Consider the following 69,469-nt stretch of genomic DNA (forward strand, 5'->3'; position numbering starts at 1 on the left):
TACAATACAAGGAATGGTTGAAGGAACTGAAAATATTTAGTGGGGAAGTAGAGATTTATGAGCAGCATGACAGGGGTCTTTACAATTTTTTATGGGCTAGATCAACCTTGTTCTGTTGGTTTTCCTTTAATCCCCTGTAGTCTACTTAACACATATACACCAGATAAAGTGTCTTTCCAGCATAGCACCCTCCTGTGGCTTCTCATTACACTATGAACAGACTCCAGATTGTGGTTAAGATTGGGAGGCTTTTAGCAATCTGTTTCTTTCAGCCAAATCCTTCACTTATAGTCACACAGGCCTTGCTATTCCTTGAACACATCAGCTTCTATGCCATCTCATCACCTTTGCATCTGATGCTTTTTTCCCCCTTGTTCTCTTACATGTGCTACTGTGGTCTCTTTGTTTGCTTGATTCTTTATTTTTTTTTCTTTCCATTAATTCTTTATTTCTTTTGTTACTATTATTCAGTCTGGATTTAAAGGGCATTTCCTAAGATTCGTTTTGTTCCTTATTCACTTTTTTATGTTTTTCAAAGTTCTCTGACCTTTGGACTGTTTTTGTGTCTTCATCATTTAATTCAGTTTCTGACCCTCCATCAAAAATTCAAATGACTGGGGCTGGAGAGATAGCACAAAAGTAGGGCGTTTGCCTTGCATAAATCTGATTCGAACAGACAGTGGTTAGAATCCCATCCCCCATGCCTGCCAGGAGCGACTTCTGAGTGCAGAGCCAGGGTAACTCCTGAGCGCCACCGGGTGTGACCCCAAAACAAACAAACAAACAAACAAATTCAAATGACTGCCCTATGTGGACAGGGACAGGCTCATCATCCGCAAGAATTTGGGTACATAGTAGGTGCTCTGTAGACTGAAAGAATGAACAGGCATTGGAATAGGAAGTAGCTCTAGAGCTAATGAGTGCAGCATTCAATGAAAAAATTTTCGAAGTTATAGTCTACAGGTTAGACTAGAGTGTCTTCATAGAGGTTTAGCAGGGAACCAGCAGGCCAGTGTAAATACAATATTTAAAATCAGTTAAGTCAGAGTTTGAGTCTTGGCTCTGCTACTTTCCAGCTAGATATGAGCCTTGAATAATTCTTCTGACCTTAAATAAAACCCTCAGGGGCAGAGCAATAGCACAGTGGTAGGGCATTTGCCTTGCATGCAGCTGACCTGGGATGGACTCAAGCTTGATTCCTGGCATCCCAGATGGTCTTCGAGCCTGCCAGGGACAAATTCTGAGCACAGAGCAGAAGCAACCTCTGAGTGCTGCTGGGTGTGACCCAAAAACCAAACAAACAAACCCAACAACAACAACAACAGCAACAAACAACCTCAGCTCACTCACTTACCTCTGAGAATGGGCAAATTGAAACTACTTAGAGCAGTTCATTTTAGGTCAGTGCTTCTCAATTATTTTTTGTCATTCCACCCTAGGAAGAAGAAAACATTTTTCACGTCGTCCCCCGCCCCCCGCGCGACTGTAAATAGTATCTTTATTAAAAAAAACTTAAACCTGCAAAACAAAAATATATAAAATAATTTGAGCTTTTTGTTTTTGTTTTTGTTTTGCTTTTGGTTTTGGTTTTTGGGTCACAGCCGGCAGCACTCAGTCCTGGCTCTATGCTTAGAAATTGCTCCTGGCAGGCTCTGGGGACCATATGGGATGCCAGGATTCTAACCACTGTCCTTCTGCATGAAAGGCAAACACCTTATCTCCATGCTATCTCTTCGGCCCCATGAACTGATTTTTTAATCAGAGGTGATGTCTGGATTAATGGCTACCATGAGCACGTTTTTCAATGCATAGCTTTTCAAAGCGGGGTTTGAAGCAGGACACAGCAACTCTCAGCTCCAAAGACACACAGAGACATAAACACGGGACTTAGCTTGTTATGACAGTGTTTGAGCCTCGCACCCCCCCTGGGGGGGGCGTGCCCCACTATTTGAGAAGCACTGCTTTAGGTTGAGTTTGCAATCTTCAGCTAGTACTGGTCTCTAACCAAGCATTGCCTAGATGTTCACTAAGATTTTGTTGTTTTAAAAACTATAGCTTCTATGTTCATTCCTTTACCTACATGAGGGTCACTGGAGCTAGGGAATGTAGCTAAAGAGGGTCTGTACTGCTGTAATCCCTCTGTTCCAAGCAACTGCATGATACTTTTTTCTCTGTTACATTACCCTTGGGTATGAGAGATAAAAGCAAGAAGGTCACTGGTTACAAGGTGTGGGTAGTGGGAAGAAAACTTCTCAACTTCCTGCTTCTGGTAAGACCAGAACAGACCTCCCAGGGCAAGGACCCAATGAGGAAATAAACCACATACACTTCTTCCTAGGACTTAGAACTGTCACGAAATTTGTCATGCTTTAAGGAGTGTATAGTATTTTCAGTATTTTCAATATTGTATTATGTGATGTGTATGTGTGTTTGTGTGTGAGAGAGAAAGACATTGATGTGTGTTTTGGTGATAGAGAAGAAGGAGCTGCTCTGTGACTTGGAGGGTAAAAGTGGCTGGAGGAAGTACCTGGAGAGAGCTTCCAGGAGAGATTTACTTCTCTCAGACTCTATATATCCCTTCATCCAACATCTCGTTGATGGGTTTTGCATCTTGATCCAGACTCAACCCACAGAATGGAGTAGGCAGTGGTCAGCAACCTGCGGCCCTCGAGTCACATACGGCTCTTTACACTTTTAATTTGGCTCTTCTGTGTGCCGGGCGGCCGCTCCAGGAGTCTGGACTCTGCTCCTAGCCTCTGTCAGTCGTGCTCTGTGTGACTCTCAAAATAAATTTCAATCGTGGTTTTGGTGAGATTTGGCTCAGTTGAAAAAAAAAAAGGTTACCAACTACTGGAGTAGGGGACAAAGGGGATACAGTTGTGAAAGAGCAGTATGCACTGGAGCTCTCCATTCCCGTGTTTCTTCATTCTCTTCTTGATGACAAGGAAAATGCTTGTCCAAATGAGAACAAGTAGCTCCTACTTACTATAGACTAGGTGCCATCTTAAACACTGTTTTTGAATAGCTTTTAGAAGACGGCTATACTCATTAGGCCCAAATTACAGTTGAAAAAAAATGTTTCTGACTGAGATGTGTAATTTACTCAGGTTTGTCTGATCAACACATGACTTGGCCAGAACTAGGACTCTACATAGTTTAAATCTATGCACTTGGTCACCATACATCACTGTTCCTGTGGAGAATGGGCTGCTTTGTAGGTAATAAGCTTCATGGTGGATGACTGAGGCCAAAATAGAGACCAACAGAGGTCTCTTCTGTCAGCATTTAGTTTTTCAGATGAAATAGACCTGGACAAACTGAAGATCTCTAGATTTCTAGGAAACTCGCATATCTGTCTAACTTCGATCCTGAATTCCTCACTTACCAAGGATTTTCCAGGGAATTAAAGTTCAGGATAGCTCGTTTTCACAGTGAAATTCTTCGTAGTTTAACTGACAAATATTAACACACCAAATTCCTGTGAATGAATCTAGTGGTTAGTTTTTCTTTTGCTAGACCCATTCACTACATCAGAAAGAACTTCCAGTTTATATCTGTGGTATTTGAGCCTCAAATTCATAAATTTAATTTGATAGCCCTAGATATCTGGTAAGCATTTTAAATTTAGGAACTGCTAATTTTTGGTTGTATTTCCAGTTTACTCTTCTATTTTTTCAGATCACTCTGTCTTCCCAACTTGTTTTAGGATTACCATAAACTGTCCTTTATCTGTCAATAAGCTTATCACTTCTACCCTAGTATAGAATCTGGCCATTTTTCAATTCCTTAACTGCCATTTCCTTAGACCATCATCTCTAATCTCAGGAATATTTATTGTCTCTCTTAATTTTTTGATCTCAAATATTTATCAAATTGATGATTTATTATTTTTTAAATGATTTTATTTAAAAATTCTTCTTTATCATCAAGAATTACATAGTTATTCAGGGTTTACAAAATTATTACAAAAATTGGGTTTCAGGTATACAATGTTACATCAATCCCTTCACCAGTGTCCACTTCCTCCCACCAGTTTCCTTCCCCTCTCTCCCATATCCTATCTGCATCTATGGCAGGCACCTTTTCTCTTTTAGTCACTGTGGTTTACAATACTGTTACTGAAAGAGTATCATGCATATCATTTACCTTCTTTCAGCATGCAGTCTTTGTCCTGAATTCAAAAGATACATAGGCAGAACTATCCATGCAGGCAACTTTAAGGATGAAACACTATTAGCCAGGCAAGTGAAGGCAAAGATAATGGGACTTCATTAAATTAAGAAGTTTCTTTTACCACAAAAGAAGCAATGACCAGAATACAAAGACAACCCACAGCCTGGGAGAAATTATTTGCTCAACACTCGTCTGATAAAGGGTTACTATTAAGATACATAAATTAGGGATAAAACTTTACAACAGCAAACAAAACAAAACAAATCTAATCCTATAAAAAATAGAAGAGATGAGAACTTCTTCAAATACAATGGCCAAAATTGTACTTGGCAAAATATAAATGGCCAAAAGGCATATGAAAAAAAGGCTCGGGCCGGGCGGTGGCGCTAAAGGTAAGGTGCCTGCCTTGCTTGCGCTAGCCTTGGACGGACCGCGGTTCTATCCCCCGGTGTCCCATATGGTCCCCCAAGCCAGGAGCAACTTCTGAGCACATAGCCAGGAGTAACCCCTGAGCGTTACCGGTGTGGCCCAAAAACCAAAAAAAAAAAAAAAAAAAAAAAAAGAAAAGAAAAGAAAAAAAAAGGCTCTATTAGGGCCAGAGATGGCACAGCAGTAGGGCATTTGCCTTGCACACAGCTGTCCAAGGAACAAATGGTGGTTCGAATCCTGGCCTCCTATATGGTCCCCACAGCTGCCAGGAGTGATTTCTGAGTAACCCCTGAGCACCACCGGGTGTGACCCAAAAACAAAAAAATAAAAAAGAAAGAAAAGAAAAGAAAAGGAAAGGAAAAAGAAAGAGTAAAAAGGCTCTATCATCAGTCATCAATTTTACTCTTAATGCACAACCAGAATTCGAAAACCAGTGTTCTGCCATTCTTCTTGACTGTTGAATGACACCTCCTCCAACATTTGTTTTCCTTTTAGATTCAGATCTTACTTGGCTCTCCAAGGTGTCACAGCTACATCTTCTATCTCACTTCTGAATAGGTGTTCTCCAACTCTACTGGACTCTGGGTAGTTCCTCAATTATAACACATATCTACTGACCTCTGACCTCAAGATCTTTGCACTTGCTCTTTTTCTGTGCCATCTCCATCAGCTCCTTCCTCACACCTATCACTTCCTCAGTGAAGGGTTTCATGCATTCTCTGTTTTATTTCCCTAGCTATTTCCTATTTCATTCTTTTCTATGGCACTGTACTCACCAACGTGCTGGTCTATTTCCTGCTCATCATTATTGTCTCTGCTGAAATGTGGAGACAAAGCTAGAGTTTTACCTGCTTTGTCCTGAATCTATTAGTAGCACATAGTTGGTGCTAGGTATATTTTTGCCCTAAATCAGTGGCTGAATTGCCTTAATGGTAGGACTGTGGCCTCTGGCTATCCGGTCATCGCCCCTACCCCACTTAGCTTCCCTCTCAGTGTGAACTTGCCCTTTGTCTGTGCCTGTTCCCTCTGCAAAATGCAGATACTGGACACTGAAGTCCCAGTAACTACAGAATCATAGGAGTCTCGAGAAGTAGAGAAACCTCAAATAGGGGAATCAGACTGACAAGAAACAGGAAACCCACAAAACCCGGGGACCTGCCAGGCAGGGGCCAAGAAGGCAGGGGGTGGGGGCAAGCAGGAAGGCTACGTGGGGAGGACGCCTGGAAGACTTTGCAAACCTTCTCCATCCAGGCGGCCCTGGAGCACGTGGAGCACCTTTCCATTTTCTCCAGGGGTCCTTAGGGAGCCACTGGCCAAGACTGGGAACTGGGGAGGCGGCTGCGAAGCAGAGTGTCCCGGGTGAGAAGGGCGGGGCGGGTGTCCTGGAGGCGGGGAGGGGTCGGGGCGGGAACCAACGCCCGCAGAGTGCCCTGGACCCAGGGGCAGGAGGTGCCAGTGACACTCTAAGTTGCAGCCCAAGGTTTACGCGCCAGTGTCGCCCGCAGCACAACTGCCTCGTCCCACGGTGCACCTGAACGGCCCGGCTGCAGAGAGGTCCCAGCGCCACCAGCATGACGGAGCAGGCGGCCTTCGACACGGACATCGTCACCCTGACCCGCTTCGTCCTGGAGGAGGGCAGGAAGGCGCAAGGCACGGGAGAGCTGACCCAGCTGCTCAACTCACTGTGCTCAGCCATCAAGGCCATTTCCACCGCCGTGCGCAAGGCGGGCATCGCCAACCTGTGAGTGTCCCGGGCCACTCCGCCCCGCTGCAGCCTACCCTGTCACCCTTTCTGGGACAGCCAGGAGCCCTGTCAACCTACTTGTGTGCGTCCTGCCCCGTGCAGGAAAGTGCCGCGGGGAAGGGACCTGCGCGTGCTGCTCTTCCCTCTTCTCTCTGTTGTTTCACTGTCAGAAAAGCCCCAGGCCTGTACTGACCTTCACACCTGCTGGAGGGTTTCTGACCTTCAGGTCCTGATGGAGGGAGAGGCCCTGGGAGGGGGGCCTGCAGGCCAAAAATCCAGGAACTACTATTACCTGTGCAGAGCACAGCACTGGGTATGGTGCATGGGCAAGTTCCTGGCAGAGGGAGATGGCTGCTGGCTCCCACTTGTAGGGAGCAAGGGATTCACAGGCAGTGCAGAGCAAGAGGGACTTTTATTCCTTGGAAGTTGATTTCATCATGCTTTAGTGTGTTACACTGATCCCTACCTTCTTTACTGTTCACCTGGGCTGTCACTTGCCCCACACTGGGGATGCCACTAAAGCTATTGATCCACTCCTGCAACCTGGGTTCCCTCTGTGTAGCTCAGGGCTCTTCCCCTGGGAATGCGAGAGATAGGCAGCCACTTACTGAAGGGGTGCTCCCGGCTTCCTCAGCTCCTCAGCTTAGGAGCTGACTTTGCTTGGACAGGAGGATCGAAACAAATGGATGATTATGACTCCATTACTCCATTACTCCTACCCTTTCCCCTCTGCCTACCCCACTTAATAATACAGTTCTGAGAGATTTAAGAAACCATTAATGTCTTTACATTTTAACAAGTAGTAACTTTGGTAATAGTGACCTCACAGTTTTACCAGCCTTTGGGGTTTTGGTGTGTGTGTGTGTGTGTGTGTGTGTGTGTGTGTGTGTGTGTGTGTGTGTGTGTGTAGAGTTCTTGACACTTTTTTTTGTGTTAAAATATCAGCACTATTACAATTCCAATGTGGAGGCCAGAGAGATAGCACGAAGGTAGGGCATTTGCCTTGCCTGCAGGTCAGTGGTTTGAATACCGGCATCCCATAAGGTCCCCTGAGCCTGCCAGGAGCAGTTTCTGAGTGTAGAGCCAGGAGTAACCCCTGATCCTGCCGGGTGTGACCCAACCCCCCTCCCACAAAACAAAACAAAACAAAACAACAGCAACTCCAATGTGGATTCAGAAATGTGAGGCCTCCTTTGAGATACATCTTTTCCATCTTTATTATTATTATTATTATTAGCCACACCCGAGGGCTCTCAGGTTACTCCTGGCTCTCTGCTCGGAAATCGCTCCTGGCAGGCATGAGGGACCATATGGGATGCCGGGATTCGAACCACCATTGGTCCTGGGTAAGCAGCTTGCAAGGCATGCAAGGCAAACGCCCTACCGCTGTGCTATCTCTCCGGCCCCTCTTTTCCATCTTTTTGTTTGTTTGTTTTGTTTTTGGGCCACACTGAGTGACGCTCAGGGGTTACTCCTGGATATGAGCTCAGAAATTGTTCTTGGCTTGGGGAACCATATGGGACACCAGGGATCGAACCCAGGTCCGTCCTGGGTCAGCTGCGTGCAAGGCAAGTGCCCTACTGCTGCGCTATCACTCTGGTCCCTCTTTTCCATCTTTTAAAAAACTAGATAGTGAGATTTTGACACATTAGAACTAGACAAAGGTCGTAAGTTTTGTTTCTGTAATATATATATCTAAAACAAAATTTACCAACTTTGTCTAGTGGTAACAGTTTTACTTATGTAATATATGGATATTTTTAAAAACAAGATAACTGTACAATTTATCAAGGGAATTGTTTGTTTGTTTGTTTGTTCCCGGCAGCGCTCAGGGGTTACTCCTGGCTCTATGCTCAAAAATCGCTCCTGGCAGGCTCGGGGGACCATATGGATGCCGGGATTCGAACCACCGACCTTCTGTATGCAAGGCCCCAACTGTACAATTTAAAATATATTCTTAATTACAGGGCCAGAGAGATAGCATGGAGGTAGGGCGTTTGACTTGGCAGAAGGATGGTGATTCGAATCCCAGCATCCCATATGGTTCCCTGTGCCTGCCGGGGGTGATTTCTGAGCGTGCAGCCAGGAATAACCCCTGAGCGCTGCTGGGTGTGACCCAAAAATCAAAAATCAAATATATATATATATATTAATTAGTTTTTAATAAGTAGTTCTTAGTGACAGAAAATCAAATCTCTCAAAAGAACATATAAGGAAAAAGTGAAACTGACGTTTTTCCATTCCTTGGTATGTCTTCTATTAATAGTTATTTCACCAGATAGTTCTTTAGATTTATATAAATTTATCCAGGGAGACATTGATATAGACCCATCCATAAATAGCAAATGAATTGTGCCACACATATATACATTTAGATATGTGTAATATATTATATATGTATTATGTTTTTACATATATATTTCTGCAGTTGACTTTGATTATTCTATAAGATATTATAAACATCCTTCAATGTCAGGACATATAAATATTCCTCAGCTGTTATATGTTTCATTGCATGAACATTTATGAGTTGTTTCATTTTTCACCAGTGTTTGGTATCTTGCAGAACTTTGTTTTGGAAAGCATTGTACTTATGAGACAGTTTGGCACCAAGTTATGTGCATGGCTGGTGAGGAAAATTAGAATCTGTACACTTGAAGTATACTCCTGTGGGAAATTAAAAGCCAGGCTATCTCATTGTGACATGAATCAGGCTGGCACCAATAAGATAGGATCTCAGAGAGGCCTCCAAATTACATTTATTACCAGCCTTTCCATTCTGGATAAAGCCAGTGTGACTCAAGTTGCTCATTAGTATCAAAGACTGCCCCAGAATGGGGACAGATGAGTGCAGATATAATCCAGAAACTCACAGGAACCAGTTATTGTTCTCAGTTATGGTTAGATATCTCAAGAAGTCATCTAAATATTGAAATAGAACCAGTACCTTGCTCTCCTCTTCTCTCAAACAACAGTTGGGCATATAACTTTCTCATTGTTCATCCTAAAATGTTCATTGAATCCTAAATTAATATTATAAACTGAAAACCTCAGAAGTCATCTAATCCATCCTTTCCTTTTAGAAATTGGAATTGTGGTGTTAGGAGACATGATGCATATCTTTTTTCACCTTACGCTACATCTTTCTTAATTTTGCAGAAACTAGTTAATGCTCATCTACATCTAAATAATACCTATTAATCTAAAAATTTAAAATTTGAATTAAGAATTGCTTCCGAGGATGTAATTCATTAATTCATTTTAGCAAAGCTGTGTAGAGCTTTTCTCTTTGAGGACAATGCGGACCATGTTCCAAAGCCTTACCAGCTTTCTCCTCACTTGTAGCTAAAGTCAGCAATCTGCAAGTTGTCCCAGTGGATTCCTGATTCAAATCCAAGTTTTCCCCCATTTTTTTTTTGTCGTTAGTTCTTTTGGGAAAACTGTCCACTGGTGGCCTACACTTTCCCTCTAGGCATATGAAATTTACTGAAGAATTAATTCACTGAGACCTTTGTTGGGTATAAGTTGAATTGGTGAGTATATTGGGGGGGGGGTATCAAATGGCAAGGGAAAATTCATATTTATGGGCATGCAAAAGGGAACTGTTTTTAAGTAGGGACTTGGCATGATAAAAGGGAACTGTTTTTAAGTAGGGACTTGGCATGATAAAAGGGAACTGTTTTTAAGTAGGGACTTGGCATGATAAACACTGATTTAGGGACGATATGGCTGGAAGCCTGGAGTTGAAAAATGAAGGCTGAGATAAAGTGGAATCTATTTGCAAAGAAAAAGAGAAAAGCAGAAACAAAAACAGGATAATTAAAGGAGAGAAAGAGATCTAGGAGAAATCTGACTGTAGTACTGATGAGAAGAGCAGAGAAAAGAAGCAAAAGAGAGGGCCAGAGCAATAACACAGTGGTAGGGCATTTGCCTTGTACACGGCTGACCCAGGATGGACCTGCGTTTGATCCTCAGTGAGTGTCCGATATGGTCCCTGAGCCAGGAGAGATTTCTGAACTTACAGCCAGGAGTTAACTCCTGAGTGCCCCAGGTGTGGCCCCCAAACAAAAAACAAACAAACAAAAAAAGAAGCAAGAGAGGAGAGAGCTATTCTATTGAGTCATGTATTTTGACATCAAAACAAAGCAGATAAGCAGATTCCATAGCGTAGCATGTGTTTTGAGCTGGTGAAGGATGAGAATATGAGTTCTATATTTTAGTGAGCTCTTATATAGCTCTTATCTCCTATATTGAGCTTTTAGAGTTACCCAATTGGAGGGGCTAGAAGGAACAGTACAAGGGGGAGGGCACTTCCCTTGCAGGCTGTTGATTTGGGTTTGATCCCCAACATCTCATATAGCCCCCATGCCCACCAAGAATAATTCCTGAGTGTGGAGCCAGAAGTAATCCCTGAATACTGTTGGGTATGGCCTAAAAACAAACAAAAGAGTTACCCAGTTGGTAACTGGGTGTTGTCTAGCATGCAGTTGAAGGTGTTGGTCTGGAAATCAAGCATGAAGTTCTTTTTTTCTTTTCTTTTTTTTGGTTTTTGGTTTTTGGGTCACAGGGGTTACTCCTGGATTTGTGCTCAGAAATCGCTCCTGGCAGACTCGGGGGACCATTTGTGATGCCGGGATTCAAATTGCCATCCTTCTGTGTCTAAGGCAAATGCCCTACCATTGTGCTATCTCTCCGGCCCAAGTATGAAGTTCTGACTAAAGATTTGGCCATTGAATGTTTGCACATTGGCTTGAAGCAGACAGGAAGAGAGGAAGAGGAAATAATACTAGAAGTGGCAGAACAGAAACATTAGGCTCTTAAGAGAACATTTTAGAGTGATATGCCACTGGATTCAAATTCCTGGTTTGTCCATCAATACCTGTGAGGATTCAGGCAATTGCCAGAACATCCCTATACCTCAATTTTAACTCTTGTGAGATGGAGACAGTTTTTTTTTTAATTCAGCTTCAGAGTGTTATCCAAAAATAATCTCACTTTGTTAAGTGAATACCAATATTACCACTTTCTTCCTAAATTGAAGATATTTTTGTTTTGTTTTGTGGCCACACCAAAAGTGCTCAGGGGTTACTTCTGGCTCTGCACTCAGAAGCACTCCTGGCAGTGCTCAGGAGATCATATAGATTGAACCTAGGTTGGCCACATGCAAGGCAATTGCCTTACTTTGAAGATTTTTTGATTAGTTTTTACTATTATATTGTTTTGCATTCCTTAATAGTGAACTACATGTATGTCACCAGTAGGTATTTGTATTCCTAATGAGATCATCATATGATGTTGAGACATTACATTTGTCTAATGATGCTTCATTAAATCATGTCCTTCATTTGGAGACCAGAAAAGTTGCTTTTATATATAAAGAGAGTTCTCTACATTGCTTGGTGGAAGAAAATAACAAATAATTTTAATTAAATAAATTTAATTTTTGAATCACAGGTTGGCTAAAATACATGCTTAAATTCATCTTCAAAGTCACAGAGTTGGGCTGGAGTTTGCCTTGCATGCAGCTGACCCAGGACGGACCCAGATATGGTCTCCCAAGTCTGCCAGGAGTGATTTCAGAGCACAGAGCCAGAAGTAACCCCTGAGCGCCTCTGGGTGTGGCCAAAAAACAAAACAAAACAAAGTCACAGAGGTTATGACGTTAGATTTTGCACATTTTTCCCCCCTTGGTTTTTGGGCCACACCCAGTGATGTTCAGGTCTATGCTCAGGCTATGTGCTCAGAAATCCTTCCTGGCTTAAGGGACCATATGGGACGCTGGGGGATCAAACCGCTGTTCATCCCAGGTTAGCACATGCAAGGCAAATGCCCTACTGCTAGCACAACCACTCTGGCCCCTAGATTTTGCACACTTTATAAGATATATTTTCTCCCACTTGGGGCATACCTGGCAGTGTTTGGGTGCTGCTCCCTTGGTGTTCTAGAGATTATGTGATTAGAGGGATCAAATCTTAGGCACTTACAAAATTGTGTTTCAATCCTCTGAGGTATCTTTCGGGCCCCTTCAATGTGTTTCTGATATGACCCTTGTATGTTCCTGGATGTTCCTGGTTGATCATTTACATCAGATTCAATCAATAGCAAATCATTTACCATTAACTTTAGTGATAAAGACTAAATAATACTCTGCCTCTCATTTTCTTCAATGAAGTCTTCTGAGAACAGGTTTTCCCACTTATTTATTTATTTTTTTTGTATGCTGTCAGTATCAGGAAGAAAGGATCTGAAGTTAGTTAAAAACAAAAGGAAGGGCCTGGAGAGATAGCACAGCGGTGTTTGCCTTGCAAGCAGACAATCCAGGATCAAAGGTGGTTGGTTCGAATCCCCGTGTCCCATATGGTCCCCCGTGCCTGCCAGGAACTATTTCTGAGCAGACAGCCAGGAGTAACCCCTGAGCACCACCAGGTGTGGCCCAAAAACCAAAAAAAAAAAAAGGAAGCAGAATCAGTTCTTGTGAACTGCATTTCTGGTTTCCATTTGGTTCCTATCTCAGAATGTGCTTCAGAAATGCTTTTGAAGCGTTTTACTCAAAGGTTAGCTCAATATATATGTGTGTGTGTGTGTGTGTGTGTGTGTGTGTGTATACATATCTATCTATCTACCTACCTATCTATCTATCTATCTATCTATCTATCTATCTATCTATCTATCTAGGCATCAACCTAGAAAAGAGGATTCCCGGAAACATTCTAGAAGAACAAATGTTTGATATCTCCACTACTATCTCTTTTATCCAGTTATAAATTTATATTAAAATATCCTTGGGGCTGGAGAGATAGCACAGAGGTAAGGCGTTTGCCTTAGACGCAGAAGGACGGCTCTAATCCAGGTACCCCATGTGGTCTCCCGAGCCTGCCAGGAGCGATTTCTGAACATAGAGCCAGGAGTAACCCCTGAGCGCTGCCAGCTGTGGCCCAAAAACCAAAAAAAAAAAAAAATTAAAAAAATAAATTAAATAACCTGACAAATTCTTTCCCTCTCACATCTCAACATCCAAGTTCAGCCACCATTTCTAAGCTGGACAATAAAATAAACTAATTTTCTAAAGTTATTTTTTCATATATGTTATATCTAGTTCCAGAAAACATCTAGTTACCATATTTTCCGGCGTATAAGACGACTTTTGAAACAAAAAAAAGTCAACCAAAAAATCAGGGTCGTCTTATAGCCGAGTAGATCCCGAAAAATGTCTCAATATGCCGCTAAACGAAAATTATCTGAATATTGCCACAAAATAAATTTTCTAACTCGATCCTGCACCAATCACTGCAAGGCTGCTCGGACCGCCTCTCTAACTCAGCCAATCCAAGCAGGCTTTTGATGCATGCAAATTAGACAATGTTCTGGACCCGAATCTACACTGTCAAATTGGCCAGAGTCAGAGAGGAAGTCTATTACAGTATAACCTTTGAACCTTTGCTTGTTGTGATTGGCTCACTGTGGTACATGAGCACTGGAACACATGCAGCACAGGAACGTTCTGTCTGATACAGCGAATATAGGCCTAAACCTATGTTTTAACTGCAAAATTAGGGGCTTGTCATATACGCCCAGTCGTCTTATATGCTGGCAAATACGGTATGTTTTAAATATTTATGTTATCATTCCACACTTTAGCTTAAAAGCTTATGGACAAATGTCCTCTGATTTCAAAGAACAACTTCATTTTCATTCATGGATTTTAAAAGTGACAATTTTGGCCTAATTTTATATCTCTAGACCTTTCCTCCTCCTCCTCCTCCTCCTCCTCCTCCTCCTCCTCCTCCTCCTTCTCCTCCTCCTCCTCCTCCTCCTCCTTCTTCTTCTTCTTCTACTACTACTTCTTTCTCTCTTCCTCCTCCTCCTCCTCGTCTTCTTTTCTTTTTTTGTTTCTTTTTGGTTTTTGGGTCACACCTGGCTGTGCTCAGGTTACTCCAAGCTCTGTGCTCAGAAATCTCCCCTGGCAGGCACAGGGGACTATAGAGGATGCTGAAATTCGAACTACTGTCTGTTCTGGATCAGCTGTGTGCAAGGCACCCTATCACTGTACTGTCTCTCCAGGCCCAATATTTTTCTTCTTTTTAACTAATGTTCCTAAATCTTTTCTACTTTGATTTTGCATTTAAATTATTAATCTTATATAAAGTACTATTTAGTAAAAACAGGGATCAAATAATCCTCAATGGAAACAAATCCTGAGATATGGCAAGAGATCTGTGATTTGGGGATGCTGGAGGGTTTGGTGAGGGTTTGTGACAATAGTGAAGAGGTCCAGGAACTCTTGTGGTGAGCATGATGTAGCAGCAATGCAAGTATAAAACAATATTTTCTTATTGTAAAAATAATAATATATACTTTTTAAAAATGAACAATTACACAAGCTTAAATCTGACAGGACAGTTCCCCAAACTTAAATTACTGGACTGCAGATCTAACTAATGTGAAATAGAAATGAAATATCATACACATATTAAATGATGAATAAAAATAACAAGAATATAATAATTTAATTTAAATAATAATTTAATTTAAATTAAATAATAATGAGAATTTATCTAAAAGGCAACTTGGAGCACTTTCTTTTGTTGCCCATTACATCTGACACAGTTATTGATTATTTTTCCAGTAGTTTCCTGAAAAACTAACTTAAAGGACAGACTTTTCCTCACCGATTAACATTTTCTTAGTGGATGCTCATGAGTTCCATTAATAATAGTGATGAAAAGGCACATGATTATGTTTCACATCACTAATAATGAAAACAACAGTGAGATACCATCTCACACCACAGTGACTGACACACATCACAAAGAACAAGACCAACCAGTGCTGTCACTAATGATGGGAGAATAAGACTCATTTACTGCTGGTGGAATGCCATTTAGCTCAGTCTTAAAAGAAAACAATATGGTTATTTCTCAAAAAACTTGAAATTGTGCTCCTATATGATCCAGCAATACCATTCCTAGGCATATACCTGAGGAACCCAAAAACACAATACAAAAATGCCCTCTAAACTTCTAAGTTCATTGCAGCACTATTTATAATAGTGAGAATTTGTAAGCAAACCAAGTGCCCAATAACAGATGAGTGACTAAAGAAACTGTGGTATATCTACACTATGGAATACTATGCAGCCATTAGGAAAAATGAAGTCATGAAATTTGCTTATAAATGCATGGGCATGGAAATTATTAATATGAATAAATTAGCCAGAGAGAAAGGGATAGTCATAGAATAATCTCACTCATTTGTGGAATATATATAAAAAAACAAGAGACAATATGGTAATAATATCCAGAGATAATAGAGATAAGGATCAGGAAGTCCATCCCAGGGTAGAAAGCTCATCACAAAGAGCAGGTGAGTGCAATTAGAGTAGAGAAGGGTCTACTAGGACAATAATAGTTGGAACTGATCACTCAGACATGATCTGGAAGCTGAAAGAGGGGATAAAGTGACATTCATGCTATACCTTCATTAACAGCAGTTCAAACCACAGTGTCAAAAAGGAAAGAGAGAGAGAAGGAGATAAAGAGAGAAAAAGAGAGAAGTAAAATGTTTGCCCCAGAGACAGGTGTGGGTGGATGGGTGGGAAGGAAACAAGGGACACTGGTGGTGGGAAAAGTGCACAGGTGAAGGGTGGTGTACAGTCTATGACTAAAACTCAATTATGAACAATTTGATAACCATGGTTCTTAAATAAAGTAATTATTAAAAAGTAGTGATGATGGGGCATGAGCAATAGAACAGTAGGTAGAGCAGCTGCCTTGCATGGAGCCAACTAGGGTACAATCCCAGCATCCCATATAGTCCTCTGAACACTACTAGGAGTTATTCCTGAGCACAAAGCCAGGATTAACCCCTGACTATTGATTGCTTGGCCCCCAAACAAAAGATGAATAAAAAAAACAGTGAAGGTTGCCATTTTACTGTTGTCAGCCAGGGGTAACTTTCACCTTTATTCTTTTTTTTAAATTTTTTTTTATTTTGGGGGGGGTCACACCTGGCAGCGCTCAGGGATTACTCCTGGCTGTATGCTCAGAAATCGCTCCTGGCAGGCTTAGGGGACCATATGGAATGCTGGGATTCGAACCACCAACCTTCTGCATGCAAGGCAAATGCCCTACCTCCATACTATCTCTCTGGCCCTTTCACCCTTATTCTTGGTAATTCTGGAAACAAGGAGCTTAGACAACTTTATAGAGGTTACATAATAAATGAGAGGGAGAGTTTGAACCCAAATATCTCTAGAACACACATCTTGTTTCCCAGGGACTAAAAATTAGACATAAAGAGAGATAGGCATGGAAATGGAATAAGAACACTTTCTGTAACTTGTCTGTGTATTGGGTTATAAGCTCTTTATCTCTATTAACTCTTCTACTTCCACTTCTTCATATTTTGAAACACATATTCCAATTTTCCCTTATGAAGATGAAGAACCGGGCCCGGAGAGATAGCACAGCCTTGCAAGCAGCCAATCCAGGACCAAAGGTGGTTGGTTCGAATGCCAGTGTCCCATATGATCCCCTGTGCCTGCCAGGAGCTATTTCTGAGCAGCCAGCCAGGAGTAACCCCTGAGCACCGCTGGGTGTGGCCCAAAAACCAAAAAAAAAAAAAAAAAAAGAAGATGAAGAACCAAAGGTTAGAAATGCAAAGTGAGTTGTCCAAGGCTGCTCAGAATATGACAGAAGCAGGTTTTAACCCTCATGGTTCAGAGCCCCAGCAATGAAGCAAAGTCTTTAATGTTTAACCTTGGTGATAGGTTAGGAGAATTTTCTTTTTTTTTTTGTGGGGGTCCCACCCGGCAGTGCTCAGGGGTTACTCCTGGCTCTATGCTCAGAAATCGCTCCTGGCAGGCTCAGGGGACCATATGGGATGCCGAGATTCGAACCACCAACCTTCTGCATGCAAGCCAAACACATTACCTCCATGCTAACTCTACGGCCCCAGGAGAGTTTTCTTGATGCAATGTCTTTGGCTTAGTCAAAATGCTTTCTGTTTCTATGTGAACAGTGGCAGATTACTATTGAATCCTTTGTTAAATGGAATGGAGGAGTTGATCTAAGGTTTATACCTGGTTTAGAGGTTTATACCTGATGAACCCATTTCTTCACCCCTTGGCTTTTCTGTTTGGGGCCATACTCAACAGTACTCAGATTATTCTTGGTTCTGTGCTTAGAAATTATTCCTGGCAGGCTCAGGAGTATGGAATCCCAGGTATTGAAACTGGTCAGCCATGTACAAAGCTGCTGTGCTATTGCTCTGGCCCACCCTTTGGCTCTTTTCTTTTTTTTATTAAGTGAAACTTATAATTAATCTCTAGAAGCCTCTTGTTGTTTATTGAGAAGATTATGTGATAATTTCTTTACATCCCTGAAAATTCATTTATTGCCAAAGTCTTAGACTGTGGGCAAATCTAAGTATTTATGGTTCAAATTCCTTCCAGGGTGTGACCAATGCCTTCTGTTCATAATGGTAGGCACAGAAGTTCCTCAAAATGTTGTCTTAGGCATTGACCTTGCACACGGCAAACCCAATTTCAATCATTGGCACCCATATGGTCATCCTAATCACACCACAAGTATAGTCAGAAGTAATCGCTGAGTACAACTAGATGTGATCAAGAATCAAAAAAGAAAAAAAAATCCAAATGAGGTCTCTTCGTGTCCCCTTAGTCTGTCTGGAGTCCTTGGAGAGCTGTAGTTTGAGGAATTCTATAGACTCTATAGGTGTGAGCGGCCTTATCAGGAGTGAAGCTTATGCCTACTCCCACTCCTATAGACAAGATACACTGCTCTCCTGACGTGGCCAACAGAAAAGAGTGAAAACTTTTTTTTTTTTTTTGGTTTTGGGGCCACACCCTGTGACGCTCAGGGGTTACTCCTGGCTATGCGCTCAGAAGTTGCTCCTGGCTTCTTGGGGGACCATATGGGACGCCGGGGGATCGAACCGCAGTCCGTCCTAGGCTAGCGCAGGCAAAGCAGGCACCTTACCTCCAGCGCCACCGCCCGGCCCCTAGAGTGAAAACTTTTAAGTATAACATAGTTGATTAGAATAGAGAAATTCATAATTTCTTTCTTTTCTTTTCTTTTTTTTTTTTTTTGGTTTTTGGGCCACATACGGTGATGCTCAGGGGTTACTTCTGGCTATGCACTCAGAAATTGCTCCTGGCTTGGGGGACCATATGGGACACTGGGGGGATCGAACCGTGGGGGTCTGTCCCAGGTTAACACTTGCAAGGCAAAAACACTCTGCTGCTTGCACCACCACTTTAGCCCAAAATTCATAATTTCTAAAATGGGTTTGAAACAAATGTCATATATTCTTCAACTAATTAGTTTCTTGATGGATTGGAGCGTGTTCTCTCTCTCTCTCTCTCTCTTATTTTTCTGTCAGAGTTTCAGAAACCTTTACTGCTTCAATGAAACAGTCTCCTTTAGTCATGTTTGGCAGCATTCCAAACCTGATAGCATTTTGACTTAGACCCTGCCAAGTGAACAATTCAGGGTGGTGTAAGAAACACCACTCATAATTAGCTTCAAGTGCTAAGATCATATGCCAAGAGTACCTTGCAATAATGGTATAGTTATGTATATCATCACCATCAACACAAAAGTGTGGGAACTCCTTCAAATCACATTTCTACTCAAAAGAGCTTTTACTGCTGGTCAGTCAGAACAGTAATCTTACCGGAAATTGTCTAAGTGACCAACACTAAGAAAAAGAGAAGAATTCATGCTTTATCTTTTCTTTTCTTTTCTTTTTTCCTTTTTTCTTTTTTTTTTGGTTTTTGGGTCACACCCGACAGCACTCAGGGGTTACTCCTGGCTCTATGCTCAGAAATCGCCCCTTGCAGGCACGGGGGACCATATGGGATGTCAAAATTCAAACCACCATCCTTCTGCATGAAAGGCCTTACCTCCATGCTATCTCTCCGGCCCCCATGCTTTATGTTTTCTGGACCTTTTAATGGACTCAATTCTTTGGCAAATATGTGTGGATCTACAAAAATGGTGATACTGTGAGAAAAATGGAATGGGCACTGTTCATGGAAAAACTGAAAGCATTACAGCATTACTCAGCACATTGTTGGCATTGTTGTAAATTAGCAATAAAGGGCGAGATTTTTAAAATAATTACTGTATTTATACACTGTAGTTTACATAGTTGCTCATAATACAGTTTTTCCTGGCATTCCATGTTCCAACCTCAGTCCCACCATCAATGTAACATTCCTCTACCATTGTTCCTGAATTCCCACCCACTCACAAGCCTGTTCCCCTTGGCAGGCACAAAATAATTTACTTTACATTTCTTGTTACAACTAAATGGTAATGGGATTATAAAATATTAAGTAAAAGAAAATTTGTAAAAATTTTTAAATCTTGGGGGGGGGATTTTTTAAATCTTGGTGCAGCAGGTGGGGCATTTGCCTTGCACATGGCTGACCTAGGATGGACCTTGGTTTGATACCCCGGTGTCCCATAATGTTCCCCAAGCCAGGAGCGATTTCTGAGTGCACAGCCAGGAGTAACCCCTGAGCGTCACAGAGTGTGGCCCAAAAAACAAAACAAAACAAAACAAAAAAAGTTAAATCTTACAATGGAATAATTGTCTGAAAGTTTATAAGCTGTTTGTTACTAGTTGAGCATTCTGCATTATTGTTTTTATTCATTTTAGGTGGCTTTTATGCCACTTACACCTCTAATTTGGTGGGTTCCTATAAGGTGTCAGTACTGAAATATTTGGAGGTGTTGTGCAGCTGCATATGTGACCGCATGTTCCAAGAATTCCAGGGTCTGTGGCTGACGTGGTAGCAGCAGTGGGATATCCCTTGGCTGCCAGAGCTTCTGGACGTATGGGAAGGGTAGGGAGACTGCCTTCACTTACTTCGAGAAGACCGTAGAGATCTAAGACCAAATACCAGCACAAGCAGAGTTTGGGTCAGATAGGTATCTTTGCAGAGTATGGGGTCTCAGCTTGCAGTTTTGCACACGAACCTAGATAGGATCATGGGAAAAGGTGCATTTCAGCCAGGGAGTGTTGAGCAGTTTCTTGGATTTTACTGAGCCAGCCAAGTTCTAGCTCTTTTTCCCTTCCCCTTTTATTAGCCAGAGTTCACCTGAGGGTCTGGGTTGATGTAATTAAGGGTACTTGTGCTAATTAACTCAAAAAGGAAAAACTAACATAATTTTGCAGATGTATGACAACAACCCCCCCTCTTCTATTTGTTAAAAAGATCCATGAATAAGGGGAATATCAGATAGTGGTTGGCTGATGAAGTAATCTGTTGGTGAAGAGCAATAAGGGAGATGATGATCTCATGTTTCTGCTGATTGGAATCACCGATTAAAGATCCACTCAAAGAAGCTAATTCATGTGGTCAATTTGGTTGCAAGCTGTGATTCTCCATCTCTGTTGTAATACAAATCTGAAATGACACAAGAGGGGAACACTCCAACAGCTAAAAAGAAGGTGTTAGAGAGCTAGAGAAAAGATTTTGCTTATATGCACTACCTTCCTTCAGGGAAATAGATACACAGCTCCAGTTGGGCTTTACATCCAGATCTGCTGAAAGCCTGGATCGGAAATCTGGGAAGTTCCAGATTAGAAAAGTTGCTGAAACTCCTCTCTGGTCAGTGCTCATGGAGACAGTCAAGTCAGATGATGCATTTAAGTTTGGATATTTCTGATTTGGACCCATTTTCTCTCGACAGAGATACAAGATTCAGTGGCTATATTACCAAGAAACCCTGGCCTAGAAGTTAAAGTTATCTACTCTAAGCCCACCCTATGCACCCCATGCCAATGTCTGCTATCTTTTTCTGGTTTAGACAAGGTCACTGGTATCATATGAGCTTCTTCCTTTGTAAAATGAATGGTTCAGACCAAGCAACATTTTTTCTTTTTTTTTTTTTCTTTCTTTCTTTTTTTCATTTTTTTTTTCTTTTAGAAGTTTTTCACCTCTAAAACCATAGAATTCCTTCACTGTGGGGCCGGCGAGGTGGTGCTAGAAGCAAGGTGTCTGCCTTGCAAGCGCTAGCCAAGAGAAGGACCACGGTTCGATCCCCCTGTGTCCCATATGGTCCCCCCAAGCCAGGGGCAATTTCTGAGCGCTTAGCCAGGAATAACCCCTGAGCATCAAACGGGTGTGGCCTAAAAAAACAAAAAAAAAAACAAACAAACAAACAACAACAACAAAAAAAAAACAAAAAAGAATTCCTTCACTGTTTCTTTTGTTTCCTCCTACCTGAGAAATTTCCTGGCTTGCTTGCTGTGACTCAAAGTATTTGTTATACTTTAACCAATGCACTTGAAAATAGATATTAGTTATATGAAGAGGTAAAAACAAATCAGTATTTTTGGGGTACCACACCAGCAAGGCTCAGACATAATCCTAGCTCTGTACTTTGGGAACATTCCTGATGGGCTCAAGGGACCAGATAGGGTGCCATGAATCAAAACTGTGTCAGTTCTTTGCAAGGCAAATACTCATCCCCTGTTCTTTCCTGTCAGAAAAAATTAGTACTATAATGTAATATATATATATAATATATTATGTATAAGATATATCCTATATATATTGTATATCTTCACTGTTTTAATTTTTTTTTTTTTTTTTGGTTTTTGGGCCACACCCAGCAGTCAGTGCTCAGGGGTTACTCCTGGCTGTCTGCTCAGAAATAGCTCCTGGCAGGCACAGGGGACCATATGGGACACCGGGATTCAAACCAACCACCTTTGGTCCTGTTTCGGCTGCTTGCAAGGCAAACGCCGCTGTGCTATCTCTCCGGGCCCACTGTTTTAATTTTTTAAAAAGAATTTTAAAGTATGATGGGTAGGTTATTTGCATTGCACATGGCCAATCAGGTTTGATTTTCAGCAACACAGATGGTACCCTGAGCTCTGCCAGGAGAGATTCCTGAGTAGAGCCAACAGTAACCTCTGAGCATTGCCAGATGTGGCCCCAAACAAAGCAAAACATAAAAGAATTTTGGAGGGTTTCCAAGAGGTACTCAGGAGTTTGGGGGTTCCTCTGCTTATACTTGGCTAAACAATCTATTTTCAATATGAGGCAAGAGGATGTAGTGACAGATTACTTGGGTCACTCTACAGTACTTGGAGGCCTCCAGGTTCATAACAAGTGATGCTCAGGGGATCCTGTGTTGGGGTCCAATCTTGATAAGCCACAACAAGGCATGCGCCTTAACCTTTGTACTCTTTACTATTCCCATCTATTAAAATTTAATAGGGCATGTGATTAGGAAAGATATTTTAAAAGCCTCATTATGAACCATAATTAAAAACAGATTAAGAAATCTGGATTTAACTAGAAAGATGTACTTGTTCAGGGACAAAGGTGAGTTATAATATTTTCTTCTCTTCAGCAGTCGATCTAAAGAGCTGAACACTTTTGTTGAATCGAATTCCTTTATTCTAAATTCTTCTAAATCCTCATTTTCAGTGGGTTTATAAGTGTGTGTGTATATATACATATATATATATAACTTTATACTTTTGTTACTTTCCTTCTTTCTAGTTATGGAATTGCTGGGTCTACCAATGTGACAGGTGATCAAGTGAAGAAACTGGATGTTCTCTCTAACGACCTGGTTATTAACATGTTAAAGTCATCCTTTGCCACCTGTGTTCTTGTGTCAGAAGAAGATAAAGAAGCCATAATAATAGAACCCGAGAAAAGAGTGGGTTTGAATTTCTGTGTTCTTATGAAACAATTTGTTTTCTAGCTTTATAAATGATACTTGTTCAGTTTAGCTGAATTCCTAGGAATCATCCTAAATGTATCATTTCATGCATTCCACCTTGCTCTTAAAGTCTGACATGTGCTTTTTATTTTATTTTATTTTTTAAATATTAGGGATTGAGCCCAGTGTCTCATTCATGCAAGTGCTCTACCCTGAGCAACATCCTCAGCACTCACTATACTCTCAGCTTTTCAATGTGACCTCACTGTGCACACTCCCACTATGGTTCATGTGATTATCTTTTATCTCTTGTTCTCAGACTTGGAACACACTATAGTAATATGCAAGACTTCAAAATTGGAATTCTCTTATCTTTCCTTTTGGATTATCTCCCTCCATCAAATTTCCAACATGCAGACCCAACTTCACTTTCAACATAAATTTCTCATGAATTATAGTGAATGATTTATGCATTAAAATCTACTGGAATTGGGCCGGGCGGTGGCGCTAAAGGTAAGGTGCCTGCCTTGCCTGCGCTAGCCTTGGACGGACCGCGGTTCGATCCCCCGGTGTCCCATATGGTCCCCCATGCCAGGAGCAACTTCTGAGCACATAGCCAGGAGTAACCCCTGAGCATTACCGGGTGTGGCCCAAAAATCAAAAAAAAAAAAAATCTACTGGAATCACTATTAACCTAATTGCTTAGAAGAAAGAGAATGAGATGTTTTTCTTTGTATTCTAACATCTAGCCCAATACCTGGTGCATCATACGGGCATAACAATTATTTATTATTCAAATAGTGAATGAAAGTATATGTACTGTAGAGCGGGTACAATACTTGCTTTGTACATAACCAACCTGGGTTTGAGTCCCAGCACCTCAAATGGTCCCCTAATCACTACCAGGAGCGATTTCTGAGTGTAGAGCTAGAATTAAGACCTGAGCAATGCTGGGTGTGGCCCAAAAGTCAAAAGAAAAAAAGGAAAGAAAAGAAACTGTATGCAGAGCTTTTTGGTTTTTTATTTTGTTTTGATTTTTGTTTTTGTTTTCGGGTCACACCCGGCAATGCTCAGTGGTTACTCCTGGCTCTATAACTCAGAAATTGCTCCTGGCAGGCTCGGGGACCATATGAGATGCTGGGATTCAAACCACTGTCTCTCTGCATGTGAGGCAAACTCCTTACCTCTTTGCAATCTCTCCAGACCCCAGAGCTTTTATAGAAAAAAAAATCCTATAATTTTAAAAAAAAAGTCCTTTTTAAGATGTGAATTGTAGTTATATGGGTTTTTGATTTTTTCTTATTTTGGAAATGTGAAAGGGTAAAATTAGAAGGAAAAAAAATACAAACAGAAGATGAATTTAAAGAGGCTACTTGTTACCCTGTCTTCACCTTTTTTAAGCAGGAGAGGAAGTCATCTACTCAATTAATTTGTTTTACATGATCCTGCAAAATGTCATTCAAAATTCATGTTATTTCCTGTTAAGCTTTGCAAGGCCTTTGGCCATTCTAGGCATGTAGACTGAATTTGTTTAATATTCCGTGAGTCTCCCCTAATTCTCTATTATTGCTTTTATTATAAGTATATTCCTCCTTTGCAGATGAAATTTTTCCTCTATTTCAGTAAGGGTGATTTGTAAGAGAAAGAAGTCAGGGAATCAAAATTATCCTAATTTGTTGTAGAACATTTTAAAATTCACACCCTAAAGTGACTAATTTGGAGGTGAAAATGTTCTAATTGCATCGTGGTAAACTGACTCTTTCTTTTTTTTTTTTTTTCTTTCGGTTTTTTGGGCCACACCTGTTTGATGCTCAAGGGTTACTCCTGGCTAAGCGCTCAGAAATTGCCCCTGGCTTGGGGGGACCATATGGGACGCCGGGGGATTGAACCTCGGTCCTTCCGTGGCTAGCACTTGCAAGGCAGACACCTTACCTCTAGCGCCACCTCTCTGGCCCTAACTGACTCTTTCAAAGAACAAACAAACCAATTTTCCAACCCAGGTTCGATCTCTGGCACCCTATACAATCACCCTCAATACCATCAAGAGTGACTCCTGAGCACAGAGCCAGAGTAATCCTTGAGCATCTCTTGGTGTGGCCCCAAAACAAGAGCAAAAAAAAAAAATCAACAGATTATGATTTGTTGCATTTTCTCATTGCAATCACATGGATGCTCCTCCATAATTGATTTCAACATTGGTTTCCCTAAACAGAGAATTAAAAAGATAAACACACACACACACACACACACACACACACAAAGATAAACACACATTTGGTCTATTGTGTAATTTTTTTGAAATGATTTTCACTCATTGAACACCCCACTCAAAGAGTGCATCTTTTGTGGTCCCACTGCAAAAGAAAATTATTTCCTTTGAAATTCTAATAGGTAGATCATTGAGTATTTTTTGTGTGTATTACAACCTTAGATGTCATCTGTAAGACCCCATATGAGAACTTGTAGGTCTTTATCTTATCTTTGCTTTACCAGAGAATTGCTGTAGATTCATCTTATGAATAAAGAGAAATAAGTTACTGACCATATTTATCTTTTTCCTTTGACTACCATAAGTTCAAAATTGTTTCTCATCTATATCAGCAACATAATGATTTAACTTTTAGAAAGTCTGCTGTTTCTCATCTGAATTCTATCACAATATCTACACTTTCTATTCTAAGTTGTATTTTTTTTCTTAAAAAACATTTTTTTACTTGAAACTCTGGTTTACAAGGCACAATTTATGGTTTCTCAGGCACATAGTTTCAACACCACATCCCATCACTAATATTGTATTTTATTTGCCTAGTGATCCTTGATTTATAATTATTTATATATAAAATATATAGTTATTTTATTTTGTATGCCACTTTGTATCTTTGTATATCTTTAAATATATATACCCATATCTTTATATACCATTTTTTATGCATGACAGCAAAAATAAAACTCACATTTCTTGTAATTCCCCTAGATCTTCTTTTTATCCCCTTAACACATACTCTATTAACACATTCATTATAATAATGAATAATAATTCCAAAATAAAATATCTCTCTATCCTTGTTTCTCTTTTTTTCTTTTATTCAGGGTAAATATGTGGTCTGCTTTGATCCCCTGGATGGATCCTCCAATATTGATTGCCTTGTATCTATTGGAACCATTTTTGGCATCTACAGAAAGGTAAAGTATAATACATCAAGCATGTGGTTTGAGATCAAAAGAAAAGAAAAAGGTTGAGTATTCAGTTCATTTTTACTCCTAGTAGTAGCTAAATTGAGTAGCATAAAAATCTGATATTTCTAGCACTGACTGAATTGATGTATTAACATGTGTTTATTAGGCAAGTATTCTAAGTCACTGAGCAAATCCTCTGAGCCCCTACATGAATAGTAAGTAGTTAAACTTTAGGGCAAAATTACCTATGTTATGTGTTAAAGTGTAGGTTCCCCAAACAACCTTAGAAAGTCTGGTTTGTAAGATTAGAATATAGCCCCTGAAATGTACATTTAAATTAAGTATTTCAAGTAATTCTGATGTACACTTTAAAATTCTGTAAGAAGAAATTATCTGGAGTAATTTTGCTATGTCCAGCCCCTATAACTTATTTATTTATATTAGTTTTAAAAATTGCTTTATTAAAGATTATGGCTACAAAATAGTTCATTGTTTCAGTCATAAAATGTACACCATCCTTTACCAGTGCACCCTTCCCACCACAAATGTCTCACTTTTCTCTCCCACCCCCACCCCATTCCTACTTCTATCCGTCTCAAGGGCAAGCAATTTACCTCTCTCTCTCTCTCTCTCTCTCTCTCTCTCTCTCTCTCTCTCTCTCTCTCTCTCTCTCTCTCCTCTCTCTTCTGACACTGTGGTTTGCACTATTGTTAATGGAGGGGTGCCTTACACTTTATCCCCTTTCAGCATCCAGTCTATGTCCAGAGTGATCAGTTCCAACTATCATTGTCTTAGTAGATCCTTCTCTAATTGCACTCACTCTCTTTGTGGTGAGCTTCTTAGCCTGGGCTGGACCTCTTTACCTTTATCTTTATTGTCTCTGGATGTTATTAACATACTATCTCTTGTTTTTCTTATATTCCACAAACAAGTGAGATTTTTCTATGCCTATCCTTTTCCCTCTGGCTACTTTCACTCAGGGTAATAATTTCCATGTCCATGTACAGGTAAGCAAATTTCATAAAGTCATTTATCCTAAAGGCTTCATAGTATTCCATTGTGCAGATATACCACTTTTCTTTAGCTACTCATCTGTTATTGGACTCTTGGGTTGTTTCCAGATTCTGGCTATTGTAAATAGTGCTACAATGAACATAGGAGTGCAGAGGGCATTTTTGTATTGTGTTTTTTTTTTTTTTTTTTTTTTTTTGGTTTTTGGGCCACACCCGTTTGACGCTCAGGGGTTACTCCTGGCTATGTGCTCAGAAATCGCCCCTGGCTTGGGTGGACCATATGGGACGCCGGGGGATCGAACCGAGGTCCTTCCTTGGCTAGCGCTTGCAAGGCAGACACCTTACCTCCAGCGCCACCTACCCGGCCCCTGTATTGTGTTTTTGTGTTCCTGGGGTATAACTCTTGAAGTGATATTGCTGGATCATATGGGAGCTCAATTTCTAACTTTTTGAGGAATCTTTATATTGTTTTCCAAAAATGCTGAACCAGTTTGCATTCTCACCAGCAGTAAATGAGAGTCCCATCTCTCCACATCTACGCTAGCACTTGTGTGTGTGTGTTTGTGTGTGTGTGTGTGTGTGTGTGTGTGTGTGTGTGTGAGATGTGTGCCAGTAACTGGTGTGAGATGGTATCTCATTGTTATTTTGATGACCATTTCCCTGATGACTAGTGATGTTGAGCATTTCTTCATGTGCCTTTTATTTTTCATTTGGCCATCCTCCCTCCCTCCCTCCCTCCTCTTCCTTCCTTCCTTCCTTCCTTCCTTCCTTCCTTCCTTCCTTCCTTCCTTCCTTCCTTCCTTCCTTCCTTCCTTCCTTCCTTCCTTCCTACCTTCCTTCCTTCCCTCCCTCCTTCCTTCCCTCCCTCCCTCCTTCCCTCTCTCCCTTTCCTCCCTCCCTCCTTCCTTCCCTCCTTCCATCCCTCCTTCCTTCCCTCCTTTCCTCCCTCCCTCCTTCCTTTCTTCTTTCCTTCCCTCCCTCCCTCTCTCCTTCCCACATTCCTTCCCTTCCTCTCTCCTGCCTTTCCTACCTCCCTCCTGCCTTCCCTCCCTCCTTCCTTCCCTCCCTCTCTCCCTCCCTCCTTCCTTCCTTTCCTCCCTCCTGCCTTTCCTCCCTCCCTCCCTCCTGCTTTCCTTCCCTCCCTCTCTTTTTCCCTCCCTCCCTCCTTCCTCCCCTTCCTCCCTCCTGCCTTTCCTCCATCCCTCTTTCCCTCCCTCCTTCCTTCCCTCCCTCTCTCCCTCCCTCCCTCCCTCCTGCTTTCCCTCCCTCCCTCTTTCCTTCCCTCCCTCCTTCCTTCCCTCCCTCTTTACCTCCCTCCTTCTTTCCTTCCTTTCTCCGTCCCTCCCTCCTTCCTTCCTTCCCTCCCTCCATTCCTTCCCTCCCTTCCTTCCCTCCCTCACTCCCTTTTTCCCTCCCTTCCTTCATTCCCTCCCTCTCTTCCTTTCTTCCCTCCCTCTTTCTCTCTCTCCCTCCTTCCATCCTTCCTTCCTCTTTCCCTCCCTCCCTTTTTTCCTCCCTCCTTCCCTTCTTCCTTCCCTCCCTCTCTCCTTCCTCCCTCCCTCTCTCCTTCCTCCCTCCCTCCTTCCTCCTTCTCTCCCTCCCTCTTACCTCCCTCCCTTCGTCCCTCCCTCCTTCCTTCCTTCCCTTCCTCCTTCCCTTCTTCCTTCCCTCCCTCTCTCCTTCCTCCCTCTCTCCCTCCCTCTTTCCTCCCTCCCTTTGTCCCTCCCTCCTTCCTCCCTTCCCTTCCTCCCTCTCTTCCTCCCTCTCTTCTTTCCTTCCTTCCTTCCTCCCTTCCTTCCTTTTTTACTTCCTTCCCTCCCTCTCTTCCTCCCTCCCTCTCTTCCTCCCTCCCTCTCTTCCTTCCTTCCTTCCTCCTTCCTTCCTTCCTTCCTTCCTTCCTTCCTTCCTTCCTTCCTTCCTTCCTTCCTTCCTTCCTTCCTTCCTTCCTTCCTTCCTTCCTTCCTGTGATGTGCAGTGTCTGCTCCTGGCTTTGTGCTTGGTCACTCCTGGTGGTACTTGGGGTACCATTACGTGTCCAGGGTCAAACCTAGGTGTCAAGCATGATAAGCATGAGCTTAACTCATTGAGGCATCACTCTGACCCTAGATTGTGTTGTTTTTCTTTTAATTAAAAATAAAAAAACTTGGAACCATCACAATAGTACACCTGGCAGAGTATTTGCCTTGCACACGGCCAACTCGGGTTTGATCCCCAACACTTTATATGGTCCCCTGAGCCTGCCAGGAGTGATCCCTGAGCACAGACTCAGGAGTAAGCCCTGAGCACCATTGGGTATGGCCCAAAACAAACAAAAACCAATAGATAAGAATGTGTGTGACAGGGGGCTGGAGATATAGCATAGCCGTAGCATGTTTGCCGTGCACGCAGCCAATCAGGATGGACATTCCATATGGTCCTCCATGCCTGCCAAGAGAGATTTCTGAGCACAGAGACAGGAGTATCCTCTGATCAGGCATCACCGGGTGTGACCTCCCAAAATGTATGTCATATTCTGATTTATTATTATTTTATTAAATTTTTGAGTTGCCTGTGAATATATATGAATTTGGTATGGGTCTGTGATGCAAATGTATTTTTTACTGTGTATCATGGGAAAATAATTGTAAAACAGTATCCTTACTCTGTAATGTCTCTAGGAAGATGTTCCAAGTTCCCGGGTAGCTGAGAAACATTTGGTGTGTATGATATACTGCTCACTCTGCAGCAGGTTGTGTGCTGCCACTGGCATGAGCTCATGAAATTGATTCTCTCCCCAGACTCAGCCCTAAAGTCCAGTCCTAATTTATTTAAATAAGATAGAGCAGGCAAGTGAAAGATATTGAGACTTATAATAAGATTAAATTAGTGGGAGCTGGCATGATGCTGCTTCCTTTTTTTTTTTTTTAAAGAAATATTGGAGAAATGAGGGAATATCAAATTAGCCAAATTGAAGGAGACCCCCAAACGGAAAGCTACAGGAAACCTGGGGTATGATGGAAAACTGCTGTGATAATATAATCAGGACATTACTAATATGTGAAGGAAGGCCCTAAGGCTTTCTATTCTAATTGGAGAGCATGTCTGTGAGACATATTGCTAATGATTAAACTGGAAAGGATCACATAACCTAGAAACATGTTTGGTTTTTTTTTTTCTCCTAGAACTCAACTGGTGAACCTTCCGAGAAAGATGCTCTACAGCCAGGTCGGAATCTGGTGGCAGCTGGATATGCACTCTATGGCAGTGCCACCATGCTGGTGCTGGCCATGGCAAATGGTGTCAATTGCTTCATGCTGGACCCAGTAAGAGAAAGTTCTTGGTTAGGTGCTTGGCTGTGGATATGCTTGCTGTGTGTGGGGGGTGGGGGTGGGGGAAGGCAATAAAAGTGAGAGATTCTGCACACAGAGAGTAGAGATAATCATGTGGGGAAGGGGTGAAGGGATGGAAAGACAACACATACCTCAGTGAGTTTACTGAGGCAAGACCTAACATATGTTTATCAAATAAGGGAGTTTTGTTCCAAGGTGCATTCTGTAGAATGAAGTCACTGAGTTGATCCTAAGACCATGCAGGGCAGACAAAGGAAATAAAGGAACAAAGTGGACAGACAGGGGATATAGTGGAGTCTGAGGTGAGCTCAAGTAGTCCAGTAGGTGTTAAAAGTAGGCTTGTCCAAGCTTCTGATATTTCAAGAAATACTGGCTTTAGAATGGAATGTTTCTGGATCAGTAAATGCTATACTATCCAACTCAAACACATTTATGGACCATATAGAAGCTGTAGATGACTTGCTGGTGTCTCACTACGTCCATTCTAGCTTATTTTTCCTAATGTATATATTAAAGACCCAATTCTGAAATCCTAACTGAAGCAGCAAACTCACTTTGTCTTCAAAGAAGCTACCAGGTAAGTTGATATTATGTAATACTTGGAACCATTATACTTTTGATAAGCCTTTGATGAATTCAAGGGAGTGAAAATAAGGAAAGGAAATAAAACTATGTCCCTACCTACCTTTAGAGAAAAGCTATCTATGAGAAAAATCTATCTAAGGTGCTATAGAAATATTCATTAGAAGTTGTTGAATATCTTCTACAAGTGTATTAGTTGGAGCTACTTATTTGTTTAGTTAGGTTGATAGACAAAATGGAGAAAGCCATTTCCTTATATACATACATACACACATGTATAGCACAGTTAACTAAACCTACCATTGGAGGCAGACCCTACAGTCAATCAATTCTCAGCAAGTCTACTCACTGTACTAACCCCACAAGGACACTGGAAAGATGGTGCAGGAGGCAGTGGTGGTAGCTGCTGGTGCAATTGGGGCACTGTTTATTCACTTAAAGCATGCAGATTTTCCTCAGGGGACACTGGGTGATGCTTTTCTGAAAAGAGGACGGTGGGCCAAAGTTTGGAAGTTTGGAAACACTCTGGTTTAGTTCATATCCGAAGAGAGAATGAATTGAATGAAGATGCCTTTTAGCATTAGAAATGGCCTCATAAGACATTAATGAAACACTTTGTTGATGATGTACTTTTTTGCTGACAAGTTGAACTTCAGGTACAAATTGCTATTAAGGCGGGCAGTGAGGCTGTGGGGTGGTGTTGCAGGTTGTGTACACAGAAGTGTGACTGCCTTTGTCCTCTGCGTTCTTGCATAATTGGACTTTGCCTCCTTCCAAGGAACAGCACTTAATAAGTAAACATGGGGAAGAGAACAGCATTATTTTAAGTGCCAAATTAGACAGAACTGGAGCAAAGTTCACTACAAAATCACCAATGCTTGTGAATTTATCCACATACTTAACTGCTTCTCTGTTAACTTTACATTTGATGAACTTGTGAAAAACCATTAAAATTTTCATTTCTAGATTGCAGACCAAGGTCTTCAACAGTAAGTTGCTATGCATTTGTGGCCCTCTCTCCCCTACTCCTGGTCACCCAGTATTTATAAAGATTCAGAGACATGTCTCATCATTTGTCCATGTCTCATCATTGCTCATGAAGGCTGTAAGCTTGCCTTTACCAGCTTGGCGCTTTCATCTTGGCTTGCTGCAAGCAATGATGGTCTGATAGTCCAACCTTACTGCTAAAATATGGCAGCAGCTATATATTCTTTGCTAGAAGGTTTTAGCTTAAAAAAAAAATCCTTTCTGGCTCCATGCACAGGAGACTAGGACTAGCTTCATCCACAGCCTGGCTGCTTTGGTCAAATACCCAGATGGGGTTCTGCAGTGCTTGACATCCTGGGCTCTGCAGCCTCAGGACTTCTCAGCTGCTATTCAAGGGTTACCATTTTCCTGTCTTTGTAAATAAATGCTCTCCTCTTGCCTTCCTGTCCCTTCCCTTCCCTTCCATACTCTTCCTTTGCAAACTCTTCCCTCCCTACTCTTCTGTTCCTTTCCCTTCTTTTTCCTCCTTTCCCTTCCCTTTCCTACTTTTGCCTTTTCTTCCTTCCCCCTTCCCTTCCTTACTCTTCCCTTTCCTTCCTTCCCTCCCTACCTCCCTCCTTGATTTTTTCATTTTTTATTGATAATAATATATGAATAAATTCTGGGAGGAATCACAAAATGAACATTTTCTGAAGTATATTTTCTGAAGAACATTTTCTGTTTTGTTTTTGGGTCACACCCGGCAGCACTCAGGGGCTACTTCTGGCTCTATGCTCAGAAATTGCCCCTGGCAGGCTCAGGGGACCATATGGGATGCCAGGATTCGAACCACTGTCCTTCTGCATATAAGGCAAACACCCCACCTCCATGCTATCACTCCGGCTCCTGAAGAACATTTTCTGAAGCATAGTGAGAATCCTTAGTTCTACTGTTTTATGGTAACGAAAGAGATCTCTCAAGAGATTAATGAAAAAGCATAAAAAAATGAATCACTCAGGATAATGCCTTTTCATAACCAATGTTAATTCTAATCATTTTCTCTCCCATCTTTCCTTTTCTTTCTTACTTCTGTCCTCCACAGTCCTTCTATTATCTCCTTCCTTTGATTCTAGTTTCAACTTGTTCCATATCTGTAGAAACCAATCTTAAATACTACCTCTCTACTCCTGTGGGCAGAATTTTAATTGCTCTATTATTAGTGGTACAGTAGAGCCCTAAACCACATAGAGCTTGATGCTCCAACTAGAGGAATTAAAGTGATATTATTCTCTAAATTCATATCTACTCTAAAGAACATGAGCATTAGTTTAGTACTAGTCAGGAAGTAGAATGAGACAGAAACATTGCATGTGAGTGGTCAGAGACTAAAGGCTCCTGAAGTGACAGGCATAGTGAAGTTCTGCTGTTTTTTGGTAACTAAAGAGAACTAGATATTATATGAACCATGTACATTGTACCAATGGCAGGATTGAATCCTTTTTTTTAACTGAATAGTACCCTGTTATGTATATAATATGACATCTTTATTTACATCAGTTGATGATAAATCGTTTTCATATTATGACTATACTACTAATACTGTGATAAATGTAAAGTTTCAGAATCTAATTTTTTTTTTTTGCAACATGGATAATCCTGGGAAGATTGTGCTAAATGAAAAGTCTGGGTCAGAGAGATAACATGGAGGTAAGGCATGTTTGTTTTTCATGCAGAAGGACGGTGGTTTGAGTCTCGGCATCCCAGATGGTCCCCTGTGCCTGCCAGGGGCGATTTCTGAGCATAGAGCCATGAGTAACCCCTGAGCAATGCCAGGTATGACCCAAAAACCAAAAAAAAAAAAAGAAGTAAGTCTGATGCCAAAAGACAAATACTCCCATGATTTCAGTCATATTTGAGAAACAAAGAAGCAATACAAACAAACAACCAAACAACAAATCCTTAGATTTTGACCACAGAGTAGCACTTACCAGAGAGGAGGGGCCAGTCAGTTTTAGAGGAACTAGGAGAGGGGGACAAGTGGGAGAAAATTAGGCCTTTCTGGTGACTATAGTTATATTCATTATTGAGATGTAAAGATGTACACCTGAAATTGCCGTGTTGTAAATGTATGTTACCTAAAAGAATATTTGAAACTAGAGAATTAGCGAATAAAAGATGACTGGAAATATGGTACAGCGGGTATACACAGCTGATCCTGGTTTCATCCCTGGCACCACTTATAGTCCCAAGAGTACCACCAGGAGTAAACCCTGAGCACAGAGCTAGAGCCAAATAATCCCACTCCAGATTATTTTTTTAATTTTTCTTCTTTTTGGATCACATCTGGCAGCGCTCAGGGGTTACTCCTGGCTCTATGCTCAGAAATCGCTCCTGGCTGGCTCAGGGGACCATATGGGATGCCAGGATTCAAACCTCCATCCTTCTGCATGCAAGGCAAATGCCCTACCTCCATGCTATATCTCTGGCCCCTCCAGATTTCTTATTTAAAAACAATAATTATTTAAGTATGATTACAAAATTGTTTACATATCAGTTTCAGTCATAGATTTTACACTACCCTTCACCTGTGCACTTCCTCCCCTTCGTCTCTCTCTCTCTCTCCCTCCCTCTCTCCCCCCTCTCTCCCCCTTTCTCTTTCTCTTTCTCTCTTCTCTCCCCTTTGTGACACTGTGATTTGCACTACTGTTAATAAAGGGGTAAGCTTCCTACCATGGACTGGACCTCCTGGCTCTCTATTGTTTTTGGATATTATTGCCATATGGTCTTTTATTTTTCTTATATCCCACAAATTGGTGATATTATTGTATGTTTATTCCTCTCCCTCTGACTAATACATATATATTTTTTAATGTGGTTTTTGGGCCACACCCGATGGTGCACAGGGGTTACTCCTGGCTCTGCACTCAGAAATCGCTCCTGGCAAGCATGGGGGACCATAAGGAATGCCAGGATTCAAACCACTGTCTCTCCTAGATCAACTGAGTGCAAGACATCTCTCTCTGATGCATTTAACCTAGCATAATAATTTCTGTATTTATATCTATGAAGTATAAGCAAATTTCATGACTTCATTTTCCTAACATAGGATACATGATTTCATTTTTCATAACATCGTATTTTCCTAACATAGAATAATACATAGCATTCCATTGTGTATATTGACCACAGTTTTCTTAGCCACTCATCCAATGTTGGTCACTTAAGGTTCTTTCCAGATTCTGACTATTGAAAACAGTACTGCAACAAACATAGGGACACAGAAAGCTTTTTTTTTTTGTGATAGCCTTTTATTTTGACACAAAAATCAGAATATGTGGTTTTTTTATTTAAAATATATTTACTAAAATGCCACTCAATGTTCCAAATTTGATGGTGTCACAGTAAGAAGCAATCTTCATTTCTTTTTTTTTCACAGTATACATTATTTTATTTAAACAACTTTATTACATACATGATTGTGTTTGAGTTTCAGTCATGAAAAGAACACCACCCATCACCAGTGCAACATTCCCATCACCAATGTCCCAAATCTCCCTCCTCCCCACCCAACCCCTGCCTGTACTCTAGACAGTCTTTCCATTTCCCTTGTACATTCTCATTATTAGGATAGTTCAAAACGTAGTTATTTCTCTAAACTAATCCCTGTTTGTGGTGAGCTTCATGAGGTGAGCTGTAACTTCCAGATCTTTTCTCTTTTGTGTCTGAAAGTTATTATTGCAAGAATGTCTTTCATTTTTCTTAAAACCCATAGATAAGTGAGACCATTCTGCATCTTTCTCTCTCTCTGACTTATTTCACTCAGCATAATAGATTCCATGTACATCCATGTATAGAAAAATTTCATGACTTCATCTCTCCTGACAGCTGCATAATATTCCATTGTGTATATGTACCACAGTTTCTTTAACCATTCATCTGTTGAAGGGTATCTTGGCTGTTTCCAGAGTCTTGCTATGGTAAATAGTGCTGCAATGAATATAGGTGTAAGGAAGGGGTTTTTGTATTGTATTTTTATGTTCCTAGGGTATATTCCTAGGAGTGGTATAGCTGGGAGCTTGATTTCCAGTTTTTGGAGGAATCTCCATATTGCTTTCCATAAAGGTTGAACTAGACGGCATTCCCACCAGCAGTGGATAAGAGTTCCTTTCTCTCCACATCCCCGCCAACACTGCATGTTCTCATTCTTTGTGATGTGTGCCAATCTCTGGGGTGTGAAGTGGTACCTCATAGTTGTTTTGATTTGCATCTCCCTGATGATTAGTGATGTGGAGCATTTATTCATGTGTCTTTTGGCCATTAGTATTTCTTCTTTGTCAAAGTGTCTGTCCATTTCTTCTCCCCATTTTTTGATGGGATCAGATGTTTTATTTTTTTCTTGTAAAGTTCTGTCAGTGCCTTGTATATTTTGGAGATTAGCCCCTTATCTGATGGGTATTGGGTGAATACTTTCTCCCACTTAGTGGGGGCTCTTGTATCCTGGGCGCTATTTCTTTTGAGGTGCAGAATCTTCTCAGTTTAATGTATTCCCATCTGTTAATCTCTGCTTTCACTTGCTTGGAGAGTACAGTTTCCTCCTTGAAGATGCCTTTAGTCTCAATGTCCTGGAGTGTTTTACCTAAGCGTTGTTCTATATATCTTATGGTTTTGGGTCTGATATCAAGGTCTTTCATCCATTTGGATTTAACCTTTGTACATGATGTTAGCTGGGGGGGTCTCAGTTCAATTTTTTGCAAGTGGCTAGCCAGTTGTGCCAACACCACTTGTTGAAGAGGCTTTCTTTGCTCCATTTAGGATTTCTTGCTCCTTTATCAAAATTTAGGTGATTGTATGTCTGGGGAACATTCTCTGAGTATTCAAGTCTATTCCACTGATCTGAGGGCCTGTCTTTATTCCAATACCATGCTGTCTTTGATAACTATTGCTTTGTAGTACAGTTTAAAGTAGGGGAAAGTAATTCCTCCCATATTCTTTTTCCCAATGATTGCTTTAGCTATTCTCGGGTGTTTATTGTTCCAAATGAATTTCAAAAGTGCCTGATCCACTTCTTTGAAGAATGTCATGGGTATCTTTAGAGGGATCGCATTAAATCTGTATAATGCCTTGGGGGAGTATTGCCATTTTAATGATGTTAATCCTGCCAATCCATGAGCAGGGTATGTGCTTCCATTTCCGCGTGTCCTCTCTTATTTCTTGGAGCAGAGTTTTATAGTTTTCTTTGTATAGGTCCTTCACATTTTTAGCTAAGTTGATTCCAAGATATTTGAGTTTGTGTGGCACTATTGTGAATGGGGTTGTTTTCTTAATGTCCATTTGTTCTTGATTACTATTGGTGTATAGAAAGGCCATTGATTTTTGTGTGTTAATTTTGTAGCCTGCCACCTTGCTATGAGTCTACTGTTTCTAGAAGCTTTTTCATAGAGACTTTAGGGCTTTCTAGGTAGAGTATCATGTCATCTGCAAACAGCGAGAGCTTGACTTCTTCCTTTCCTACCTGGATTCCCTTGATATCTTTTTCTTGCCTAATTGCTATAGCAAGTACTTCCAGTGCTATGTTAAATAGGAGTGGTGAGATAGGACAGCCTTGCCTTGTGCCCGAATTTAGAGGAAAGGCTTTCAGTTTTTCTCCATTGAGGACAATATTTGCGTCTGGCTTGTATTAGAAGGCCTTAACTATATTGAGAAAGGTTCCTTCCATTCCCATCTTGCTGAGCATTTTGATCAAGAATGGGTGTTGGACCTTATCAAATGCTTTCTCTGCATCTATTGATATGATCATGTGATTATTTTTCTTGTTGTTGATGTTGTGTATTAAGTTGATAGATTTGGGCCCGGAGAGATAGCACAGCGGCGTTTGCCTTGCAAGCAGCCGATCCAGGACCAAAGGTGGTTGGTTCGAATCCCGGTGTCCCATATGGTCCCCTGTGCCTGCCAGGAGCTATTTCTGAGCAGACAGCCAGGAGTAACCCCTGAGCACCGCCGGGTGTGGCCCCAAAACAAAAACAAAACAAAAAAAGTTGATAGATTTATGGATGTTAAACCATCCTTGCATTCCTGGGATGAAACCTATTTGATTGTAGTGGATGATCTTCTTCCTCTTTTTTTTTTTTTTGAGTATAAAAGCTTTTTTTTTATTTCAATTTTATTTATTTATTTTTTAATTTTTTGGGCCACACCTGGCAGTGCTCTGGGATTACTCCTGGCTGTCTGCTCAGAAATAGCTCCTGGCAGGCACAGGGGACCATATGGGACACCGGGATTCGAATCAACCACCATAGGTCCTGGATCGGCTGCTTGAAAGGCAAACACCACTGTGCTATCTCTCCGGGCCCGGATGATCTTCTTAGTGAGGCATTGAATCCTATTTGCCAGGATTTTGTTGAGGATCTTTGCATCTGTATTCATCAGAGATATTGGCCTTTAATTTTCTTTTTTGGTAGCATCTCTGTCTGGTTTATGTATCAAGGTGATGTTGGCTTCATAAAAGCTATTTGAAAGTGTTCCTATTTTTTCGATTTCATGAAAGATTCTTGCCAGGATTGGTAGTAGTTCCTCTTGAAAGGTTTGAAAGAATTTATTAGTAAATCTATCTGGGCCTGGGCTTTTGTTTTTGGGCAGACATTTGATTACTGTCCTAATATCCTCAATAGTGATGGGTGTGTTTAGATATGCTACATCTCTTCATTCAACCATGGAAGATTATAAGAGTCCAAAAATTTATCCATTTCTTCCAGTTTTCATTTTTAGTGGCATAGAGTTTCTCAAAGTAGTTTCTGATTACCCTTTGAATTTCTACCATATCAATAGTGATCTCTCCTTTTTCATTCCTAATATGAGTTATCAAGTTTCTCTCTCTTTCTTTGTTAGTTTTTTCAGTGGTCTATCAATCTTGTTTATTTTTTCAAAGAACCAACTTCTGCTTTTGTTGATCTTTTGGGTTGTTTTTTGGGTTTCCACTTCATTGATTTCTGCTGTCAGCTTTGTTATTTCTTTCTGTCTCCCTATTTTTGGGTCCTTTTGTTGAGTACTTTCTAATTCTATGAGCTGCGTCATTAAGCTATTCAGGTATGCCCCTTCTTCTTTCCTGATGTGTGCTTGCAAAGCTATAAATTTTCCTCTCAGTACCGCTTTTGCTGTGTCCCATAGGTTCTGATAGTTTGTGTCTCCATTGTCATTTGTTTTCAGGAAGGTTTTGATTTCATTTTTTATTTCATCTTGGACCCACTGTTTATTCAGTATTAGGCTGTTTAACTTCCAGGTATTAAAGTTTTTCTTCTGTGTCTCTTTGTGGTTCACATATAATTTCAAGGCCTTGTGGTCAGCGAAGGTAGCCAGCAAAATTTCTATCCTCTTGATATTATGGAGGTATGTTTTATGTGCTAGCATGTAGTCTATCCTGGAGAATGTCCCATGTACATTAGAGAAGAATGTGTATCCAGGCTTCTGGGGGTGGAGTGTCCTGAATATATCTACTAGGCCTCTTTCTTCCATTTCTCTTTTCAGGTCTAGTATATTCTTGTTGGGTTTCAGTCTGGTTGACCTGTCAAGTGTTGACAAAGCCATGCTGAGGTCTCCCACAATTATTGTGTTGTTATTGATATTATTTTTCAGATTTGTCAACAATTTTATTAAATATTTTGCTGGCCCCTCATTTGGTGCATATATGTTTAGGAGAGTGATTTCTTCCTGCTGTACGTATCCCTTGATTAATACAAAATGTCCATCTTTGTCCCTTACAACTTTCCTAAGTATAAAGTTTGCATCATCTGATATTAGTATGGCCACTCCAGCTTTTCTATGGGTCTTGTTTGCTTGGATGATTTTCCTCCAGCCTTTTATTTTGAGTCTATGGTTGTTCTGACTATTCAGATGCATTTCTTGTAGGAAGCAGAAGGTTGGATTGAATTTTTTGATCCATTTAGCCACTCTGTGTCTCTTAACTGTTGCATTTAGTCCATTGACATTGAGAGAAAGAATTGTCCTGGGAGTTAATGCCATCTTTATATTGATGTTTGGTGTGTCTGTTGGTCAGTCTTGTCTTAAAGTAGGCCATTCAGTTTTTCTTTTAAGAATGGTTTTGAGACTGTAAAGTTTCTGAGCTGTTGTTTGTCTGTGAAACCATATATTGTTCCTTCAAACCTGAAAGTGATTTTTGCTGGGCGCAGTATTCTAGGCGAAGCATTTATTTCATTGTGTGTTGTCACTATGTCGTCCCACCACTGCCTTCTGGCCTTGAGTGTTTCTGGTGACAGGTCTGTAGTAAATCTCAAGGATGTTCCCTTGAATGTAATTTCTCTTTTCGATCTTGCTGCTTTCAGAATTCTGTCTCTATCTGTGGGATTCATCATTGTGACTAGGATGTGTATTGGGGTGTTTTTTCTGGGGTCTCTTTTAGTTGGTACTCTTCGGGCATGCAGGATTTGATCGCATGTATTCTTTAGCTGTGGTAGTTTCTCTTTAATGATGTTCTTGACCGTTGATTTTTCCTGGCGATTTTCTTCCTAGGTCTCTGGGACTCCATTGATTCTTAAGTTGTTTCTGTTGAGCTTATCATAGACTTCTATTTTCATCTGTTCCCATTCTTTGAATAATTTTTCCATTGTTTGATCATTTGCTTTAAGCATTTTTTTCAGTTTCTTCTGCTGCATGGAATTGTTATTCATCTCATCTTCCAGTATACTAATTCTATCCTCAGCTGCTGTTAACCTGTGGGAAAGCTCAACCATGTTTTTCTTTAATTCATCTACTGAGTTTTTCAGACCTGATATTTGACCTGAAGTTTCAGTTTGGAGTTTTCTGATTTCTATCTTCATATTCTCTTGATTCTTATTAGTGTTCTCTTCTATACTTTCTTTGAGTTCTTTGAACATCTTCCATATTGCAACTCTAAACTTCTTATCTGAGAGGCTGCCTAGTTGGTTGGTCATGTTCAAGTCATCAGAGTTACCATCGTCATTATCTATGTCTGGAGCTGGCCTGCATTGTTTCCCCATTGTCACACTTGTATTGTGGGTTTTTCTACATATTGTGGTTGTATTCATTGGCTAAATGATTTGCCTGGCTGAGAAGTAAAGTGGAGTGGCCGTGCTCCTCTGGCTCTTCCCTTTCTGGGCATGTAAACTCACCTCCAGGGAAGGCTCCAGGGAAAGCGAGCTGTCCGCAGATGAGCCACACACAGGATGAAATCAGGCCAAAAATGCAGCACAGCACAGAAGACAGGCACGTAGGGGTGCTGGCATCTGAGTTTCAGCAGAGTTCAGTGGCCTCCGCTTTCTGGGTGTGTAAACTCACCTCCAGGGAAGGCTCCAGGGAAGGCGAGCTGTCCGCAGATAAGCCACACACAGGATGAAATCAGGCCGAAAATGGAGCACAGCACTGAAGACAAGCAGATAGGGGTGCTGGCATTGAGTTCCCAGAAATCCTTTAGAACTTTAATTCTAGTCTGAAATGGGTAATCCCCTCAGATGATTGGGGCTTTTCATCCTCTTACTGACAAAGGTGAAAGGGCTTGAAGCCTTCAAAACCTTCACTGTGGTCTCCAGGGTCACCCAGAAAATTGACATTCACTTCTGAAGCAGGCAGGATCACTGGCAGGAACACTGATAAAATCCAGTCTCAGGTAGCTGAAAACAGCATGACCCAAGATGGCTTCGGCACCCTTCTGACTTCTGGCAGAAAGCAGCAGGAATCAGTTTGTGTATGTCCCGACCCACCTCTGAAGCAGGCTGGATTGTCAGCAGGAATGCAGATGAAATCCAGTCTCAGGCATCTCTGAAGCAGGCAGGATCACCAGCAGAAACGCTGATGAAATCCAGTCTCAGGCAGCTCTGAAGCAGGCAGGATCACCAGCAGGAACACTGATGAAATCCAGTCTCCCCAGAAAGCTTTTCTGCCTGTGGTTCTTGATTTCCTAGGGCACCCTAGATTTCTCCTTCCAAAAAAAAAAAAAAAAATTAAAAAGGAGAACTGGAAAGTTGACAGCAGCTGTGAACATGGTAGTATCGCTGAATTGTAAACATTTGGGGCCACTTAGGGATCCCTTTCTTCCTGATAGCCCAGCATATGCATTTGCATGTGAAGGCATCTACATCTTATGTTACTTTGGGTACACATATCTTATTCTCAGATTTTGTTGCTGTCTTACATCAACATGTCTTGCTTGCATCATGCTTCTACTCTCCTTCATATGCCTGCTTTCTATTTGTTTTATTGTAACTATTTGAAAGCAAAAACTCTCCCGTTCCTGAAAGTGGAACTGCACCCTTTGTATTCCCTGCTCTGACTCTTTTAGACCAGGTTTACAGCCCTGAGAGAGTGGAGGGACTGTATAGGTGCCTATGGTCCTGGATCAGCTTCCTGTGAAAAAAGTAGGGCTTACCGCTGACCTGGAACTTGTGCAGGTTCCTACCCCTCAGGCCCTGAAAAGACCCAACACTCTGCCCTTATTCCTCTCTGTCCTGCAGGCCATTGGAGAATTCATACTGGTGGACAAGAACGTGAAGATAAAAAAGAAAGGAAACATTTATAGCCTCAATGAAGGTTATGCCAAGGACTTCGATCCTGCTCTCTCTGAGTATCTCCAGAGAAAGAAGTTCCCTCCAGTAAGTAAGGAAGTACAGGAAAAGACCCTGAATCAAGAAATTTTTAGTCTATGATTTAAAATTCTGTGTGCAAGTGACTCATCTGTAGTGATCTGACTATTAAGTCAAAATTCAAGGGGCTTGTTCATTTTTTTTCCCACTTTCTCATGGCAGAAGAAAATTAAGATAACAGTGCTAGAGAGATGGTATATAGTATAAGGTCAACTGCATGTGGCCAATCCCAATTTAAATGCCCAGTATACATATCAACATTTGTAGCCTGAATTCTATTAGGAATAATACCTGAGTACCTCCATGTATAGACCAAAAATGAGTGAGAGAGAGAGAGAAGAGAATAAAATTGGGAATGGATAGGGGGTTCATGGTCACAAATGCATATTTCTGGGGTTCCTGGGGTTCCTAATGCCATTTACGGAGCCTATACTGGTATTACTCTAAAGTAGTAATAAATGGCTGAATCTGAAGTGCAGAAATAGATATTTGTTGAGCTTGTGGGAATATCTAATGTTGTTGCCACACTCTTGCTTAAAAATGCACACAGAGCTATATCATACAAGGATGAAGCCCTGATACTGTATATCTAGTGTACTCTGAGCTATCCCCAGGCACTCATTAGTTTTTCTAGTTCTCCACCTTATCCCAGATTCCCACCACTCATCTCATCCTATTTTCCACTGCAGGCAGCACTTGTCTCTACATTGCTAAGCCTCTTGCACATGTGCTTCTCTCCCCTAGAAATGCATATTTCACCATGTCCAGGTCTTAAGCTTGGCATGGGTCTTCAAGATTCAGCTAAGTGGCACAATTTTTGTGATGCTTGCTTTGATTCCATAGTTAGATTAGCCAATGGTCCCTTCAGTGCTTCTGTGAATTATTGTAAGATATTCAAGAGGTTCCCATTCCATTTATACTCCTTGAGAATAGGACTTTTATAAACTCTCCTCACATAGCCTTATAGGCTTGAGGTGAATAACTATTAAACATGGCAAGAGAACTCCTGTAGTTAATAACACATTTGTTAACACATGCAACCAAATCTAAGAACTGGGGCCGGCAAGGTGGCGCTAGAGGTAAGGTGTCTGCCTTGCAAGCGCTAGCCAAGGAAAGATCGCGACTGTGGTTTGATCCCCCAGCGTCCCATATGGTCCCCCCAAGCCAGGGGCAATTTCTGAGCGCTTAGCCAGGAGTAACCCCTGAGCAGCAAATGGGTGTGGCCCCAAAAAACAAACAAACAAACAAAAAATTGGTCTACAGAAATGTGGGGGCATGAAAGAAAGGGGAGGTTGGAACTTTGGTGGAGAGTTGAAGCACTGTGTGCATAAAACTCTATAATTGTAACCATGGCATTGCACTAAAAATTGCTGGTTTTGTCTCCAGGATAACTCGGCCCCCTATGGTGCCAGGTATGTGGGCTCCATGGTGGCTGATGTTCATCGCACTCTGGTGTATGGAGGGATATTTATGTACCCAGCAAATAAGAAGAGTCCCAAAGGAAAGGTAAAGGTCTCATAAAAAGTGGTTGAGAAGTGGTGGATCTCAAAGACATGGAGATTTGAATTAAAGGGGAAGAATGATGAGAACTGTTTGTTCTTTCCCATGCTGTAGTCTACATCAAAATTTCCTTTGGCATCTTCTGTTAAAGGTTGTGTTCTGTTCTGTTAATGGTTGTCCTGGTTTAATGATGTCCTCGATAGTCCATTCATTGCTAGTGAGCAGTAAAGGTATCATGGTGAGAAGGGCCCCAAAGGGCTCAAAGCATCTCTGTGGCAGAATAAGCTGTTTATAAAATGAAATGGAGCAGCACAGCCTTACTACCCAGTAAAATTTTAAATATAAATTCAAAATAAAGGGTTTATTTGATGGCTTTAAAATTAACTAACTGGTGAGCTGTCATTTGCTTCTTGGGATACCTTTCTCGTAAAGGAACAACTCTCTGGGGAAACAGTTTTTAGGTAAACTGTTCCTTGTTCACATGTACTGATTGTGAAGTACATGCTTATCTGACCGAGGGAGGCCTCCACTACATAGAGGGACAGTGCAATTCCCCACAAGAATTACTAATGAGAAGATCATCTTTTTAGAAAGAGAAAATAGATTCTCCTTAAGAGGTTATAAATCTATATGAAGTTAACCCTTGAACAGCTTAGGGTGGGGGGGTAGTTAGGGGACACACTGCCGCATGCAGCTGAAAAGGTGGTGATAGGTATTTTTACCTGTATTGCTCTCCATTGGAGTCTTGTTTTCTCTTGTTTATCTATCCTCCCTCATATTTATCTAAATCACTTCATTTCAAAAATATCTTAAACTTTGAACACATCAAAAACTTACTACTTGGGGCCGGGCGGTGGCGCTAAAGGTAAGGTGCCTGCCTTGCCTGCGCTAGCCTTGGACGGACCGCGGTTCGATCCCCCGGCGTCCCATATGGTCCCCCAAGCCAGGAGCAACTTCTGAGCGCATAGCCAGGAGTAACCCCTGAGCGTTACTGGGTGTGGCCCAAAAACCAAAAAAACAAACAAACAAAAAAAAAACTTACTACTTAACAACCTACAGCTAAATGGTAACTTAAACAATTGATTAACATATATTGTATGTTAAGTAATATACTTGTCATAAATGTAAACTAGAAAAATATATTATTTGTTTTATTATTTAAAACTCAACTGCTTATTACAAAAGCACAGATAATTTTTTATTCATGGCTAAATTGGATATTATTTAAGAACTCTTTTTTTCTTTTCTTTTTTTTTGTTTTTTGTTTTTGTTTTTGGGCCACACCTAGCGGCGCTTAGGGGTTACTCTGGCCTGCACTCAGAAATCACTTCTGGCAGGCTCAGGGGTGCTGGGGATCGAATCTGGGTCTACCCAGGGCCAGCTGCATGCAAGGCAAATGCCCTGCTACTGTATGTGCTATTGCTCCGGCACTTAAGAACTCTTTTAAAATTGTCCCAAAATTTCAAAAGAATTTTTCTGAATAACCAAGTTATCAAAAAGACAAATCACTTCAAAGTTTTTATTAACTCACAAACTCAAACATATATAATATAATTATATTTGATTAATGAGTCAATATCAGTACTATTTTATTTTTTTTGGTGATGGGAATGTTGCATAGATGGAGGGGGCAGTTCTTTTAATGACTGAGGCCCAACTGCAAACATATTTGTAATTTGAAGAATAAAGTATTAAAAAATTAAAGAAAAATACATTATTAAGAAAAACCATAAATAGGAGATGTGTACAGAGATTACTGTAGGTTTATATCTTCTCTTTACAAGGTCTGTGTATTACTGGATCTTCTGTGTTCAGGTTTTTCAGATCTCTGTTCACAGGTTTCTGTTTACAGAATGTAGTTTCCTGGTCACTGGAGGAATTATTTCCTAAAACAACACCTCTGCCAGACACATCAGGCATCTTAACTCCTCTATATAGCACCTTATTCTAACACCTAAAAAATGATTTCATAACACAAATATTTAGGTTCCTTCATTTTTAGATTTGAAAATCTGGTCCTGACACCTGTGTGAAAACTGTCTAGTCAGGAATATCTGCCAAGAGCTGTTTACTTCTAGTCAGACTCATTGAAAATGCACACAATCCTAGAAGCCAACATGTATGAGAGACTTGCAACGCTGAAGTTTTAGAAGAATTGTAAAATTCATGAACACAGAGTTGCAAACAATATTATACTGTTGGAGAATCCAGTCTGCTCTCCAGATGTTTGCAGCCAGACGCTACCAGACTCTAAAATGCATTTAAATGGGCATGACTCCATCCAAAACATACAGAATAACTCATTAGGTCTTGTTTCCTTTCTAATAAGAAGGAAACCAAAAGTTCTGCCAAAATGTCATTTATTCCGAGTCAAGGTGGTCTGTTTCAAATTTACTTCAGGCAAACTTTTGCAGGTTCTAGTCTGAGGAATGACTTCATCCTTTGGTTCCAGGGAACTGTCTGGTTTTGTGAGTTGGGGAGCTTTTAAAACCTGAGAAGGAAAGGGAGAGTGTGAGCTACTTTGCATGATTGTGTTATAGAACAACTCCACTCTGTTTTCTTGGCTCTTGTCTTCCAGTTGAGACTATTATACGAGTGTAACCCGATGGCCTATGTTATGGAGAAGGCAGGCGGATTGGCTACTACGGGATCTACAGCCATACTGGACATAGTTCCCACTAATATCCACGAGAGGGCGCCCATTGTCTTGGGGTCTCCGGAAGACGTGAAAGAATTCTTGGAGATCTTTAAGAAGCATGCTGCCAAATGATGAAAGAATTGCTTTTCTCCGGACCTTTCATTTTATGTGGCACACATTTATTACTCTCTACTGCACACATCACATATCCCTAAGACAGCAATAAAAAACACAGATATTTTCACCATCAAGTGTTCTGTAATGGATGTCTGACGCTGCTTCTCCAAAATGCTACTTTGAGACTGTCACTAGTGTTTGTGTGTATGTATGTAGGTATGCATGTATGTATTTTGGGGGATACAAGATCTGGCCTTGCTCAGGGATTACTCCTGGCTCTGTGCTGAGAGATCACTCCTGGTGAGCTCAGGTAAACATATGGGATGCTGGGGATTGAATAGGGCACTTGGCTGTGTGCAAGCCAAGTGCCCTACTACTTTTACTCTTACTGGCCCTGTTTCTTCTTATTCTTTCTCTTCTTACTCTTTCCTCTTCCTCTTCTCCCCTTCCTTCTTCATTTTTTGTCTTCTCCTCCTCTTCCTCTTCTTCCATATAGAATTAGATTACTCATTTAATACTTTTTCTTTTTTTTTGCTCTTTGGGCCACACACCCCCCAAAAACAAAACAAAACAAAACAAAACAAAAAAAGAAATATAACAAATCAGTGGTGGTACATGATGGTGAACTTTTGACCTGTAATCTGTAAATACATCAGAGTATAAAAATAAGATATATGCTAGTAAAATAAATGTTAGTAAAACCATTGGTAATTTTTCTACAAAATGTAACTTTTTAATCATTTTTATTTATAATTATTATTACTATTATTTTGGGTTTTGGCTTACACCTGGCAGCGCTCAGGGGTTACTCCTGGCTCTACGCTCTGAAATCACTCCTGGCAGGCTCAGGGGACCATAAGGGATGCCAGGATTCAAACCACCATCCTTCTGCATGCAAGGAAAACGCCCTGCCTTCATGCTATCTCTCCGGCCTTTATATACTTATAATTATCTAGGTCTAGCATAAGAAGAAGGATTTATCATAATAATAGAATTTATAGAAACGTAATTTGTTGCAAGTAAGTATATATCTCATTAAATTCTACATAAACTTATCCCACTCTGATTCTGAAAAGTTGTGAATTCACAAAGTGATTTTTATATTTAACCTTGCAACTTAGTTAGGTTCTGGCTCCTAGAGCACCAATATGATGGATGATTTGAGCTATTTTTTTCCACTAAGTTAGCTAGACAGAAAATGGTGTTGGTGTAATGAAGGTATGACATAATCATAAAAAATAACTCTTATTTTATTTGTGTTATGCTTTGTGTTTTTATTTGAGTTATTTTTTTATTTCACTGTGAGTTTTTAATGGATCATTTTGATGCCATTATGTAGGGGTTTTTTGTTTTTGTTTTTGGGTCATACCCAGCAGCGCTCAGGGGTTACTCCTGGCTCTATGCTCAGAAATCGCTCCTGGCAGGCTCGGGGGACCATATAGGATGCTGGGATTCAAACCAATGACCTTCTGCATGAAAGGCAAACGCCTTACCTCCATGCTATCTCTCTGGCCCCAATTATGTAGGTTTTATATACATCCTAGTACACAAAATTATAATATGACTCATAGGGAGAGTTTAACCTATAGCAATAGCGATTCAAATTCTGGCATCCCATATGGGGATCCCGTGGGGATAAGGGCAGGCGAATCCTCCTGCCTTCTCCATATCCCCATATCCCCTATATCCATCCCATATCCCTCATGCCTGCTAGGGGCGACTTCTGAGCGCAGAGCCAGGAGTAACCTGAGCGGCACGGGGTGTGACCCAAACAAAACAAAACAAAACAAAACAAAAAACAGAATCAGCCAGCTAGACTTAGTGGAAAATTTGTTGTCAACATCCAAGGCACCTTTGTCAGGGGCTACCTTCTTTCCATCAGTGGGAAAGATGGAGAACTTGGCCTTTTGTTTGTTTTGTTTTGTTTTTTTGGTTTTTGGGTCACACCTGGCAGCTCTCAGGGGTTACTCCTGGCTCTACGCTCAGAGATCGCTCCTGGCAGGCCCGGGGGACCATATGGGATACCGGGATTCGAACCACCGTCCTTCTGATTGCAAGGCAAATGCCTTACCTTCATGCTATCTCTCTGACCCCAGAACTTGGCCATTTTGAAGCCTTTAGACTAGAGCTTCTTCACAGTATCTGATGCTTGCTGGCCTTGACTTTCACAATGATGCAAGTATGATGTTGTCTTCTATCTCTACATGGCTGACTCTACGTGGTCAGAGGAACTCGATGCTGGTATAATGGTCAAGCTGGTTTCTCCTGGGGATGATCTGAGATTTGGCTGCCTTCTCATTTGAGAGTCTTGGGCAGCCAGAAGAGGGTACTATACAGATATGTTTTTTGTTTTTTGTTTTTGCCACATCCGGCGGTGCTCAGGGGTTACTCCTGGCTGTCTGCTCAGAAATAGCTCCTGGCAGGCACGGGGGACTATATGGGACACCGGGATTCGAACCAACCACCTTTGGTCCTGGATCGGCTGCTCAGATATGTTTTTGTGGCTGTGAATACCTTTCTTGGCCTTCATAGATTTTCTTTTGGCTTTAGCCTAATTTAGGAGGGGCTGGGACTTCCTTATTTCGTTTGGTGTCATGTTTGAAAAGAGCCAACCATTTAATTTTCTTTTAGGTGTGCTTCTCACACAGCGTGGTATAAATTTAATCTTGCTTTTATATGTGTCTGTTTCAGTATTTTCATAAACGAGGATTATTTTCATTGAGAGGTCACACTTGTTCCCACCTTTCCATTAGCTTGGATCAGTGACCTTCATGTTTTCATTAGTCATGCCATATCAATGTAATTACATATATTCAGAGAAATAGCAGCAACAATAGTTCTTGGGACCTCAAAGTTGAATTTTATCTTGAAGATACTGGGATTGCCTCCACCAAAAAAGTGGCAGGCTTTGAATGTCACATAGAGACTTGGTGGGACTGATGTTGACCACTTGCTATGTTTCATGGTGTCAGGCTGTTGATAAAATGGGACTTCTCTATTAGGCCTAATTAGGTGTTATTTAGCCAGGGGAAAATTCTCTCTTAAGTAACTCAAATTTATTGCTAGGAATTTTCTTTTTTTTTTTTTTTTTTTTTGGTTTTTTGGGCCACACCCGTTTGACACTCAGGGGTTACTCCTGGCTATGTGCTCAGAAATCGCCCCTGGCTTGGGGGGACCACATGGGACGCCGGGGGATCGAACCGCGGTCCTTCCTTGGCTAGCGCTTGCAAGGCAGACACCTTACCTCCAGCGCCACCTACCCGGCCCAAAATGTATTTTTTTTTTTTTTTTGGTTTTTGGGCCACACCCGGTGACGCTCAGGGGTTACTCCTGGCTATGCGCTCAGAGGTCGCTCCTGGCTTGGGGAACCATATGGGACGCCGGGGGATCGAACCGCGGTCCGTCTCCTAGGCTAGCGCAGGTAAGGCAGGCACCTTACCTCCAGCGCCACCGCCCGGCCCCTATAATTCATCTTTTCCACCTACCAATTGATTACAATTATATTCTTTTTTTTTTTTTTTTTTTTTTTGGTTTTTGGGCCACACCCGTTTGACGCTCAGGGGTTACTCCTGGCTATGTGCTCAGAAATCGCCCCTGGCTTGGGGGGACCATATGGGACGCCGGGGGATCGAACCGCAGTCCTTTCTTGGCTAGCGCTTGTAAGGCAGACACCTTACCTCTAGCGCCACCTTCCCGGCCCCCGGAATTTTCTATTAGGATCCTCAGTAATAATAGTAGACTTTGTACAGGACTACATGCCTTTTTTTTATTATTTCATATAATTTATTTAAGCACCATGGTTACAAACATGTTCATAATTGGGTTTCAGCCATAAAATGCACACTCCCTTCACCAGTGCAACTTTCCCACCACCATTGTCCCCTATTTCCCTTCTCCCCCATTCCCTGCCTGTCTTCAAGAAGACATTTTACAGATTTTTCTATATATCAATGTCATGGTAGTTGTTAGTATAGTTATTTCTCTAACTGCACTCACCACTCTTTGTGATAAGCTTCATATTATGGGCTGGTCTTTCCGGCCCTCATCTCTATTGTCACTGGGTATGATTATTATACCCTATTTTCTTTTTCTTAAATCCCACATATGAGTGAGACTATTCTGTGTTTATCTCTCTCCCTCTGACTTATTTCACTCAACATAATAGTCTCCATATTCATGCATGTATATTAAAAGGATTGTTCATTGTATTTAATGCAGTTTGGACTGTTTCTCAGTCTGACTAGTTCTAATTAGCTTGCTTTCTTCTTTAAAAAAATTTTTTTTACTAACCACTTCTTTTCTATATTTTATCCATTTCCTTGTGTTGTTAGATCTTTATCTTGATTTGTAAGTGTTTCTGGAATCTCTCAAAATCTAGATATTGGCCATTTGAGTGCTTTATCATCTCCAAATAAATTTACACCATGTTTATGGTATTTTTTGTTATAAATCTTTCAAAAGGATGTCATTGATCTATTTATTTTGGACATATAGTTTCTACTGTTTCCAGTTTTGTTTTTTTCTGGGGTAAGGGGAGCTATATCCAGCAGTGTTCAGGGGATCATGTGATGCTTGGGATGAAACCAGAAGCTGCCATGGGCAAAGCCTGCATTCCATCCCTTTGTACCATCTTCCCAGCTCTTTGTTTCCAGTTCTGTTCCCCAAGTTCAAATCCAAATCCTGTTATAGCAGATAGATGGAGGAAGTGGGTAGAGATGTTGGTAATAAATTTTGGGGGACATAATAAAACAAAAAAATTTGCCTAGTCTTGAAGTAGTCCGAAGGCTTGCAGACCACATCCCTTCGAGATGCAAATGCTGAGCTCTTTTAGAGTGAAGAAAATAAATCACCCCCGAGATGCAGAGTCATCCCCCAAAAAACTGGAAACCCCTTTGAAAAGGAGAAGCTGTGAAAGGAGCTGAAAGTACTAATAAGAATATGAAAAAAAAAACACCATCATGAATCCAAAACATTTCCCCTTGATACTGCTTTTGCTGTAGGCTCTTACCAGGCTGGGATAGTTTGGAAGAAGCCCAACTGAAAATTCAATCCGAGTCATTTGGGCACATTTTCTACCCTGTAGATTGACCCATGTTTCAAATCAAAATATATACTTTGCTTTTTTTCTCTGGAGAAGTTCATGTTCTCTCTTTTGCCTCACTTATTAAGTTGTTCTTTAGATATTTGATGTTTGGTGGCACTTTATTGAAAGGGATAGTTGGTTTTATTCCTTTTTCTTCTAGTTTATTATTTATATACAGGAACATTGCAGATTTTTGTATGTTATTTTTATAACCTCCTACCTTGCTATATTACTTTATTATTCCTAAGCATTTTGGAATTATTTAGGGTTTTAAATATAAGTATCTTGTCATCTTCAAATACTGATGTTTGACTTTTTTATGATTTGGGTCCCTTTAATATATATATATATTTTTACAAACCCTAGTGTCGAGGACTGCCTTTCATATCTTATTCTTGCTGTGGTAAAGACTTCTAAAATTATGCTGAATAAAAGTGGTAACAATGGACACCCTTGCCTTGATCCTGATCTCAGTGAAATATTTTCAGTTTTTCACCAATGACTACAATATTGGTTGTGGGTATATTGTAGATACTCATTACAATATCAAGGTATGTCCTCTATCCCCATTTTTTGAAGGATTTTTATTTTTCATGATTGAGTGTTTGATCTTATCAGAAGCCCTCTGGATACAAGTTGATATGGCCATATGATTCATGTTTTCTTTTGTTGATTTTCTTTTTTCTTTTTTCTTTATTTATTTATTTATTTATTTTTTGTGATTTTTGGGTCACACCCGGCAGTGCTCAGGGGTTACTCCTGGCTCCATGCTCAGAAATTGCTCCTGGCAGGCACGGGGACCATATGGGATGCCGGGATTCGAACCGATGACCTTCTGCATGAAAGGCAAACGCCTTACCTCCATGCTATCTCTCCGGCCCCTGATTTTCTTTTTTAAATAAAAACAATATTATTTTCATTTCTTTTGTTTTTGCTTATTTTTTAATTATCTTTATTTAAATACCGTGGTTATAAGTATGGTTGTATTTGTATGTATGTAAAGAGCATCCCTCTTCACCAGTGCAACATTTCCACCACCAATGTCCCAAATCTCCCTCCTCCCTACCCCACCCACACCTGTACTCGAGAGAGGCTTTCTACTTCCCTCATTCATTCACATTGTTAGGATAGTTCGCAATGTAGTTATTTCTCTAACTGTCATCATCACTCTTTGTGGTGAGCTTCATGTCATGAGCTGGACCTTACAGCCCTCATCTCTTTTGTCTCTGAGAATGATTGCAAAAATGTCTTTCATTTTTCTTAAAACTCATAGATGAGACTATTCTGTGCCTTTCTCTCTCCCTCTGACTTATTTCACTCAGCATAATAGATTCCATATACATCCATGTAAAGGAAAATTTTATAACTTCATCTCTCCTAATGGCTGCATAGTATTCCATTGCATATGTGTACCACAGTTTCTTTAGCCACTCATCTGTTGAAGGGCGTCTTGGTTGTTTCCAGAGTCTGGCTATTGTAAATAGCACTGCAATGAATATAGGTGTGAGGAAGGGATTTTTGTATTGTATTTTTGTGTTCCTCAGGTGTATCTCTAGGAGTGGTATAGCTGGATCACATGGGAGCTCAACTTCCAGTTTTTTGAAGAATCTCCATATTGCTTTCCATAAAGGTTGAACTAGACGGCATTCCCACCAGCAGTGAAAAAGAGTTCCTTTCTCTCCACGTCCCTGCCAGCATTGCTTGTTCTCATTGGTATCTCATTGTTGTGTATGTAAATATTTTGAGGGATTACTATGTTGCTCCCCCTAATCTGATTAGGTGATTGTGCCCTACCCTAGGGTGTGACCTGGCATTCTGCCCCCACCCTAGGGTAGGACCTGATTCTGCTTCCACCATTGGTTGGTATCTGATCCCACCATGGGGTGGGACCTGACTCTGGAGTATAAGAACAAGGGTCTGTGGAAGGCGGGGGCCTTTTGCTGGCTGGAACTGAATCTGAGTCTTTGGACTTCAGTTTTGTCCATCCGAATAAAGCAAATATTTCCACGAGCCTGATTGTCTGCGAGCTGTTTACCCGCCGTTTCACCTCAGAACCGTGGGCTAGACAGGGTGGCAGACGCGTGCTCCGAGCTGGAAGAAAAGGGCCTCATTCTCCATCCCTCCATCAGTCAACCTCTTCAGGGGCTGACCTGCTACATCTCATAGTTGTTTTGATTTGCATCTCCCTGATGATTAGTGATGTGAGCATCTTTTCATGTGCCTTTTGGCCATTTGCTTTGACCCCTTAAGAGGTGGGTTTAAGCGGCCCAGCAGAGTCAGCTTTATCCACAGTCTAGGCCCAGCTGAAGCAAGCCCTCAGGGGATGAATGCCAGAGACAATCAAAGTTTCCAGGCTGGATCAAGCCTAGGGAAGCCTCAAAATGTCTGCCGTGCTTAAGGGACCCAGCAGAGTCAGCTTTATCCACAGACTCTGCTCGGGAAGACTCGCCTCAGCCTTACATGCCTTTTTTCTTACCACTAACATATCTGATATTAACCATAGTGTTCCACTGCCATGACCTTCACCTTCCAGATTAAAAGTAATCTTGAAATTAAAATGGCTACTTATTTATTTATTTAATAGTAATTATTAATTTAGAATTAATAATTCAAAATATTTTAAAGCAAATTGATAGAGAAATATCTCTACGATGGTATATTAGTGTGTGTCTTGGCAAATGTTCTAGAACCTTGAAATCTGACTTCAGGTTACAATTTTTTCTGGATTTCCTATCATCATGCATTACTGGGTATTCATTGGAATGCCCATAACTAGCATGAAGCTCACAAGAACAGCACCAGTTCCCAAAATCCACAGAATGGCTATTGCCTGGTGCTCACCTTCAGAATTGGAAATGATATCAAGATCCTAATTAATGGTGGCCCCACAAAACCACCTCTTCATTTTAAATCCTGAAAACCATTGAATGTAACACTATTTTTTGGAGGAAAAAAAGTGTCTTCAAAGATGTTAAGAATTTTAAGACAATGGGGCCGGAGAGGTGGCGCTAGAGGTAAGGCATCTACCTGCCTTGCAAGTGCTAGCCTAGGACGGACCTCGGTTCGATCCCCCGGCTTCCCATATAGTCCCCTCCAAGCCAGGGGCGATTTCTGAGCTCATAGCCAGGAGTAACCCCTGAGCGTCAAATGGGTGTGCCCCCCTGCAAAAAAAAAGGAAGACAAAGAATTTTTTTTTTGTGTGTGTGTGGATATGCCAGGGATCAAACCTGGGGCCTCATACAAAACAAAGAATTTTAAGACAAAGTGATTCAATATTATCTGAATTAGTCTTTAATTCATTGAAAAGTAGAAATAAACAGAAATTCAATTTACAAATTTGTGGAGGTTTAGTGTGCACAATTGGGACTTAGTCATAGTCTTAGGGGAAAACCAGTGAGTTCTCTGTGAGATCTTGGCCAAGTTTCTTCAGTAACTGCCAGGAAGAAACGTCTTTCAGTTTCTGACAGGCTGAGGGCAAACAATTAATTGCTTTTCTGAAACACACTAGAGCTTCTGTTAATAAGGCCTACCCTTGGAAGAAACTAGTTAACAGTACTCACCTAATTGGTATATTCTTGATCTGGCTGATGTGAAGGAAGAAATGTCCAATTCAAGCCTATGTTAGGCACCCTCACCTGAGGGTAAGGATAAAAGAGAAACACTTGTGAAGTTTAATTCAGAGGTACAGTATAAGCAGAGCCTCAGGCTCCAAAACGAGGATCTGATGAGATGAGTCTGGAAGCAAATGTTGATGCAGGAAATAACACACATAGTGAAAAGATACAAGAACGAGTTCAGGAAATCCAGCACTTAAGCAGGAATCCCACCACACAAGCCTTCTGTTCCTCAGAAAAAAAGCAGATTAGTGGAGGAAGACCGAAGAATGAGCACCTGCCTTCCTCAGATCCCTGATTTTATTGTCAAGAACCAGGCCACACCTTATGGTGGGAGAGAAATACCAAGTGGGAAATAACCCAATAATCCCATCACCAGATTACAACCTAGGAGTAATTCCTGACAGAGCCAAGAATGAGCACTGGTTGTGGCCCCAAAACCAAATCAAACAAACAAAAAAAGACTAGAAATAATCAGTGTTGGGGCCGGAAAGATAAGATGGAGGTAAGGCGTTTGCCTTTCATGTATTGTAAAAGGTTCGAATCCTGGCATCCCGTATGGTCCCTCGAGCCTGCCAGGAGCGATTTCTGAGTGTAGAGCCAGGAGTAACCCCTGAGCACTGCCAGGTGTGACCCAAAAACCAAACCAAACCAAACCAAAACAAAACAAAACAAAACAAAAACAAACAAAAAAAAAAAGAAGAAATAACCAGTGTGACAGTGTTGGTATCCACTGCTAGGGGGTATGTCATTTAGTTCATATTCTATGAACAAAGGTATAGAGACCTCTAAAAAGTTAAGAATGAGATTTCTCATTTATTTCTATTTCACTGATTCCATTTATTGGCATCTACCCCCAGGATACAAGGCATTAATTAGAAAAGGTACTTATACTCCTATGTTCATTTAGTGCTAGTTTCAATAGCCAATTGGAAACAGCCTGTGTCCAAAATAAAACAAGTGTATTAAAAAATTGTGATTGTGTAGATATATGCAATGAAATACTACTCAGCTCTAAGAAAATAATGAAATCCTGCAGTTTAGTGAAACTTTTATGGAATTGACATCATGCTGAACAAAGTGAATGTAGGAGAAAGACAAATAACATATGTGGAGTATATAGAAATATAGTCTGGGAATAGAAATTAGACAATAAAAATATAACCTGGGGCCGGGCGGTGGCGCAAGAGGTAAGGTGCCTACCTTGCCTGCGCTAGCCTTGGACGGACCACAGTTCGATCCCCCGGCGTCCCATATGGTCCCCCAAGCCAGGAGCAACTTCTGAGCGCATAGCCACAGGAGTAACCCCTGAGCGTTACCGGGTGTGGCCCAAAAACCAAAAAAAAAATAATAATAATAAAAAAAATAAAAATATAACCTGAGAGTTTACCTACAGAACTGGTTTTCTAAGTGGAAGTATTAGATTTACTGACTTTGACATATACTGCAAAGCTATAATAATCAAAACTTCATGTCACTGGAGTAAATACAGACCCACAGACCAATGAAACATAATTGAGAGTCCTGAGTTAAACCCCAAGATTTATGGACAATTAATCTATGCTAAAGAAGCTAAGAATATGAAGTGGAGCAAAGAAATCTCAACATGGGCCAGAGTGGTAGTACAGCAGGTCAGGCATTTTGCCTTGCATGTGGCTGACCCAGATTCTAATCCCAGAATCCCATCTGGTCTCCCAGCCTGCCAGAAGTGATTCCTTAATACAGAGCCACAAGTAACACCTGAGCACCATTGGATGTGGCCCCCAAAACAAACAAACAAAAAAGGCAACAACAAAAAGAAAAATTCTCAGCAAATATTTTGGAAAAACAAGATAAGCACATATCAGAAACTGAAAATTGAATTATATCACACAATTCACAAAGCTAAATTTAAAGTAAAGACCTTGAGATTATACCAAAATTCATAAAATACATTGAGAAAACAATAGGAAAAACTCTCCAGGAAATGGACCTCAGATGAAAATAAAAAGATAAATAAACAAGATAAAATAAAAATAAAAAACAAACAAATAGGGTTAAATCAAATTTAAAAGCTTCTAAACAGCAAAAGAAACATAAGCTAAATGAAAAAGACACCCCATTGAATTGAATAATATATTTTTATACAACACATCAGTTAAGGGGCTAAAAAGCTAGGTCTACAGAGCACTCACAAAGCTCAAAAAATTTTTTTTGAACAATCCCCTCCAAATGAGGAGAAGAAATTAATAGACACTTCCTCAAAGAAGGTGACCAATAGCCATATGAAAAAGTGCTCATTATCACTTAGTCTTAGGAAACTATAATTCAAAACAATGACTAAGTATCATTTTATACGGTGTGAATAGCATATACCCCAAAGTCTTAAAAAAAAAAGTGTTGGTGGATTTGGGATGAGAAAGGAACCCTCTTTTTTTTTTTTCTGGTGGTAATGTCATCTGGAGCATTCTTGATGAAAAGCTTCTGTTTAGACTAAGATTTGTGAGCATTTTTTTTATTAATAGCAAAACCATAGTTTTGTCTTTGGCATAGTTGTCTTTGGCACCAAAATAAATGTGAACTGATTGCTCCTCGCCTTTCTTTTTGGCTCTTACCAAAGCTGTTGTATAAAGTTCCCCTTTGAGGCATGTCCTGAAAGGACTTTTTCATATTCTAATATGTCATCAACAACAATTTTTAGATCATGGGTAACTTGAACTTCTAACACTTGTGACTGTTGCTCCAAGCTTGCAGCCTAAGCTAGACAGTGGTAAAAGAATCCCTTTATGGGAGAGAAGTTGACTACAGTACTTATAAATGACACTAGTCAATATCTCCTTTCTAATCTCCAGACCATGTCTCTTCTATTCATCCTTAAACTCCACACATTGTCATTGCTTTTCTGTATTGATGCCTTGGTTTTATTTTATTTTATTTTTTTACCTCCAATATTTTTGTTTTGTTTATGGACCCCACCCAGCAGTGCTTATTTCTGGTTCTCAGCTAAGGGATCACTCCTAGCATACTCATGGGACTATTTGCTGGATTAAACCTGAGTCAACTACATGGAAGGCAAGTACTCTACCCACTATCCTATCTCTTTTGCCCCTATTTTACTTGTAATCTTTTGTGAACAAATTTTTTTTGTTTTGTTTTTGGGTCCCACCCAGCAGTGCCCAGGGGTTACTCCTGGCTCTACACTGAGAAATCACTCCTGGCAGGCTCAGGGGACCATATGGGATGCCAGGTTTCGAACCACCATCCTTCTGCATGCAAGGCAAACGTCCTTCCTCCATGCTATCTCTCTGGTCCCATGAATAGATATTTTTATAAACATTAAAAGATTACTAAAGGGGAGTCAGGCAGGAGGAGGTTTGGCAGGCCCACGCCATGCCGGAGGCCTGCTTGGCCAGGCCTAGGGGGGGTGCGGGATTTGGGTAACCCCAGCACCCCTCTGCCGCCTTGCTCCAGATCTCCAGGGCTTCCCCGGGCCACACCCCTGGGCAAGCCGGTGAGTTGGGTCCCTTGGTGGAGCTTGAAGGACCCTAGGCCTTCCCCCACTATCCATGCGGCTCCTTAGGGAGGGTCTGGGTGGGGCTCTGAACTTCTGTTCTCCCAGCTTCTTGAAGGATCTCTCCTTCCTGGGAGCCGGGAGTCAGGCAGGAGGAGGTTTGGCAGGCCCACGCCATGCCGGAGGCCTGCTTGGCCAGGCCTAGGGGGGGTGCGGGATTTGGGTAACCCCAGCACCCCTCTGCCGCCTTGCTCCAGATCTCCAGGGCTTCCCCGGGCCACACCCCTGGGCAAGCCGGTGAGTTGGGTCCCTTGGTGGAGCTTGAAGGACCCTAGGCCTTCCCCCACTATCCATGCGGCTCCTTAGGGAGGGTCTGGGTGGGGCTCTGAACTTCTGTTCTCCCAGCTTCTTGAAGGATCTCTCCTTCCTGGGAGCCGGGAGTCAGGCAGGAGGAGGTTTGGCAGGCCCACGCCATGCCGGTAGCCTGCTTGGCCAGGCCTAGGGGGGGTGCGGGATTTGGGTAACCCCAGCACCCCTCTGCCGCCTTGCTCCAGATCTCCAGGGCTTCCCCGGGCCACACCCCTGGGCAAGCCGGTGAGTTGGGTCCCTTGGTGGAGCTTGAAGGACCCTAGGCCTTCCCCCACTATCCATGCGGCTCCTTAGGGAGGGTCTGGGTGGGGCTCTGAACTTCTGTTCTCCCAGCTTCTTGAAGGATCTCTCCTTCCTGGGAGCCGGGAGTCAGGCAGGAGGAGGTTTGGCAGGCCCACGCCATGCCGGAGGCCTGCTTGGCCAGGCCTAGGGGGGGTGCGGGATTTGGGTAACCCCAGCACCCCTCTGCCGCCTTGCTCCAGATCTCCAGGGCTTCCCCGGGCCACACCCCTGGGCAAGCCGGTGAGTTGGGTCCCTTGGTGGAGCTTGAAGGACCCTAGGCCTTCCCCCACTATCCATGCGGCTCCTTAGGGAGGGTCTGGGTGGGGCTCTGAACTTCTGTTCTCCCAGCTTCTTGAAGGATCTCTCCTTCCTGGGAGCCGGGAGTCAGGCAGGAGGAGGTTTGGCAGGCCCACGCCATGCCGGTGGCCTGCTTGGCCAGGCCTAGGGGGGGTGCGGGATTTGGGTAACCCCAGCACCCCTCTGCCGCCTTGCTCCAGATCTCCAGGGCTTCCCCGGGCCACACCCCTGGGCAAGCCGGTGAGTTGGGTCCCTTGGTGGAGCTTGAAGGACCCTAGGCCTTCCCCCACTATCCATGCGGCTCCTTAGGGAGGGTCTGGGTGGGGCTCTGAACTTCTGTTCTCCCAACTTCTTGAAGGATCTCTCCTTCCTGGGAGCCGGGAGTCAGGCAGGAGGAGGTTTGGCAGGCCCACGCCATGCCGGTGGCCTGCTTGGCCAGGCCTAGGGGGGGTGCGGGATTTGGGTAACCCCAGCACCCCTCTGCCGCCTTGCTCCAGATCTCCAGGGCTTCCCCGGGCCACACCCCTGGGCAAGCCGGTGAGTTGGGTCCCTTGGTGGAGCTTGAAGTCCCTAGGCCTTCCCCCACTAACCATGCGGCTCCTTAGGGAGGGTCTGGGTGGGGCTCTGAACTTCTGTTCTCCCAGCTTCTTGAAGGATCTCTCCTTCCTGGGAGCCGGGAGTCAGGCAGGAGGAGGTTTGGCAGGCCCACGCCATGCCGGAGGCCTGCTTGGCCAGGCCTAGGGGGGGTGCAGGATTTGGGTAACCCCAGCACCCCTCTGCCGCCTTGCTCCAGATCTCCAGGGCTTCCCCGGGCCACACCCCTGGGCAAGCCGGTGAGTTGGGTCCCTTGGTGGAGCTTGAAGGACCCTAGGCCTTCCCCCACTATCCATGCGGCTCCTTAGGGAGGGTCTGGGTGGGGCTCTGAACTTCTGTTCTCCCAGCTTCTTGAAGGATCTCTCCTTTCTGGGAGCCGGGAGTCAGGTAGGAGGAGGTTTGGCAGGCCCACGCCATGCCGGTGGCCTGCTTGGCCAGGCCTACGGGGGGTGCGGGATTTGGGTAACCCCAGCACCCCTCTGCCGCCTTGCTCCAGATCTCCAGGGCTTCCCCGGGCCACACCCCTGGGCAAGCCGGTGAGTTGGGTCCCTTGGTGGAGCTTGAAGGACCCTAGGCCTTCCCCCACTATCCATGCGGCTACTTAGGGAGGGTCTGGGTGGGGCTCTGAACTTCTGTTCTCCCAGCTTCTTGAAGGATCTCTCCTTCCTGGGAGCCGGGAGTCAGGCAGGAGGAGGTTTGGCAGGCCCACGCCATGCCGGAGGCCTGCTTGGCCAGGCCTAGGGGGGGTGCGGGATTTGGGTAACCCCAGCACCCCTCTGCCGCCTTGCTCCAGATCTCCAGGGCTTCCCCGGGCCACACCCCTGGGCAAGCCGGTGAGTTGGGTCCCTTGGTGGAGCTTGAAGGACCCTAGGCCTTCCCCCACTATCCATGCGGCTCCTTAGGGAGGGTCTGGGTGGGGCTCTGAACTTCTGTTCTCCCAGCTTCTTGAAGGATCTCTCCTTCCTGGGAGCCGGGAGTCAGGCAGGAGGAGGTTTGGCTGGCACTGGTAATCTCTGTCCAGTCTACATTTTCAAAATCGCGCGGGGGCTATTGCCCCCGCGCGCACAAGAAACATTAATAGTACTCTCACAAGAAACATTACTAGTACTCACTATCATTGAATTATGTTTTTATGTATGCAGAATGTCCATTTTTGTACTCTGCCCTTTTGCATACCCCTTCATAAGTTCATATTTCTCTTTAACTTCTTTAACTCCTATCATCATTACTCCTTTTTTACCCTTTCTAACTTAAGTACTCTTGAGTCCTAATTCACAGACCAAAGTGGTGCCCTAGAGTTAACACCCACACAACTATTTTAAAAGGCATAAAAAGGACACATATCTTTTCAACATTTTATGCGTGTTTTCTTTGACGGCTATAACTTTTGCTAAATACTTTCTTATACAGTGATGATCCCCCCCCCATTTTTTTTTATCTTCTCTTTGTGAACTGCTCAATATGGAATTTGGTGTGAAAGAATCCCTCAGTTTAATACTTATGTTTGAACCAAGTCATGGGTCTTGTTGGAAATGTTCTTATGCCCCCATATATCTGATAGCACCACGTGGCTTTATATCTTGTTTGCGTAGGCACACTGACATGGGAAAATACTATACATACCAATAAGTTCTTATCTAATAGAAAGGGGAACACACAAATCTTGTAGTACAATGAGACCTTACACCCTGAACATTGACATAAAGACCTGGCACAGGCCTCAGAAGAATGGACATTCTCCATTTACCCCTTGATCTACAGAAGACATTTACAAAACATCCAAGGTTGTATATAACATCACCCGGAGGCATTCCTGTACCAGGGACGACCCTACAGCTGCTCTGACATCGATCTACTCAAAAGAGACATCCCTTAGCACTGAGAAGACAACAAGAACAATGACCTGTTTACTGGACAGGGCTTGCTGTATTGCCCATTTATGGTGAGGTTTGTCTATAACATCACCTGGAAGCAATCCTCTACCACGGAAGACCCTACCACTGCTCAGACATCGTCCTGCTCAAAAGAGACTTCCTTTAACACTGAGAAGACTTAACAACAACAACAACCTGCTTATAGGACAGGGCTTCCTGCATTCCCCTTTCATGGTGAAGTGAAACGAGAAGGCACTCCTCATCATGACTTCAATGTAGGACATGCAGATTCCAGAATCTTTAATACAGAAACATGAGACCAACAACAGAGACTCTGTGATAAGTGTGTTGGCGCTACGGACAATGTCTTGGAGCGAACGATAACTTTCCTGAGGCCTAGAGCTGGTCTTATGCAGGAAACTTCAGGGGTAGGATCTCTTTGTATTTAGGCCAAGGCTATTCCTTTCCATGCCTCTCATATTTTGGTGGGCCTATGCAAACAACAATTGCCACTCTAACACCGTTTTTACTGTGCTCCTTTGACTCTAATCCTTAAAACACACCCACTTAAAATTTGAGGTTAACTTAAGCTAATATGCATGTACATGGAAATGTAAAAAACACTATGCCTCTAATGTTTAAGGAGTTACGTAAGCTTGATGGCTTTAGATTGCCTTGTGTGCTGTTAAGAAATATTATAATGTGCTACAATCTGGGGACTTGAGGGAAAAAGTAATTGCACATGGATTCTGTTTTATTTATCTTAACTTTTTTTGGTGAAAATTCAAAGTTAAGATATCAGCAAGGGGACTTCTTCTGATAATTATGTTATGGGTGATTGTCCTTCCACTGTAACTTACCTTATCCTCTTTCTTTGCATCTTTTGTTCTAATAATTCATAATAAAAAATTATAAAAAAAAAAAAAAAAAAAAAAAAAAGATTACTAAAAAGGGGCCTGGAGAGATAGCACAGCAGTATTTGCCTTGCAAACAGTCGATCCAGAACCTAAGGTGGTTGGTTTGAATCCTGGTGTCCCATATGGTCCCCCGTGCCTGCCAGGAGCTATTTCTGAGCAGACAGCCAGGAGTAACCCCTGAGCACCGCCGGGTGTGGACCAAACCCCCCCCCAAAAGAAAGATTACTAAAAAGGCCAAGAAACTCATAAAAAGTTGCTCAATATTACCAATCATTAGAAAAATGTTAATCAAATACATAATGATATATCAGTGTATACTCACTAGGGTGACAATAATAATTTTTTAAAACAAAAATATGAACTGGAAAGAATGTGAAGACATTGGAGTTTGTCTGAACTTTTAGTAGAATGTGAAATAAAGCAGCCACTATGGAACATGGAATAGTTGTTCCCTAAGAAATTACAGAAAGAACTGTCATATGTTTTAGTAATTGTACTTCAGGTTATATATTCCAAAGAATTGAAAACATGAAGAGCTTGAGTGATATTTTTCCACCCAAATTTACAATAGCAGAAATTACTCAAAACAATAGCAATATTTACAATGACCAGAAAGCAAACTATTTCTGTCAATAAATAAACAAATATGGTATAACAGTCAATAGAATATTATTAATCTTGTAAAAAGGAAGAAAGGGTTGAGGAGTGGATAGCCAGCCTAGGATCAATCTTTAGCTCTCTATATAGTTCCCTGAGCCTTGCCAGGAGTAATTTCTGAGCTCAGAATCAGAAGTAACCCTGAGCATCCCTGGGTGTGGCTTCCAAAATATAAATAAATAAAAGAAACTGAAATTCAGATTCAGGCTGCAATATGGGAGGAATATTCATGATGCTAGACTAAGTAAAATAAGTTAAGACACAGACAGACAGATTTTATCTGAGCACATACTACGAAGTAAATAAAATAGAGACAGGAAGAATGGAAGTTGTCAGAGACAGGGAATAGAGAAGGGAAGAGGGGATAATAAGTGTTGAATAGGTGCAGAGTTTTACTTTGAGAAGATGAAAACGTTATGAAGAGAAATTATGCTGATATGAGTACAACACTGGATGAGCTCTGCACAGCTCAAATGGTTATAATTTTTTTTTATGTGTGTTTTTTTTGGTCACACCCGGAAGTGCTCAGGGGTTACTCCTGCTCCATGCTCAGAAATTGTTCCTGCAGGCACGGGGGACCATATGGGACACCAGGATTCGAACTGATGACTTCTGCATGAAAGGCAAACACCTTACCTCCATGCCTACCTCTCCGGCCCCAAATGGTTAGAATTTTAACTGATGGAAAATATAATAGTTGTTTATTCCATTTCTGTTGAATTTTAAGGGCTTAAAAATATAAGCTGCCTTTTTCATAATTCTGGATTCACAACAATTCCAACAGCAAATGCTCATCTGGCCCTCCCAATAATCCTTTCCACTGACAACCATGGACTTGACATTGGCATTCCTCAACTAAGCACAATTCTTTGAAACTCTTCCTTAAGAGTGCTACATGCAATCCTAATTAATTCCTTTTCATTGATTGACAGGTTTCCATTCCATGTGTATATTATTGTTTATCTACTCACCATGGAAAACTATATGGGTGTTTATAGTTTCTGAAAGTTATAAGTAGAGCTGAGTTTTCTGGTGAATGTTTATGTTTGCACGGATAGAAATATGTTAAGAAAAGATGTAAAGATTCACTTTGAATGTCATTGTTTTTAGCATCACAGGGCACAGTGAGGAATGGGGAACCCTCATCTGATGACAATGTTGCACTTAAAGGAAACCTTGAAAATCAAGTAAACAAACCTCTCTCTTCTGTGATCACTTACTGGTATAGAAGTTCTAATACCCAGTCATGCCTTTTCTGTAATAGTGTCAAAGTATCATCCTTGATCTCCCATGTGAAAGAACAATTGGTTATTTGTTAATGAAAGCATGATACACTGGCTTCTAGGAGAGTTTCACGGTATAGTCCTTAGAATCCCAAAGGCACCTGGGAAGATTAAAGAGGGATTTCCAGTATTCAGTAATTCCAATACTCAGTAATGTTAAAGTGAAAATGTTCTTGGGACTCTGGGATGGAGGAGATTATTTTAAAAAATTGCTTACCTTGCAAACCAATGAGCCATGAGAATCCTTCCTGACAGCACCCAACATGCCAAGTGTGATCCCTGCAGCTGTGTTGGCATCTCTAAAACCACAATGTGTTTAATGTCTATTGCTTGCACTCAACAGCTTGCTTTTCATGCAGCTGACCCAGATTTTATTCCTGGCATACCAAACAGTCTCTTGAACATTGCCAGGAGTGATCCTTAAATTTAGAGCCAGAAATAATCCCTGAGCGGGTGTGATCCAAAAATGAAAACAAATAAAGAAGCTGCTTCTTTAAGTTATAGGAGCTGAAAATTCAGCAAATTAGCAAAACCCAAGGTCTTGTGAGTCCTTGATTTATAATATGGAGTAGACATTACATGACCCATTACTCGCACTGGCATCTGAGGGGGGACATTTGATGAGAGACCTCCCTCTCCTACCGACATCTCTGTCAGAAGTATTGTGTAATAATTTGAAAGTATTTTTAAAAAGAGAAACAACAAAAGAGTTTGTTTTCCCTTTACTTTTTTATGAGTACTTGAGACATGCCTGTAAAAAGTCATATTAACAGGAGAAAACTATTTTATACTGCACACACATCCTATATAAATGGGAGACTCAGAGGCCAGAGAGATTGCACAGTGGTAGGGTGTTTGCTTTGCACGCAGCTGACCCAGGACGGATGGTGGTTTGAATCCCTGGCATCCCATATGGTCCCCCGAGCTGCAGGGAGTGATTTCTGATTTGCAAGAGCCAGGGGCAACCCCTGTGTGCTGCTGGGTGTGGCCCCCAAACCCAAACCAAACAAACAAAAAAGGGAGACTCAGTCCAATATGAAGTTACTTTATAAGATCACCTTAGTGATCTATTAGTTGTTACATCACCTTAATTATTACACCTTAGTTATTTACATCACCTATGTAAATGACATCTTCATGACAAAGTATATGGGGAAAGGGAAAGGTCAGTTATGGGAAGTTTTAGGAAATGCATGGTAAATAAAAGCATGGCCTACCTTCTCCTCTGATTAAGAGTTGAATAATATTTAGGGGCTGAAGAGATAGTACAGCAAGTAGGTTGCTTGTCTTACATACAGCCAACGTGGTTTGATCCCTGAGCACCCACCCAGATTAATACCTGGATGTAGAGCCCAGGAATAACATTTTGAGCAGAGCTTTGTGTGCCCACAACACAAGAGTTAAAGATATATTGTCCTATTCCAGAAGATTTTTTTCCTTAAACCTGTGTATGAGAGGATCAGATTATTTTCCCTACTATCTGGGCTTTTCTGGGTTTGTTAAGCAATCATGTTAATACTGGTGTTGATACAAAATAAAAACAAATTACATATATGTGTAGAATTCACAGAGATACCAATTCTGAAGTAAATGGATTAAAAGGAGGGTATTTTGAGCTTAGAAGTGAGAGGTAAGTTTTGATGAAAGGAAGCAGACTCACAAGATGAAAGGACCAAATTCTATGAAATTCAAAAGTTTTCCCAGCAATAGATATAGATTTTCTAATTGGCTGTTTTCTCAATATCATCTTAAATCTTATTAAGACATAACCTCCAACCCCAAAATTATTACAGGAATTAAAGTAAAAGTTTTCTCTTGAAATTACAGGACTTTGACTGATTTTAGCTCAAAAAAAAAGAATCCACCAAAATGATATGTATTCAATAAGCCCTGTTCAGGAATGTGGGCCAGCCCTATCCTTTATAATAAAACCTCCCTCAAACCAAATAGGAGGTTTAAAATGGCTTAACAGGTTGTGCATATGTTTTGTATGCAGCCGTTTCCAGATTGATTTTTGGCACCTCATGGTCTACCAAATATTTCTGGCAGTAGACCTCAAGCCCTGCCAGGTATGGCCCCCAAAACAAATAGCAAAAAGAAATACACAGGGGGTTTCAGAGAGCTGCTAGAATTGACACTGAGAATACTTCTATATCAACTATACTGGACTTTAGTAGGGCAGAAGGCCCTTTGATTTGAATCCTGCTTATACATCTTCTTACCTGATTTTCTTCCTTTAGAAATTTTTTGTTTTGTTTTGTTTTTGGGTCACACCCAGCAGTGCTCAGAGGTTACTCTATGCTCAGAAATCGCTCCTGGAAGGCTCAGGGGACTATATGGGACACCGGGTCTCGAGCCACCGACCTTCTGCATGCAAGGTAAAGTGCCTACTTCCATGCTATCTCTCCAGCCCCCTCCCTTTAGTATCTTTTAAAATACCTTATTTTCTGGCATATAAGACAATTGGGTATTTAAGACCACCCCCTACTTTTCCAGTTAAAATATAGGTTTTTGGGCTATATTTGCAGTATAAGACTACCTCTCTTAATGCACACCAAATGGAAATTAAAAACCTCAGATTTGATTTCAATATGGAAATTTTAATCCAAATGCTTATGTCATGCTTGTACTTAGCTGAAAAACTGTCACTTATAAACATAAGGCTATTTGTATCAAACATGTAAGCATAAAACAGTGATCTACATTGAGAGCAGGTGAGAGGACTGCTGGCTGGGGTGCAGTGATTAATAGGACAGCTAGAGGGAGACAGAGCACCTCCTCTGTGTCCCATAAAAGCTGAACAGAGGGATGCCAGGAAGATGGGAACGGATCACTTGCCCTGAAGCTGGAGTAAGTTTCAGCATGCAGTATACCGGTGTATAAGATGATCTCCGACTTTTAAGGAGTTTTTCATAGGCTGAAAAGTCGTCTTATGCACCAGAAAATACGGTAGTGACCTAGGTAGTGAACAGATTTTTCTGAGCCCTCTGAGACTTTTTCTGGGAGGTGGGGTGGGGATAGCTGATGGTATTCAGGGGTCACTCCTGGCTTTGCTCTCAGAACTACTCCTAGAGGTACTCATGAACCAAATGGGGTATAAAGAATCAAACCCAGATTGCTTACTTTCAAGGCAAATTCCCTACCCATAAGTCCTCTAAGCTTTTCTGGCAAATTAATAAAATAAGGGAAAGCTCTGACTGGCTTAGTAATTAGTCAGAAGAGGGGCTGGAGAGATAGCATGGAGGTAGGCCATTTGCCTTGCATGCAGAAGGACGGTGGTTCGAATCCATATGGTCCCCCTAGTCTGCCAGGAGCAATTTCTGAGCGTAGAACCAGGAGTAACCCCTGAGCACCGTCAGGTGACCCAAAAACAAAAACAAAAACAAAAACAAAAAAAATCAATCAGAAGACAAATGGAAAGACTGAACCTGTGATTGGAGACTTGAATAGGGGTTATAAGGACCATTAACTTATTAGATTAAAATTTTACCTTATCATTTATATGTATATATATATATGTATATATATATATATATATATATACAGGTGAAAATCTAGGTTTTGACATTTCTGCAGCATCTTATGGGACTGAATTATTCAATTTGCAATTTCTGGGTAGATAGTAGCAGAATTGAGGCGAATTCTTAAACCCTGTGTTTATGTTTAAATTTATTTTGTTAATACAGTATACAGAAGCTGCCAAGCACATAAGAAATTGGGCACAGGGGCACCTTCAGACACTCTCTTTGATGCCATTATCAATACAGCTACCTTTTCAGGAAATAAGCTAGTATGAATTTTTTTTGAAAGACTTCTGCAGTCTTTTTTTCCCCAATGACCTAATATTTTTATTGTTATAGGTGGTTAAATCTGGTAAAGTGTTAAAATAGTAGTGGTGCTAGACACTAGGGTAGGGAAGAGTGTTTTCTTCCAGATGGGTAGCTAAAAAGCATCATTCATCTAGTCACACATGCTTTTTTTTCTTTTTCTTTCTTTCTTTCTTTCTTTCTTTCTTTCTT

General features: G+C 41.6%; 1 protein-coding gene across 1 annotated transcript; it reads left to right on the forward strand.

Moving 5' to 3' along the window:
• Positions 1–6,147: 6,147 nt before the first annotated feature.
• FBP1 (fructose-bisphosphatase 1) lies at positions 6,148–47,120 on the forward strand. The gene is made up of 7 exons (XM_049772320.1): positions 6,148–6,343; positions 22,893–23,055; positions 26,149–26,241; positions 30,410–30,550; positions 42,607–42,744; positions 44,122–44,241; positions 46,814–47,120. The coding sequence occupies exons 1-7, from the start codon at positions 6,174–6,176 to the stop codon at positions 47,003–47,005; spliced, it is 1,017 nt and encodes a 338-aa protein (XP_049628277.1). The 5' UTR covers positions 6,148–6,173; the 3' UTR covers positions 47,006–47,120.
• Positions 47,121–69,469: the final 22,349 nt, after the last annotated feature.

Source organism: Suncus etruscus, chromosome 4, assembly GCF_024139225.1.
Source record: "Suncus etruscus isolate mSunEtr1 chromosome 4, mSunEtr1.pri.cur, whole genome shotgun sequence".
Lineage (NCBI taxonomy): Eukaryota > Metazoa > Chordata > Mammalia > Eulipotyphla > Soricidae > Suncus > Suncus etruscus.

What these genes read in the sequence shown, in the direction of transcription:
- FBP1 (XM_049772320.1), top strand. Translation starts at nt 6,174, where the DNA reads ATGACGGAGCAGGCGGCCTTCGACACGGACATCGTCACCCTGACCCGC. An exon ending in TTTTTGGCATCTACAGAAAG is followed by an intron (nt 26,242 to 30,409) that starts GTAAAGTATAAT and finishes TTTTTCTCCTAG; the next exon opens with AACTCAACTGGTGAACCTTC. An exon ending in AGAAGAGTCCCAAAGGAAAG is followed by an intron (nt 44,242 to 46,813) that starts GTAAAGGTCTCA and finishes CTTGTCTTCCAG; the next exon opens with TTGAGACTATTATACGAGTG.